The following is a 72089-nucleotide window of genomic DNA, read 5'->3' as shown; positions in this document are numbered from 1 at the left end:
GCTTCTTGCTCAACCATGATATACATGACATGCCAAGCACGAAACAAAAAGCACTAGTGGACACTCACGTGTCAAAACAACCAGCCTAATCTGAGTCCGAAAAAGCATGTAAATATGGCGGCAATGATCCCCCTTGGGATAAAAAAAGCCAAGATGTAAAGTGCCACTAAGGTGGCGAAAAATCCTCTTGACAGCCTACCAATGCTTAGAACCTAGGCTATGCATAAATCTGCTGACCTATGAGACTACAAACTGAATATCTGACCTCGTGTTGCATACATAAATGAGGCAGCCAACAACAGTTTGGTAAAGAGTGACATCAGCAAGATCGTCAGCATCATGTAGACTCAACTTCAAACCTGTTTCCATGCGAGTGGCAATAGGTTTGCAATAGGTTTGCAATCCTCAAGTCCAAACTTACATAGCAATGTCTCGATGTAACTTTTCTGACACAAAGCAATACCACCATCACACTGCTTAAACTGTATACCCAAGTAATGATGCAACATCCCCAAATCTTTCATCTTGAAAGTAGCATTCAAATAAGCCTTAAATTTAGCAATATGTCTCTCATTTGGTCCAGTGATCAGCAAATTGTCGACATAAAGAACCACAATGACAAGTACATCACCCTCATGCTTTACATACAATGTGCTTTTTGTTGGACTGTTATTACGAAAGCCTTGTTTGACCAAATGAGTGTCAGCTTTCTCATACCAAGCACGAGGAGATTGCTTCAACCCATACAAAGCCTTCTTACATCTGCACACTTTGTCCTCTTGTTCTTTTATGACAAAACCGCGAGGCTGCGTTACATAAACTTCCTCAAATATGTCACCATTCAAGAAAGCAGTAACAATGTTTGATTGATGTACATCCCAACCAAAATGAGCTACCAATGCACATAGAAAACGCACATTAGTCATACGACAAGTGGGAGCAAAATTCTCTTCATAATCTATGCCTTTTTGTTGTGCATAACCCTTTGCAACAAGTCGAGCGTTATGGCGATCGATCTCACCATTTGGCTTGCGTTTCAACTTGTAAACCCACTTCGTACCAATGGCCTTTTTGCCAGGAGGCAAATTACATAAAGTCCATGTGTCATTTTCTATAAGTGCATCATATTCTGATTGCATGGCAGCCATCCAATTTTTTGAATTCTATGCTTCATCAAAAGACAAAGGCTCCTCAACATCATGTAAGCTAGACATAGCCAAAGCATAACAATGTGATGCATAAGATGCATGGCGAGAGCCTGAACAAGTACGACTAGAAAAAGGTGCATCCAATTTACTGTCACGCAAAGTATGCACCAGCCATTTTGGCATACCTCTAGCCTGCTCATTTTTAGCCCTTTCCTCATCAAGTACATCATGTACATCTGCATCAGTAATAGGCTGATCTGTAACATTTTCAAAAACCCCCATGGGCTATACATTTGCCTCATTGGAACTTACATTCATATTTCCACCACTGAAAAGAGGCAACAAAGTGTCATAAATGTCCTGTGAGCTTACATTACTGTCTCTAGTACATAACAACAAGGGCTGAACAGAATCTTTCACAAACACTACATCCCGTGAAACCAGAATCCGTTTTGTTTGCGGATGATACAACCTGTAACCTTTGCTTTCAGCACTATAATCAACAAAAATACATTTGACAGCCTTATCATCCAATTTTCTACGCTGTGTTTGTGGCACCAAAGCATATGCCAAATAGCCAAAAACACGGATATGCTCAATAGAAGGCTTTCTATCATGCCATGCTTCATATGGGCTAATAGACTGCAAACCAAAACTGAGATCATGAACTGTACATCTATCATCCACAAATTTGACTACAAGTCCAAGTCTAGCAAGTGCGGATACAGACAAGAGATTCTTCTTGATCCCAGGTACATAAAGTGCATCAACAAGTGTGAAGGTATTTCCATTTGCAGCAGTAAGCACAATCTTTCCAACTCCCTGAACCGGATAAGAGGCATTGTTGGCACAAGTGACTGAATTCCCATGAGAGACAGACTCGAGAGAGGTGAAAAATTCACGATGTGAGGTAATGTGCTTTGTAGCACCACTGTCTAAATACCACACATGTGAATTTACAGCAACTGACAAGCATGCATCATGGACAGCGGGATTGTAAGTGCACTCTCTGCACTAAAATCCCATTCTGCATCAACATCAGCAACACAGTCTCCTTTCACAGAAGACTCAACAATGGCTGCATTTGTAGTGGAACCAACATTTGCAGTGGAACCACCCTCTTTCTTTTTAGCCTCTTTGACCTTCAACTTAGGACACTGCTTGATCAAGTGATCATTATATCTTTACAATAATGGCAACGCATCTTCTTTTTGCCCTTATCACCAGAATTTCCAGATGAATTGCTGCCAACAAAAGCATTATGAACAGAAGTGTTGCTACTCGTAGTAGAACCATAAGAAGTGGCTGCATTGCTGTTACCACCCTTTCTTTGAGAAGCAATAAAAGCATGTTCAACTACACGCTGCCTAGTCCTGTTTTTCCTAGAAAGTGACTCTTGCAACAACAATGTGCATAATGTTCAAAATGACTTCACCTGTAGAAATAAGTTGCTCATTGATATCCTTGACACTAGCAAGGAAAGTGTCCATATCATCTTCCTCATGCATAATCTTCAACTCCAGCTCTTTACGTAGCAAAGCAATTTTATCCTCATTGTGGCTTGCATAAAGACCTGCTAGAATATCCCAAGGTTGTTTTGCAGATTTTGCTGAACGGATGTGAGGAAGAATGGTGCGCTTCACAAAAAATGCAATCAATGCATGAGCCTGTGCATCCTTTACATCCCAACAAGATTGTTCTGCCGTAGGCAAAACAACTCTAATAGCAGCAATCCTTGCAGCAAGACCTGCAACATCCTCAACATCGCCTACATCCTCAGAACCAGGACGTACATCAATGCCCTGCACAATATTCTAGACGCCCTTTGACACAAGAACGTGTTGCATCATATAAGCCCACATAGGGTAATTTTTCCCATCCAACCTGTCCTCAACAGCAAACATCTTGAAGACATATGTGTTGTCGTCAGCCATGGTAAATGTTGCACCTGATGTGAAAACTGTCCAAAAATAGGAGAAAGGGAGTGGGAACAACACGTGCTATATAGCACAAACCATAGAAGATTGTAAGACACCTGTTATGCAGAAAACGACATCGACAAAAATTCTGCACAAAATGACGAAATTGCCTGTGCAGACCTGCCTATAGTGGAAACGGAGGCGAAAATGACCCCGAATCAAAAATCTGAGCTGACTGTGCTCTACGAGCCTTTCTGAAACATTTGTCGACTTGTGAACGCTTGCCAAACCTCACTATAATCGGAGAAAGTGAGCAGGCGTGTGCTGGAGCAGCTGGCGACTAAGCCCGGAGGACGTAACCTGCTCTGATACCAATTGTTGTAATTAGGGTTGCAAAGAAACGCACACAGCTTGGAGAAGACAAAGGAAGCTCAAGGCACACAACAGAGAGTGTGTTACTTTTTAGTATGCAATGGAAAAGATAGATAGCCCTAGAGTGATGGGCGTATATACAATGCTCGGGGGGGAAAACCTCCTCAAGAGGGAAAAAATGCCCCGGTGGTCCTATTGTGTTCACACACATCACTACCACATGTATATGGTAACACCAGGATTGATGAGATAGAGGATATGATTCCTCTTGCTTGGACATAACTGTGGTCGGGATTGTTCTACTATCTGTTGTTTGTTTGCTTGATTCACTAAATCCACAGCACATATTTCTATTTGCCAAATCTCATCTTTTTTCCAAGTCAATCTCTTATCCATCAACACTCTCTCAAGAATCCTCAGTACATGCCTTGCCTTCCTACTTCCTCCTTGAGAACCAATGCAACTACCACGTGGTTTGAGGAGAAGGAGCGTGCCAAGATGACTAAGGTGCCCCCTCGCTCACCAAGGAAGTCACCCAAATAAAAATGAGCTACGTACAATATATTGGCACCCCCAAGGCAGGCCAATCTGATTGGGAGAACTCCAAGCTTCTCTGCTATCTCATGAAAGTCTCATGATGCAATACATCAGTCAATCATATTGCCATACATAGTCTATCCTGTGCTTCAACTCATTGCCATGTACATTTATAGCGTGGCCACCTCCCACACTATCAAATGGGTCTCTAGCATGTTGAAGTGCCCCTTAGCAGCAATTTTAGAAAATTAGGTTTATTTCTCAGGTTTTTACACTATTTTTCTCTATTTTAGGGCAAAATTTCTTCATTTTCCCTTGCCCTCAACCCGAATTTTTGAAATTGAAAATGACACAATGTTAATACTCATTTTTCCCGAATAGTGCTCAGAACCTTTGAGGGGCTCTCTCTCCCTCCCTCACCCTCAGCTCAGGTGGACGCTAGAGCCCACTTGAGCTGACTTGAGATGAGGGTGAGGGAGGGAGAGAGGAAGAGAGAGACAATAGACGACACTGCGTTGGTCCCATCAAAATACTATCAACCCTCTTTGACAAAAGTTAAGCCTCTTCACAAAAATTGTGTCCATAATTATAATTATGCAATCCTTGTTCTATGTAAACACTTACTTAAGCTAGGAGGTAGGCAAGCTGATCACCAAGCTTCGCGTCTATATACAACGGCGCCTGGCATATCAAGGCCGTGAGGCTCTGGCTGAGTGGTGATGGTGAGTCCCAGTTTAGGGAATTCGGGAACCCTAATGACATCGACTTTGATTAGGAATTTTTGTTCCAGGACATGGACCAAGTCACAGGATGGTGTTGTGGGGCAATGGAGAGAGTATGGCATAAATACTACACGATCCCACAATCCCTACCCACCAAAAGAATAGGTTGTTTCAGATCATGGTAGTTATTTTCTTTAGTCAGCTTGGCTCTCTTTGAAGGCCAGCTGTTGTAGCTACATGCAAGTTGGTGGGCGACATACTCGCCATCAGTTGTCATAGGCTTTGACATGTCCGGCCTCATCAGAGGTGGAGTGTCAATGCGGGCTTGATTCATTTTGTTCTCACAAGTGGTAGCCTTCAGTTGGAATATGTGGCATGATATTTCTCCTAACTTAAATGCTTCATGTACACAGTGACAGGAAACACTAGTGTAAAGAAAAGGAGCTTCAATTATCACAAGATTTCTATGCATTTCAACTACGCTAGAGGCTCTACACTAGAGACGCTACGGCCCAAGTTCTCCAAATCACCGATAAGACCTCCTCTCTTAAAACTCTCTATGGTTTATAGCAAGTCTTCAATGTCATGACAGCCATTACCCCAAGTCATATGTGGACGTGCTTCAGCTCACCTTCTTTATTACCCTCCTGAAACTTGATGGAATGGTTAACCACAAAGATATCCCAAAGCCTCCTTGATCTTATCTATGTACTGTTCAAGCAAACTTGAAAAAAGCATGGAATCCCAATTATTCGTGACCTTGCTCTTCAGGATTTGAGGAAAAATTGAATACGAGGTCTCTTTAAGGTGCGTAAGGGCTTTGGTGCAAGTGCAATGCCATCCTCGGCAGCGGGAAGCAAACTACTTTGAATTGAGCGGCAAGAGTGCTTGCCTGTTCTTGTCTCAAGAGCTTTTGAGGTGGACACATATAACCGGTGAGGACAAGAAAGTGACTAGTTATAACTATTGAAAACTCACGTAAGCCCAAGCTCACCATATATATATATATATATATATATATATATATATATATATATATATATATATATATATATAGAGAGAGAGAGAGAGAGAGAGAGAGAGAGAGAGAGATACACACACACTATATACATCACACACACACACATACACATATGTGTGTGTGTGTAGAGAGAGAGGGGGGGACGCACATAGAGAGAGAGAGAGAGAGAGAGAGAGATTAAAAAAAAGCTTGCTCCAAAAATTGATTTTGAAGCTCAACAAAAGACATGACTATATGCAAGCTTAGCAATGCCTCTTGATTCCTCTCATTTCTCCACTGTGGAGGTAACGCACATCAAGTTTGTGCATGAATGTTTTATAATGACCTCCATGTGGAAGCCAACCTTTGGCTCGCAAGATCTAGTGTGTATGCATGGGTCCATCCAAGGGCACCCATCCAAGGGCACAGGGTCCGAATTTTTGTGGATGATGGTGCTTTGCACAATTTCATTAACTATAAGTTAGTGAAATGGCTCAAGCTGCCCCAGACTCCGAGTTCCCATCATTACAAGGTAGCAATGATGAACGGCCATGAAGCCGAGGTGCGAGACACTCAAGTGAGAGATGTACTACTGGAAATTCAAGGGTATCGCACGTCCTTGAATTTCCAAGTTATGAATATGGAAAGGGTGGATGTGGTACTTGGTCGGAAGTGGTTACATAAGCTAGGATCATTACTTAAATGTAGCTATGAGCACAACAATTTAGAGCATTTACAACATTTGAAGTAGGTGTTTGAATTGTTACGAGAACATGTTATATGCCAAAGAATCAAAGTGTGATTTTCTCAAGGAGGAGATTTACTATTTAGGACATGGTATTACAGTTGATGGGTTACACATGGATCAATCCAAAGTGAATGCCTTTAGAAGGTGGTCCTCTCCCAGAAAAAATCTCAAAGAGCTTCAAATTTTCTTGGGATTTGTAGGTTTTTATCAAAGGTTTGTTAAAAACTATGCTCATATTGTAGTTTTGATGACGGACCAACTTAAAGCCAAGGGGAAAACCTTTTAGTGGGGTAAAAATCAACATCAAAGTTTTGATGCTCTCAAGGGACGCATTAGCTACAACTCCTATTTTGGCTATTGTGGATCCTTTGAAACCATTCATTCTTGAAATGGATGCCAACAATCGTGCTATTGGAGCAATCCTTCTGTAGGAGGGAAGGCCAATTGCATTTGAAAGCAAGAAGCTTGATTTTGCCCAGTAGAACTATTATGCTTACAAAAGGGAACTCTATGCAATAGTGTCTGCTTTGAAGACATGACAACATTATTTGTATGGAGCTTAGTTTGAGATTTTGTTTGAGCATGAAAGCATAACATGGTTTACACAACAAACAGATTTGAAGGGTTGAAAGGCTAGGTGGGTTGAGATCCTTCAGGAGTATGATGCTAAGCTTCGATATCATAAAGGACGATACAATGTAGTGGTGGATCCTCTTAGTGGAATGCCTGAGATCATCTCTCTTATCTTTACCGAGCTTTGAAGCAATTTTTGGAATCTCTCAAGGGAAAATATGAGCATGATGAGGCATACTCCAAAGTGTGGAGCCATGTGCAAATGATGGATCCTTCTCACTCCAATTTTGATAGTGCATCTTTAACTTTCACACTCAATTCTCCTCTTTCGAGTGACGAGCTGCAGAGATGGAAGAATGTTTTCGAGATGTTGGGTACCTACTCCACAAGGGGAGAGTGTGTGTACTGACAGACATGGACATTTGGTGCCAAATTCTTTATGAATGTCACAAGAGTCTATGTGTAGGGCACCCGAGCATTAAGAAGACTTATACTCTCATACAAAGATAGTTCTATTGGCTAGGTTTACATGGCTATATTGAAGTCTATGTTTTGTAGTGCCAAAAATGCCAGGTAAATAAAGCAGCAGAGCCCCTAAAGGCAAGAGGTCTCTTGCATCCATTGGAGATTCCTAATGGTAAATGGGAAAGTATATCTATGGATTTCATTCTGGGATTACCAACCATTGTACACGGTCGTGACTTGGTATGGGTGGTTATAGACCGCTTGACTAAATTTTACAAGTTTATTACAGTCAAGTACTAATCAAGAATCTAGAGTTAGCCAAGTTATTTGTGGACAATCTATACCTCTTGTATGGATTGCCAAGTAACATTGTAAGTGATCGTGATCCCAAGTTTAACAATCTGTACCGCTTGTATGGATTGCCAAGTAACATTGTGATCGTGATCCCAAGTTTAACAATCACTTTTGGAGGGTTGTATTTAAACGATTAGATACACAACTCAACATAAGTACTACTAATCATCCTAAAACTGATGGTCAAACTGAAAGAGTCAACCAAGTGCTAGAGGATATGCTATGAGCATACATTAGCAAGAAGCAATCAGATTGGGAAGATTATCTCCCTATTCTCGAGTTTGCTTACAATAGTGCTAAGCATGTTAAGATTGGTTTTAGTTCTTTCATGCTCATGTATGGTTTTCCAACCTAGGTCACCAGTTACGGTGGGTTGTCTACTAAAAAGCTTCAAAAAGTCAAGGATTTTCTCCAAGACCACATAGACATGCTGAAACTGGTTTGTCAAAATGTTCAACACATGATCGGTGTAAAAAGCACGCTGATGAGAAATGTCGGCAAGTTACCTTCACGGAAGGGAATGAGGTATTAGTCTGAAGATGGCCAACACCTAAGTTATCTCTGAGATATTGTGGGCCTTTCAAGATACTCAAGCGAGTTGGTAACCGAGCCTACAAACTCTTGTTACTTGCACACTCTTGTATTTATTTGGTATTCCATGTAAGTCGTTTATGTTAAGGCTTGCATGGTGACGACCATGTCATTGACCAACAAATTTTGATTGATTTCATTGAACCTCTCGTCCAACCACATGTGCCTGAACAAATTTTAGACTATCATGATTTATGTACTCGTCATCATGTGCGTGATCAAGCTTTAGTGGAAAGATCGATTTGAAGAAGGTGCCACTTGGGAAAACATTAATGTTCTTAAGAATAAATTTTATACTTTTGTTTTTGAGGACAAAAACACTTCTCCAAGGGGGAAGTAATGTAAGGACAAGGGCCAACCTAGGGGGTCATGGACCTAAGCCAAGGACCTAGACTACTTAAATGTGGACTAGGGATCCTTAACTGGGCTAGGGGATAAGAGCCAAAGAGCCTATATATGGGCTGGTAGGGAGGTGGCTCTCTCATGTCAGTCCCCTCGGCCTCATACTTACTTGTCTCAAACTATTTTGATTTGAGTTTGTGTGAGCATTATATTTATGGCAAAGAGATTAGGGCTACCACTTTGCCATTAAATTGAGAGTTAGGGAATCCTCTAGGCTTGGTACTTAGTGACCTATGTAGGCATATGCCACATACATCTCTAGGGGGGCATTATATTTCCTAACATTCATAGATGACTCTACTTGAAAGGTGTGGGTCTACCTCTTGAAGAGGAAAGACAAAGTTTTTGCTACATTTAAAAAATTCCTTGCAATGGTATCATGCAACAAGTTGAAGGCTTTGTGCATTGACAATGGAGGAGAGTATGTCTCCACCGAGTTCAATAATTGTAAATGTGCCATACACACCCATTTAGAATGGTGTTGTTGAACATATGAACATAACAATTCAAGAGAGAGTTACAGCCATGTTCAGAGTTTTGGGAAAATGCTGCCATGATAATATTGTATATCATATATCATTCTCCTAGTATGTCATTGAGCTATAAGATTCCACAGGAGATGTGGACTGGTAAGAAGACAAACTATGACAGATTATGTGTGTTTAGATGTGAGGAATTCTTGCATGTCCCTAAAGAGCTACGCAAGAAGCTAGATCTATGTGGCATAGCCTTGACATCAATGAGCACTCCTAGCCATGTACTAACATCTCCGATGAGTGATGTTTTGACACACATAGGAGTATGTATTGATGTATGCTCTATATGGTTTAGAGATTGATTTTCTTTGATCGTCAGCATAGCCGGCTCTAAAATGGTATTTCAATCACATTGCAATCATTGACGTCATTCGGTAACAACAAGAAGAACAGAGATTCCCATGTTTCAGGTCTTGGAACTCTCCAAGTTGAGTGGCATTTGGCATGAGACTTGAAAACACTTAAGTGTATGTTAGGGTGCAAGCAAGGTGCAATGACTCTCTTTCCATGCATTTATTGTTGCCAACAATAAAGTCTCAATGGGAACTGAGGGCAAGGGTTCAAAGGCCAACAAGTCGAAAGGTGGTAAGGGTAAGGGTGGCAAAGTTATAGTCAACTTTGTGAAAGGTGTGTCCACTACACAAGCAGTGGGTAAAGCACTACAACAAAGGTTTCAAGGTATCCTCAATTGTGACCAACAAGTGCCTCCTAATCGAAACATGGATGATCCAAATTGGGATCCTATTCTTTCAATACCATTCATAAATATGCATGTGTGCACCCTTCAAGCCCGTCTACAAATTCTTGACAAGTTGCTTATGCTCCATATTAATTACGCTTGGAATATGGCGCCTGCAGAAAGAAGAGAAGAGCCTATACGAGAACTTGAATCTATTCTATCAAGTGTTGGTCTACATGGGGGTGCAGTTGAGCTAAGAGTTTTACCAGGGGGAGAGAGAGAAAGAAGACTAGAGAGCAAAGAAGTTTGAAATGTAGAATAGGGAAGGTGAGTCTAGTGCCCCCCATTTTTCCTTTGTCAGCTTCCATCTTCTATAGGGAAATCTATTGACAAGCTTTGCTTCGCAATATGGTACCTGCACACCACATTCTTAGTAACTACAGAGCACTTGATTGTATCTCCCTGGTGGTTGACCACCTTAGTCTCCCATCCAACTGCAAGGAAGCCATTGATCGCACTTTCCCCTTTGCAAGTCCACATTGTTGCTGTCTTATGAACACTCTGCAGTCGAAAGATAAACACAAACACATGAAGGGACATAAACCAAGTTAGGGAAGCTTTGTGGGAACCATAGGTGCACTTCATTTCTCAATGCACATCCGCCTCGATTCTCCCTTTGGTTGTTGTGATCAAGGCACTATCTGGCTTAGGCCATTCCATACTTTGCAAGGTTGGTGGATGAACCAGTTTGCCTAGGCGTTACATAGGTATGGTTATAGAAAAAAATGTCCCGTAAGACAAGCTTCACGGATGGACAACTAGTATAGAGCAGCTTGCCAAGGTCAACGTGGATGGCATCAAAAGTTCCTGTGAAGGACTCTATTGGCTCCCACCTACAAAATTGGATGGGAAAACATCTGCAAACATGAACAAGCAATGAAAACCTTATGGACATCAAAGCAATTATACTGCAAAAATACAAAATATACAATCTAAAAACTTGACAGAGGAGTGAAATTATAGTTTGTAGGAAACCTCGATGGAGCCACTGTTGTCTCTAGCTTCAGTTGTGAAGCAACATACACATGCTGCACCTTTGCAAGTCGCTTGCCGTCATGGGTTTGCTTGAACTCCACGATCCTTCCCTTCTAATGGTGTGTTCGAGAAGCCACGTGTCTCGTTGAGACCTTGTGGGCACCTCTTGAGCTGGGGTGCATTGTCACCCACATCAATCATTTGAACTTCATCGTCACCCAACATCCACTATCATCTTGTACATTGCTGCATGAAATGGAGTCAATGACACTCCTAGGTCATTGAGTACCTGCAAAGCTTGAGAGGGAAGTAGATACCCTCTAGAAAGCTTAATGGAGAAGGAGCAAGAAACCTGTTGATGAAAGAAAGAGGGATGATCTAGCAGAAGGATATGCTATAGATCTTCAGCTTTAGGTAGAGGTGTTCAGTGAGGTTCATGGAGAAATGGAGAACTTCAGCTTGAGGAGAATGCAGTAAGCTCGAGAAGGGAAAGGAGGTTCAAACTTTTGCTGCAGAGCTTTTGGGAGGGAAAACTAAAATAAAGGAAAGATAAGCAACTCTTGCAAGGTGAAGTGAAGAGAAGTGAAAGATGGTACAGTAGAGAGAGAGAGAGAGAGAGAGAGAGAGAGGGAGGGAATGATCATCACATTTTTGGAAGGACCCCCTTTTAGGAGAGGGGGGAGAAACTGACAACCACTAGAGAGAGAGAGAGAGAGAGAGAGAAAGGATTGGTTTTCACTCAACTATTTAGAGAAAAGTTCGATTTTTTGAATTTATAAGAGATTTTCTCTTTATATTTTATAAAAGAGTACAAGTTTGACCACTTACTTTTAGGCCCTGCCATACCCACCATTTCAGTCCACATGGCATCCACCCATTTGCCCCTTCCATAATCTCCTTTTTAATCCCATGGCAAATAAAGAGGCCCCCTTAGGCCCCATTCCCTCCCTAATGTATTCACAAAATCCTTTATATCATGGCATTTTTGTACACAAACAAAAATCAAGAAACATTGCGTAACCTACATTACTAAATCATGATTGAAACACAATTACACAAAGAATTTGAAACTGATAGCGCACAAAACTTTCATCCTTTTCCATACACGAGATTTCCCATAGGTTGATCCTCTTCCCATGAAGATATGAGTAGTTACAACTTTCAGGTTCCTAAAAACTGCCCAATATCCAAAAACAGGCATTAATGTATATACTTGAGTGTCTACATTAAAGTAATGTCCATAGCCGAAGAAGGTATGCCCAAAACACCGTGTAACACCTGGCACAGTCCGGTGGTAAAAAAAATTCCCAGCAAAAACTTTTGACTCGATACCCACAAATCCCTTGTTCAAAAAAGCTCAGTGCTAATAACTATATAGAGTGCAAAGTGAAGTGCCTGGAACTTAATCCAAGATACACTACATAATCACTAAACACCCCCCATTGTCCCCCCAAAGGATTACATTGTTATCCCAATTCATGCACCCTCCCCATCAAGAGTGATTTACAAATGCACCATTTATTGGCAACATGCCAAGGTTGGGAACCATCAAGTAAATCATCATCCATGAGAGCTCATACAAAGCAAACTTGTAGAATCAATGTTCTATGATCAAGCTTTTACTCCACCAAAAATTAGTAAAAATTAGACAAATTTAGGTTCAGGATCCTCTGGATCCTCGAAATCTGAAATCTACATGACTAAAAATTGTATTCCTGCAAACTGTATCTCTTTGCAAATCTAAAATTCATCAAACATATCTCCAAAACATCTTCTCAAGAAACAAATTGATTCCAAGAACCATATAAAAACCGATCGGAATGCTCCATAAACATCTCCACTTCAATATCTATCATTCGCGGCAATCAAACTCAAAATAGTCCTCTCTTGGCAATTCAACCATTCCCCTCATCAAAGATTGCAACTTTTGTAAGTAAAAATCCAAAACATCAAATCCCTTTATACTCCACAAGAATTTTGCAAAATCAAGTTCAAAACCTTCATCTCCTTATCATCATTTTGCAAAATCTGATCTAAACAATATGAGACTGACAACATTGAATCATCAAAATCAACATCTCCCATCTGCAAAATCTGGTTTTCAAGCTCAAAATTCAAGAAAATTGAAAATTTCATTTCAAGTTGAGCTTCATCCGCTTCAAACAGTTCTACATTTGAGCTCAGTAACCATCATCACACACTGCAATAGCATCTCCATAATCAATGTTAACCACTAATTTGCAGCAAAATAATCTTTCAGATATATCAGGATTCAATTCAAAATGAGTTATGAATGGTTCAATATGAAAAAACACATTGCAAACCATCAAACATTGCTTCTTCAACATCTGCCTCAAATCCCTTTTACAAAGCAGTAAACTCTCCTCTTCTTCAAGTAATTTCAGGTCTTCAGGTCTATTTTCAAATCAGGTTTACATTCAAGAACAATTTCAGTTTTCTTTTCACGTTCAGGTTCAAGTTCAGATTCTTCAAAAAGACTGAAGAAATATTCAAGATAGGATGCAAACTTTACAACCATTAGACACTTCCTCTTGAGCATCTCCAACATCTTTGCATGTAGAAAAAATACTTCAAAACCTGAATTAGACTCAGTAAGCCAAAAAAATTGATTATCTTGAAAATTTTGATTCAAGAAACACCAAAACTAAACTGCTTCTTTATCAAACTTGTCTAATTCAAGGCTTGAAAATAACAAGTTGAAATCTTCTTCACACATAGAAAACACCACCAAGATGGCCTGCTCACATTTCTCTTCAAAAATAGAAAGAAATCCACTTTCAAGCCACAGAACAGTCCAATCATTGATATCTTCTTGAAACTGAAACTTTGCACTTGTGCTCCCGGAATTTCCTTCCACTTCTTTGCTTCTTGGATAAGGCATGTATGAAGGATATTCCCACATAGAAAACAAATAAAACCAGCAAAAACCACCATTGATGTCATTTAGCATGAAAAAATAGAACCATTGAGAGATAATAAGATCATCCATATCTCCTTCATCTGCAAAATCACATAGAAAGATAGAAGCATCTTCATCAAAATCCACTCAAGGACTTGCAAAGTACTTGCATCATCATCGATCAAAACCATCTCCTCGACATTAGCAAAACCATTGACATGAGAAACTTGGTATAAATCCTCAAGAACATCATCAATAAAGTGAACTTCCTTGGAAAAAGATGAACTTATAATCTCCTTGATTGAATTTGTAAAAGCACCAACATCGTAAAGATCATTCAAGACAACATCATCATTTAGGACACCTTCCATAACATCAAGGTTTAAAGAAAACTTCACATTCACAATTTGAGTAAGTCAAAGATTCAAATCCTCAATTTGATTAAATTTTTTCATAACAACTTGCTTAAGGAGCATCATTAACTTCACAACAATAACAAATATGCAAAGCGGCTTCAACTTGAACCTGAGAAAACTTCACCATCAATGATGCCTTCTCTTCTTGAAGTTGATTGACTTTGGAAACCGCTTCATTTACCACAACCATACTTGAAAACCTCTCATTCTCCAACTCTAATGAGAGATTGGTGATCATCTCTGCTTGAGAAACAACAAGAATTTGAAATTTAGTAAATTCAGGTACATTATTTCTTTGAAAATCAGTAATCTGTGGATCAAGGACCTGCATTATGGAACTATGTAAATCAGGAACCTTCAACATCAAAACTTGCAATTTAGGGATCTAAAATTCAAGATCCTTGTCTTCACAACTCTAATAACTCATATCCACTTTTGGAGATTGGCTTTCAATCTTCAAGACTCTGAAAAACACTTCTCTATCAACACAAACACCTTCTGGAGGCACTTGTGAGATACTCCTCGTTAAGATTCATCAAAATTGATTCATCCATCATCCTCACCATCAACACACATTATGTATTCATCTTTCTTCATATCTTCCACTTCATTACACTGTAATCTGATCGTTCCATGATATTCAACCTCTTCAAGATTGATGTCCAATGTTGGTATATGGGTTTGTATGGGATATTGATGGCTTCTCTGGCTCACCCCCACTTGCATTTCCTTCTTCTCAATCACCAATTCTTCTTTTGGGCAAATTTCATTCTCTTTCTTCAAAGAGGTGAGTCTTTTCAATGTGAGGTTTTTGGATAGTTGGCAATCCTCTTGGCTCTTGAGTTGCTCCTAGCATCCTCCTTCTTCCTCCATCATCTTTTGAACTTTATCTCCCTTGCTTTGAGCAATATATCCTTCTTCAACCAACTTCTTCTCTTTAGTAATTTGTATATCTACAACTTTAATTCCATATTCATCAAGAACATCAAAATCAGGTTGAAAAACTTTAGGTGCTGAAAAATCAGATTTAGGATTTGAAAATTCAAGTTTTGAAACTACACGTGCCTGAAAAACTATTGGTAACTGAAAACTGACAACTTGAGGATAATTTATGTTGGCAAAAATAATAGGTTATTGAAAAAACCATTGAGAATCATCATCACTGAGATAATCATTAAACTCATCTTCATACTACTGTGAAATACATTCACACGCTTCTTGCAACCTTGATATTTGCTTAACAGTTGAGCATGACTTTGTCTTCTTACCGACACGACTACTATGCCACTTGTGTGCATCATCAAAAGAATAAAAAAACCAATCTAGATTCTTTTGAGTATCACACATGTCCTGATGACATGATGCATCTTAAAAATTTTGCATAATCTGATACAACTCTTTAGACAACTTTGGCATACAATACGTGACACAAATCTCCTCTTTTTGACAAGGCATACACATGTAAGGACATAGCTTTTCATAGTGCCCATGTTTTTGACAAAGAGAACACTTCTTCTTCTTCTTTATTCTTCTTTGACGCCATAAATAAATATTAAAGCAATAGTGAACAACAATGATTGCATACTAAAATAACCTTCCAAAAACTGCATAAAGTTGTGTACTTTATAACTTGCATACTTTCAGGAAACAAAAATTGTTTGCAGCAGCAAGCTGCAAATGCCTGAATTGAATTGCAATTGATTGCACAAAAACTACATGCACTGAAACTGCACAAAAATTGTATGAAACTCTTGTTTCAACCAACCTTTGTGCTCCTTCCACTTTATCATCAGGGCCCTATTAATATAACTTGCTTGTGCCCCTTCTAGACTGGCTCCTAATCATGCTCAAGGCACCACATCATAGGATCGCCAAGTGTTATTGCCTCTCATCCCAACACCCAAGAAAGACAATAAGAAACCTGTTACACAAGATTTATTCACAAAAGCCTTTATATCATGGCATTTTTGTACACAAACAGAAATCAGGAAACAATGAGTAACCTACATTACTAAATCGTGACTAAAATGCAATAACACAAAGAATCTGAAGTTGATAGCGCACAAAACCTTCACCCTCTTCCATACACAAGATTCCCATAGGTTGCTCCTCTTCCCATGAAGATACAAGTAGTTACAACTTTTAGGTTCTTGAAAACTGCCCAATATCCAAAAATGGGAATTAAGGTATATACTTGAGTGTCTACATTAAAGTAACGTCCATAGCCTAAGAAGGTATGTCCAAAACACCGTTTAACATAGATAGTTTAGCATATGACATAGATGGTGTAGGAGATGTCTTCTTATCATTACCCAATGGTGCATCATATATACTATGACATGTGCGTTATGCTCTTGAGATTATGCAAAGCTTGACCTTAGTGAGATGCTTGAGAGACAGTGGTTGTCAGGTACTGCTTCGAGAGCATTCTTTCCAGTTGCAATCAGGTCGCTTAGTCCTTGCACAAGGAGCTAGATCCTACATTGTCTACCCACTGCAGGCTTCTCAAGTGTGAGATGGAATAGTCTCAGTGACGACACTGACATGTGAGAAGCGAGAGATGAGGCATGTCTAATTTGCATGTGAGCTTTAGTATGCTCAGGAGACAGAGCATGTAGCTATGTAGGACATGTCAGTGGACTTTGCAGAGGCAAAGTTGGAGCGGAATAACTTCAGTGAGAGACACAGTAGGTGTTGTCAGAATCTATGCAGACACAGGTAGAGTGGGTCTACTCCCTAACGGCACAGATAGAGATGACACACATGGAGTTCTTTGACATGCAAGACATGTTAGTGGACTTTGCAGAGGCAGAGGTGGAGCTGGATTTCTCCAGTGAGACATAGCAGGTGTTGTCAGTGTCTGTGCAGACAAAGGTAGAGCGGGTCTACTCTTTAGAGACATAGGTGGAGATGACACACATGGAGTTCTTTTATATGCTCATGCTAGAGGCTGATGAGCTAATGCCAGGACACATTGTTCCACCTATGGATGAGAGGGATGTAGCCATCCCAGTGTCAACGATAACACATCCATACATGATGAGTAGTCGTGATGATGTAGTCCATGCACATAGCGTTCAAGAGGCTAGCACAACATGTTTGCATAAATTTTGTCTGAATTCGCTGTCTCATGTTTGAATTGTTAGTGTCGAGGCATGACTTAGTAGTTGTAATGGGAGTATTTGCAGCAAGGATTGTCGGTTCTACAATGATTGATGCTAGCATGATGCTTTGTGGATCCATACAGACCATATTGAGATGTCTATGGGACTTGCATGCACGCTCTAGCATGGATTCAAACACTCACTTATCACTAGAGCAGATGCAACAACATGAAAATTGAGTTAGCGAGCCAATGGGCATAGGTTGAGAGAGTCTCTCACCTATTTTCTTGTACATACTAGTAGTTTAACTAACAAGATCCACTTATTAGCACATTGGTCTTTATGTGGGAGTTTGTTGGGATTAAAGGTGGATACACCTTTGTCCCAAGCCAGACGTTTGGTGTCGATCACCCACAGACTGCACTAACCCTTATTCTTTATATACATAGAAGAATAAGCAGTGAGGGCACTTGTTGCCACTCTGCTCCACCCACACATTGTGCTTATGGTTCTTCCTCTTCCTTGCATGCATGCACGTATTTGTGCACCCACAAACCCAAAATCATGTATGACTTTAGTGGGCTAGAAGTGATTTTGTCTTGGGTAGGTTATCCTATCTGTATATTTTTAAAAAGATACTTTTGTTAAGATCTTTGCTCATGATATAAAAATGTTTTAGATGTTCTTGTTAGCATTGCTAACTAGTTTGATATTCACAAGTTAATCATGACTTTGTTTACTAATTTGTTTATCCCATATAGTAGTTCCATCTTATAGATAATCAACATGTTTGAACTAGTAGATATGTTTGGACAAATAATCTTTTTTGTTTTATACAATTTTATTCCAGTCACTGATACTATGCTCGACAGTATTTCTTGATATCACGTAAGAAAAACACAAAAAGAAATAATTGCTATTATCACTACTACTAGTAGTAATACATGAATGTGTGATAGGGAGAGTGTATAGAAAATAGAAAGGGATGAATTTACATAGCTCTAGGTAGAATGACCATGACCATTGTCCTTATGTCAATGAGGGATATGCTTGTTTAAAGTAGGTTCTCACCAAGGATGAAGACCTATGCTAAACAACACAATATTCAAAGAATTATTTGGCTACAATGAACTTTGACTTTGATGCTATTATAAAGAATGATAGGTGGTCCTTATGCAACCCCCCCCCCCCCCCCCCCCCCCCCCCACCCCCCAAAAAAAAATTAAAATGCACGGGTAACAAAATATCCATTGGTACTAAGTGGGGTTTTAATTTGAACTTGATGGTGGTGTTGATTACTATAAAGCTAGACTTTTGACCAAAAGCTATGCTTAAACAACGGGCATTGATTTTGACGAGGCTTTTGCTCCCACTTTTGGTATTCCTATAATTCACAATATTTTTGCATTCACAACACATTGGATTGTACATCACTTGGACATTTGAGATTGTGTTTCTGAACGGTGATTTGCATGAGGAAATATATGTAGTGAAGCCTTGCAATTTTGTTTGAAAAGGATTAGAAAATAAGCTGTGCAAGTATAAAAGGAATTGATGGTTTTTGTGAGTTTTGCCCAAAAAAAAAGGCATTGTATGGTTTAAACAAGGTCCAAGTGCTTGGTTTTATAAGATAAATGTTTATTTGATTATACATGGTTTTCAAAATAGTTCAACTAAGGATAGTTTGTATGTCAAGCATGTGGCTGGTGTACTTTTGATCATTGTTCTCTATGTTGATGATAAGTTGCTTCCTAGACCGAATGAGGGAAATATTGTTGATTTTAAAGTTGATTTAGATGCCTCTTTTCAAATGTCAAATTTGGGGCTTTTACATCATTCTTTGGGAATACACTTAAAACAATGTGATAGAGGTATCAGTGCATGTCAAGCAAAGCACATTGAGACATTGTTGCATAGACTCAGCCTTCGGGACTAAAATTCTATTGCTAGTTCTATGGAGATAGGTTTGGTTCTTAGTCTACATTATGTTGGAGATTAGATTGATGTCACTCTCTACCAACAAGTTGTTGATTGTTGGGCATTTACGAGTCCATCTTTCAAAAATACCTATAGCACATGCATTCAAGAGGTATTTATAAAACTCCTCCATGTATGCTTCACCATGAATTAAAACACCCCTTTTCATTCATAAACCTCTCTCTTTTTTTTTTAAAGTTTAATTTTTTAACCCCTCTTGTATAGGTAATTCTATAACTCTTTAAAATAAAGAAAACCTCTTTGGGTGAATTGATGTACTACACTTACATATTTTGAGATGGACACTCCATCTATGAGGCTAGATGTCAAATGTGCTATCTCACATATGACCAAACTTATGCATATACCAAGGTCTAATAATTGGAAGGTAAGCAAATCTTTCACTACTTGACTAAATCTTTACATCTATTGTTGTCTTGTCCCAAGGAAGGATCATTGTTGAGAGATTTACATGCTTTTTTTACTTGAATTAGCTTGGTTATGATAAGGCAGGTGTCCATTATTGGTATTTGTTTCATTCTCAATAGCTCATGCACAGCTTGGTTGACAAAATATGCTTATAGTGGCCACTTCTAGTTGTAAGCATGAGTACATGGAATATTTCACAACTATGATTGAGTGCATTTGGCTCATATGACTTATATGTTGGAAATCAGTTTTCCACTTCTATGTTTGTTGGAAATCAGAGTACGTTGGTAGTTGGTGGGCAACCAATGTTTCATGCTTACACAAAGCAAAGCACACTGAGGTGCATTATCGTTATTTTAGGGAGAGACTCTGTGAGACACGTAAGCTTGCCTTATGATCCTACACAAGATAACCGTATGGATCTTTCATGGAGGCTTTATGAGAAGTTTAGCTTTTCCCAAAGCTTTAGGATTACTTCGCTTTTAGACTACTCTGATAGGGTCTGGCTATCACTTACCCCACCCTTGCAGTGTTTCATTAGAATCAGAGCCTCTCTTGTGCCCCCCCTACTATGATGTGCATAAGGCAATCCATGCCATATGGCCCAAATTAGTGCCACATGGCATAATGGACCAAAAACATGGACTCCAATGGTTGTAGAACTTTGCAGGGGTGGGGGTTACAATCACTTTCCCTACCCTTGTAAAGTTTTTCTATGATTTAGCATGTCTTGTTGGTTCATTGGAGCCCAAGGATGATGCTGAAAAGAAGAAGCATTTCTACCTACTTGGAGAAGTAGTACTCCTACTGGACCTTCTATTGTATAACAAAGGTTTAAATACGCAAAATCAATGACAAAGACGATTCATGAGTGCTAGGTTATGTTCATGGCATCACTTCTAAGAAGGAACTATTACCATATTATGGTAGTGATGTGGATGAACACATTTAGGAGTGCCAATTTCTCATTGAATTAGAACACTCAATAATACTACATTGTCTATTGGGTGCTCTTTAGCTTTGTATTCATCTTCTCCATTTTTGCATGCTCTTGTAAAAGCATATTTTCACCAATAACAACCATACACTAGTGGAACTATCATCCTCAAAGTGCACGACAAGATTAGAAGGTGCACCTCATGAAAGAAGTTAATGCTACCTCAAGTCCCATCTCTCACTGAAAAGGTATCTTAAATTTAAAGAAACCTTTCTTTTCAACATCAGTTTCCATTGAAAGGATAATTTATAAGAATCATCACATTTGCCAAGATCAGAGAGAGAGAGAGAGAGAGAGGGAGAGAGAGAGAGAGAGAGAGAGAGAGAGAGCATAAAAACAACTAGTATGTAACCCGCATGATGTTGCAGCCATAGAAAGCATGGCCTTCATTCTTTAACATAATCCTCACCTCCAAAAGTGAAAAACTTTAAATGCTTTTTTGTCATTCCCAATGTGTAACACCAATTATACGATCAATGCTTGTCCTTCTTATCATCTCACTCTCTCCCTCCCTCTCTCTCTTAGATATACACATTTTTTTGGTGACACTCTCTCTCTCTCTCTCTCTCTCTCTCTCACACACACACACACACACACACACAAACACACACACACACGTGCGAGTGGTGTTAATTTATGGAGCTCTCTCAAGCAAGCCTCAAGGAACATCGGCAGCTCCCCTTTGTTGTTGCATATCCATAGTGCCAATGTGAGGATAGGCCGACACATGACAAGGCTATTTGCTCCTAAAAATTTAAAGATGAATAAAGAATAAGATAGATTTACTTTTGAAAGATGGTATGATGTTATTACGATAATTTTATTTCTTTGCCAATACCATATTTTCTTGAAATAACATGAATATTTTAAAGTGCTAGTTGAGTGAGAAAGGCTAAGCAAAGCTATAGCTTTGAGCCTTGACCCTTGTTAACAGAAAAGACTCTACGATGCAAAAGAAAAAAAAAGTTCAAATTATTAAAAATTTTGTCCGCTGAATTGTCACATATGCTTAGATTCTAAGAAGATTCTATATATTTAAGAGGGTTATAAACAAGAACAACAATGAACCATGAGGTCACTGATGGAGGGTTAGGAATGAATCTTTGGTCACAAGAATACTTCGTCTAAACTTGTTTGAAGCCCATGGGTGAGAAGCTACAAGAGTATGTAAGAGTAAAAGATGCTTATAAGTTCCTATATTAGGCACATGAATAGTTAAAAGTTAAGAACCTATGCATTCAAGAACTATATTATAAACATAGTGTTAGTTATGTTACTTGTACTCTACTTTTGTCTTCATTATCACCACTCTAACTTTTTCTTTACAAAAATGACTCCATAGGCTAGGCACATCAACATCGTTTACAAGATATGAAAGACACAGCTGGCTTGTAAATTGTATTAAATCACAAGCCTTTTATATTGCTTGGCATCATATTACGTCTATCAACAAGCATATTGTATGGAACATAGAATAGTGCACAACGTACAAGGCTTTCATGGATATTACTATGGACCCATGATTATGGACCCATTGGCATGGGTGGGGTGATCAAACCCAATTGCAAGTCGGAAGAATGAAGAGTGTGAGGATTTTGGTGGTCAGTTGAGGAACTTTGATTTAAGGGTAAAACCCTTAAATCAAAGGGTGAAACCCTTTATTTAAGGATATCAAAACTCAAAACTAAAGTCCTTCAATCTTAGTTCACAATTCACTCTTTTGAACACTGTCTGAGACTTCAATAATGAGCTCCTTTTGGTCACTCTAGGGTTTAATTCTTGGATTAATGGGTTTCGTCGTGGATCAATTGGGGCTCAAAGTCGGAGAGGAATGCGGGTGAGAAAAGTAAAAGGAATGCTTTTCTTTTGCACAACTTGTTTGCATCACACACTTATCTATTTTGCAAATGAGTTCTCATTCTACATGAGATCCTTGGAAAATTTCCTTCTTCCATAGGATTAAATTTTCTTTGTTTATTTTTTTTCAAACTCACAATTTTGAGTGGAAAAATATATTAAAAGCAAAAAAATTTACAATGAAAGCCATGCTCCGAGCAAGCCATGACATCTATCAACAACCACATTCCAAAAAGCCAGATACACCATTTGATAAATGGTGCCACCCTGAAGTTGTGTGTTCAATTGTTATGGAAGCCACCCAAAGCAAATAAACTACGAATTCCTTCTTCCATGGGATTAGTTTTCTTTTGTTTTAAACTCTCTACATCTTTCAAAAAAAAAATCCTTTTTTTTGTGCAAAACTCACAATTGTGAGTGGATTATATTAACAACCCAAAAGAATTACAATGCTCGTGTCGAGCCATGACATCTTCCAACAACCATCTATACATCGGTTACTAGGGGGCCCACCCCAAGACAAAGGTAAAACACTTGGCTAGATAAGGAGCATACACTTACCCATGTGGTTCCGATATTACTGCATTCACAACCTTGTTCCACTCTTCAGAGTTCTTGTTAGGCCAAGGGCCACCCCGGAGGTCAAGGACCGGCCCAAGGGCCAACTTCCAATGGAGATAGGGTCCTAGGGGCAAGGCCTATAAAGAGAGGTTGGGCGTAGGATCAAGGCAAGGCAATACCAGGGCCTTTCACTGGTATCAGAGCTATTTTGGTAAGAGGGTCATGGACCTTTCATGCAAGTTTGCATGCTCATGCAAAAGAAGGCGTGGAGCAAGGGCATGTAGATGATCTCCTGCTAGGCAAGGAGGGCAAAGCTAAAACGTCGTGTGCAAAGCAACTTGCGGCGAGGGGGAAACGAAGGCGACCATCGTCAAACACCGCAAGGGCGGGCTCAAACGGAGCGCGAGACTGGGGGGAAGGAGCTCTTGACACATCATCGCAGTGAATAGAGAAACATGGCATCATCTCTCTCTCTCTCTCTCTCTCTCTCTCTCTCCGGCTTTGATGTGCCATCGCCAAGCTTTTAAACATCTTTTTTTCACACAAGGCGCCCAAAGGCCAAGGACCTTTTGAATTTAGGGTAGGTGCCCACGGACATAATTTCCCCCTTATCTCATCAGGTAGTGCAAAAAATCAAGCTGCATCTTGACAAGGGTTCGGCAAGCCATCGATTTGCTGTAGTTGCACAAATTTGGCGTTACAACATTCAAAAGCTTCCACTTTTGAAGTCTTAAAGCGGGCTTGCAAATTGGGCAACAACAACTGACTTAGAGCTTTCATACAATCACGGATCCAAGAACGGCTTGGAATTCGGGTTCAATTATTCACACATTCAAGCACGCTTGATTTTTGGGCAATCTTACATCTCTAAACTGAGGTTGCGGGCATAGTTAGCCGGCTAATTACATGCATCTGGCTACAAGATTTTTGAAATCCAGGTATTCTTCTTTTTCTTCCTATCACTGCACAATTGCCATGGATTCAAATATCAAAATGACTTTTGATTTTGAGCACCATATGCCCAATCTTCCCAATGATGGCTTGCGATCGGATACTCTCATGGAGGGTACATGAGAAGCTATGAGAGGAGATGACGCTTAGTATTCAAGAATTTCAAGCACTTAAAGCACTGATGGAAAAGAAATTTGCATCACTAAATAAAAATGTTAGTAAAATATCCACTTCAGTGGTACAATTTATGCAACAGCAAGCCAAGGGCCCTGTTGACACACACAAGCATGAGCACGTAGCCGATCAGGGGCAGGGTCCTCCTAGTCAGGAACAAGGTCCCCCTCCAGATTCTTTGCACTCTCTCACTCCGAAGGAGGTGGACGAGTTGTTGAAAAATACAAAGCCACCAACTTTTAAGGGAGAGAAACGAGAGTGCAATAAGGATGCAGTGAACATCTTTCTCAGCAAGTGGGAAGGGATTCACGACTTACGGCGTACTCCGGATGCAGTCAGGGCACTGCAAACAATCTAACTCTGGAAAGCAAGGCCTATAAATGGTGGATGTCTCTCAAGGAGAAGAACATCATACCACAGACTTGGGCAACCTTTGAGGTTGTATTTAGAAAAGAGTCTCTACCCACGAATGAGGCAGATAGAAATTGGATGGCTTGGGACATTTGTTCCATGCGCCAACATAAATCATTTCTTGAATATATCTCGCACTATTAGGATGTTATCCTCAAGTTGGAAGGGTTAGACACTTTTCAACAAGTATGTGGGTTCATCTACAATCGGACGCCAGAGCTTAAGAAGCACATCAAGATTCAGGACCCCAAAACACTTGAGGAGGCTATAGTGCAAGCTCACATTCAAGATGATCTAGATGATAAGAAACCATACAGTACTCACGTGCCTAGTAATACACATGGTAATACACGCACACAACATGGGCACAATAAAAGGAAGTTTGTAGTAGCCAACTTAGAGGCGGCTACTAGGCCCAAGGGGTCTTGAGGGCCTCTCTCTACATAAGAGTTTGAGAGGCTAAAAAAGAGAAATTATGTTTTCAATGCTTAGGAAGCAGCCGTGGCAAAAAGGATTTTCCCAACAGGAAATCTGCTGCTCAGGACAAGGAGAAAGCAGTGCACATGGTACAGTTGTTGCCTCTTGAGTCATCCTCATGTTTCACCATGGTGGAGGTAACACACAAGGAGGTGGTGCATGAATGTTGTATAGCAGCTTCCATGTGGCAATAAACCTTCAGTCCACATGAGCTAGTGTATATGCACGAATCTATTCAAGGGCACAAGGTGCGCATCTCGGTAGATGATGGTGCTACTCACAATTTCATTAACTATGGGTTAGTGAAAAGGCTCAAATTGCCCCAAACTTCGAGTTTCCACCGTTATACAAGGTAGAGATACTCAAGTGAGAGTTGAAACGTTGAAAATTCAAGGGTATTCCACATCCTTGGATTTCCAGGTTATGAACATGGAGAGGGCAGATGTGGTACTTGGTCGAGAATGGCCGCATGCTTCTCTCTCTTCTCTTCTAGCAATGGCTACTACTCTCTCCTCGACAAGAAAAAGTTGCTAGTTAGTTAAAAGATTTTTTGATTGAATTTCAAGATGTTTTTCCTAATGATTTACCACCAAACTTATCGTCGACATGATATGTGCAAAATAGCATAGACGTGGTTGCAGACAGTAAAACAGTTAGTCTACCACCCTACAGAATGAGTCATTGTGAGGTTGTTGAGGTGGAACGTTAGCTTGCTCACTATCTTAGCAGAGGGTTTAATCAACCAAGTTCTTCACCATGGGCTTCTCATATCCTATTGGTGAAGAAAAAGGATGGTAGCATGCGCATGTGCATCAACTACCGTGATTTAAATACGATAACTATTAAGAACAAGTACCCATTACACGAATGGATGAGTTGTTTGACAAGCTCATTCATGCTCATATCTTCACAAAGATAGACTTGCGGTCAGGATATCACCAAGTACGCATTTGACTTGCTGATATACCTAAAACTGCATTCCGAACAAGGTTTGGAAATTATGAATTTTTGGTCATGCCCTTTGGGTTAACCAATGCACTTGCAATTTTCATGACACTAATGGATAGTGTTTTACGACCATATTTAGGCAAGTTTATTATTGTTTTCCTCCATGACATTCTTGTGTACAGTGCCTCTGAAGAAGAGCACTTACAACATCTGAGTAAGGTGTTTGAATTGCTACGAGCAAACAAGTTATATGCCAAAGAGTTGAAATGTGATTTTCTAAAGGAAAAAATTCACTATCTAGGACATGTTATCTCAGCTATTGAATTGCACATGGATAAATCCAAAGTGGATGCCATTTGGAGGTGGCCTTCTCTCAAAAATCTGGAAGAGTTACAAATTTTCTTGGGATTTGCAGGTTTTTATCGAAGGTTCGTAAAAAACTATGCTCATATTATTGTACCAATGAAAGCCAAGGGGAAAATCTTTCAATGGGGTGCCGCTCAACAACAAAGTTTTGATATGGTGAAGGACGCATTACCTACAACTCCTATTCTAGCTATTGTGGATCCTTTGAAGCCATTCGTTTTGGAAGCGGATGCCAGTAACCGTGCTATTAAAGCAGTCCTTCTACAAAAGGGAAGGCCAATTGCATTTGAAAGCAAGAAGCTTGATTCAACACAGCATAATTATTTCACTTATGAACACAAACTCTATGCAATAATGTCTACCTTGAAGAAATGGAGGCATTATTTGCATGGAGCTCAGTTTGAGATTGTGTTTGACCATGAAAGCATAAAATGGTTTACACAACAAACTGACTTGAAGGGTCAAAAGGCTAGGTGGGTTGAGATTCTTTAGGAGTATGATGCAAAGCTTCGGTATCGTAAAGGACGATACAATGTGGTAGCCGATGCTTTTAGTCGTATGCTTGAGATCAGCTCTCTTCTATTCACGGAACTTTGAAGTGAGTTTTTGGATTCTTTGAAGGGCAAATATGAGCATGATGAAGCATACTCCAAAGTGTGGAGGCATGTGAAAATGAGAGATCCTTCTCACCCCAATGTTGGTAGTGTTTTGTTAACCTTCATACCCAATTTTCCTCCGTCGAGTGATAAACTGCAAAGATGGAAAAAAATTTCCATCAATAATGGGTACTTACTCCACAAGGGGAGAGTTTGTGTACTGACGTACGCGGACATTCGGCGCCAAATTCTTTATGAATGTCTAAAGAGTTAACCAATTGCTAAGGATATGCTATGAGCATACATTAGCAAGAAACAAACAGACTGGGAAGAGTATTTACCTCTTCTTGAGTTTACTTACAAGAGTGCTAAGCATGTCACGATTGGTTTTAGTCCTTTCATGCTAATGTACGGTTTTCAGGATTGGCAATTGAAAAACTCCAGCATGTTAAGGTTTTTATCCAAGACCATATGGATATGTTGAAAATCGCTCGTCAGAATGTCCAACAAGCATAGGATCAATATAAGAAGTATGTTGACGAGAAACGTCGGCAAGCTACCTTCAAGGAAGGGCAAGTTACCTTCAAGAAAGGGGAAGAGGTATTTTTGTGTGTGCTAGAGCATTCATAAAGTCTGAAGACTAGGCCAACACCTAAACTATCTCCAAGATATTGTGGGCCTTTCAAGATACTCAAGTGAGTGGGTGATCGAGCTTACAAACTATCATTACCAACACAATCTCATATTCATCCAATATTTTATGTAAGTCATTTACAAAAACTCTTGCATGGGGACGACAATGTTATTGACCAACATATTTTGCTCGATTTTGTTGAACCTCCTACCCAACCGCATGAACCTAAATGTATTTTGGACTATCATGATTTAAGTATGCGACATCATGTACCTCGTCAAGCTTTAGTCAAGTGGAAAGATCGACCTGAAAAATGTACCACTTGGGGAAACATTAGTGTTCTTAAGAAGAAGTTTCCCACTTTTGTTTTTTAGGACAAAAACACTTCTCCAAGGGGGGAGTAATATCAGGCCAAGGGCCACCATGGAGGTCAAGGACTGGGCCAAGGGTCCGCTACCAATGGAGACATGATCCTAGGGGCAAGGCCTATAGAGGGAGGTTGGGCGGAGGATCAAGGCAAGGCAGTCCCAGGGCCTTTCAGTTCCTCCGTTTCCCAATGGCTATAATTGCTTCCTTTCTTCCTTGGATGATCTCCGTGAACCTGGCTATTTCAATGATGTTTTCAAATAGTTGAAAATTCTTGGCCTTCCAGACGTGTTTAAAGTAACAGAACCTGACGATTTTTGTATTGATTAGAATTGGTTGGCTCATGAACACCTTCCCACTCAAAAAAAGATCGTTCTTGGAGAACCCCATCTTCCATGTCTTTTGAACCCACTTGCATATCTTTCCTGCGAGGCCACATATCCCCATGTAATCCTTGAAAAGGTGGGGGAGGTCCTAAGGGTGTTTTGATTTTACCCACTACTATAGAGTTAAAACTAATGAGCAACACTTTGAATTTACTATAATTTTGTCTTCTCATGAATAGAGCAAACAATACTAGAATTTAGGGTTGCTCTATATAATAATTTCTATATTCCTTTCATAAGGGTGTTATCTGAGCTCTAGCCACATACAATTTTGATCTACACGTAGATGCATACCATAGGATCTCTCTCTCTCTCTCTCTCTCTCTCTCTCTCTCTCTCTCTCTCTCTCACAGACACACACACACACACACACACACACACACACACACACCCCATGGATGTATCCCTATCACACAACACTATCCACATGGGTTCCTAATGTTTTAAGATATCTTATATTGATCTTCTTGGCTAACCACATGACCCATTTTCATTCCACCATGACCGCGTTGTTGTGTATCATGCAAGAGCACTATGTAAGTTTTTGTAAGCTACAATACTTGAGAACAAATTTTCCCCTAGCAAAGCCAAAGAAATAAAAGAATATTCAACACAAAAAATACCGCATCTATAGGACTTAAGTTCCTCATATTTGAGTAACACCCTATAATGACGTTCTTTGGATACCATACTATTGATCATCTGGTCATTTAAGGGATTGTTTGAAGCCAATGTGAAGGGGAGGAAACCTCAAAACGGGTGAGACACGTAGCCAATCGTGCACACATTGGAGTAGGTGGAAGGGTAATTTAAGTCCTTAAAGGGACTTCCCTTTCTTCGAAACGTACAACACTCTTTGGTCTAGAGCGATTGAATCAAGTAAAACACTCTACCAAAAGGATGTGGGTTCAATTCGTAGGAAACCTCAGAACGGATGAGACACATAGCCAATCATGCTGCACACATCAGAGTAGGCGGAAGGGTAATTTAAGTCCTTAAAGGGACCACCCTTTCGTCAAAACGCACAACACTCTTTGGTCTAGAGCGATTGAACTAAGTTAAACACTCTACCAAAAGAATGTGGATTCAATTTGCAGGAAACCTCAGAACAGGTGAGACACGTAGCCAATCATGCACACATTGGAGTAGGTAAAAGGGTAATTTAAGTCCTTAAAGGGACTGCCCTTTCGCCAAAATGCACAATACTCTTTGGTCTAGAGCGATTGAACTAAGTTAAACACTCTACCAAAAAAAAGTAGCTAAATTTTTTTGGCCTACTAAAGGCCTTTGTATCCATATGGGTGAAGGTAGTTCATTTCTAGTTGTTTGACATGTGTCCCTCTAGAAAGCTTTAGAAGTCTTGAAGAGAAAGACATCATGTCATTTCAAATACTATTTCCCAAAGTTTCACTAAAAGTAAGTGTATAATTAAGAGTATTTGGTTTTTTGAACCCCAAATTTGAGACGAATTTAATCAACCAATGTTTTCTACTTTTTTGAATTAAGACAATATAAAAAAATCTACTTCCTTTTTTAGTTTTAGGTTTTATAAGACCATAATTCTAGGGTTTTTTTGAGCATTGTTAGACTATTGCGAGATCCATGGTGCTACCAGCGACCATCTTTGAGAGAGAGAGAGAGAGAGAGAGAGAGAGAGAGAGAGAGAGAGAGAGAGAGATATGAAAGGGCCATTCTAATTTGTACCAAGAAAAACTCATAAACTAATGTCTTCATGAGACCTTGAGTGTGAGCACACTTGGTTGTACATTTGCTAGCCTTGTGCCACCTCATGTGTGTGCATGGACTGTAGGCCCTATTGCAGGTTGTGTAGTGCATGCATGGATGATAGTAGCAGCCTGAAGTGCGTCAATTGCCTGCGGTAGCAACCTAAAGTGTTGGATGGTACCCATGTCACCAAAATTTTGCATTTTTAGGTTGTGGTATTTGGAGAGAGAGAGAGAGAGAGAGAGAGAGAGAGAGAGAGAGAGAGAGAGAGAGATTGGATTATCATCCATAGAGGTCAAATATGACCCATGGGATTGCAAAACATTACAACGACTGCTTCAAAGTGAAGACATGTGATACATATCAGTTAAGGACTAAGGGTCCATCAAGAGGATTAAAAAGAAAGAACAAAACATAAGGAGGGGCAGGTGATGGGTGAGCCTCTTTGGGAGTTCGAAACTTCTGGATGATGGCTTTACCTCCTTGATAGACTGCCCATTTGCCTTGTTCTGAGCTTGATATATATTCTTAACCTCGCCCTTTTTATGCTTGAGTGGATTCAATGTCAGCTCCTTGGTCATCCAAAACTTTGCTCCCTTGAGGAGGCAGGATTGGCAGAGCAGCTAGCTCCGTTGTCACACAAGTCTTCACTTTAGCAAAGGCTTGGCTGCCGATTGAGCTTGGGTAACCTTTGCATCAACTTCCTTTACCTTGTCTGAGGCGAGATCAATCATTTAGTCAAAGCGTGCCTCTAACTTGTTGATGCTAGTTTTGAGTTCACGATTTTCTTCCATAACTTGATCGAGATTTGTTTGAAGCTGGGCAATGCGATCAAGCTTGCTAGGAGCTGCTAGCATCGCTGCGAAGCTAGGCCATGCTCTTGTGGGGGTCTTTAGGGTAGTTATCCTTAGCTTGGAGAGATCTACAGACTTGATCCACTCTTCTGCTGGAAATAAACTACGAAGCCCTGATCTTCTGTGAAACCCTGAACCTTAGCAACTATGAACCTCTGGACCTTAGCATATAGAAAAGTGATGATTGCACCAAACTGCTGTGAGAGTAGCGAGCATCAACATTAAATAGCGAGCCAGATCAACGAGTAGCAACACTAAAGTAGCTAGAGCGATGAGCTTACTGTGTAAAGCCCATGACAACGAAATATTGTTGTCACAAAAGACGCAGATCTTATTGTTGTGTCACCAAACACTTGGTCCTCATCAAGAGTCGGACACGTGTGTATGAGCTGGGGTGGGGTGGGGGTGTACCTGGGCCTTAATGCCCCCACATGTTTGTCCCTTGCCTTGTAGGAGACTACGTTAAATGGTGGAAGAGAGCCTAGGGTTCGTACACACACACACACACATAGAGAGAGAGAGAGAGAGAGAGAGAGAGAGAGAGAGAGAGAGAGAGAGAGAGAGAGAGAGAGAGAGAGAGAGAGAGAGAGAGGTCACATATAGCACGGAGCAAGAAGTGCTCAACGCGATTGCAATCCTGCAGACAATGTTAAACTCTTTTGGTACACTTTGACTACATGTATCATGGCATTGATGCTATTTCAAATCATGAGCTAAAAATACCAGGTGGAAATCAAATCATAGCACTGTCCTATGAGCTTACAATGGATTCATTAGAGAGAGAGAGAGAGAGAGAGAGAGAGAGAGAGAGAGAGAGAGAGAGAGAGAGAGAAGAATTTTTTGAAAATGTCAATGGGCTATTTTTAGCACAAGCTTCACCAAAGCTTCCACCAAATTTGTATGTATTAATAGCATGTGTTGGTGGGAAGCAGAGAGTGGTAGTGGCCCCTGAAGTAGGTTGCAAGAGCAAAGGCTCCAATAACATTCTTGCAAGTGCAACATTTTAGATGGATATGAAAATTCTTTGCCTATCTTTTGGAAGAATATGAGCCCTTGAAATCCTTCTTTTTGGGGTTTTGGCCATACAATTGTGAGTAGAAGTGTTGTATTAACACAAAAAAGAATGTACACAAAGCACAGTCAATGCCTTGAGGAGTCAAAATCCTAACATTGAGCACATTGTGCATAGAGATTATATATGGTGTGTTAAGCACATCACGAGCGTGTGTGGAGCACCCAACATCAATCTGACATGCCTCGTGAAATTTTCACATGTTACTTTTTCATAGAACATTGTCCCCAATTTCAATTTCCGCTTTTAATTAGATGAAAATCTACCATTTCCTTCACAACAAGCTTTTGATTTTGCTTGGGCTTCACAAATTAATTAGGTGAGCAAGTATTAAGAAAAAATCACTTCGTTACTTGTGATCATATTGATTATATGATCAATAGGGAAAACAACTATTGATCCTTTATTGAAAAACATGGATATGATGCCTTCACTAGTATGAACAACAACTCATTCAAAGGTGTTTTGAGATTATTGGAGCATTGTAATATTCATTAGTTCAATGTGCTTGTGGGAAAGAAGCTCTCGAAGAGAACCTTTCAATATTCTCCTCATCTATTAGATTGTGGAGGGTTCTCCATCATTTTAAAGAGAGGTTCGAAACAAAGGCACATGCATGCTTTCCTTACCAGTTGTAGGAATATATATGAATCAAACCACTCTCTCTCTCTCTCTCTCTCTCTCTCTCTCTCCCCCAAAAGCACTCATGTGGAGGTGGTGAAAGACCACAAAAGCTAGCATCTCTAGGTTTTTTGAGGATAGTATGCAAGCTACTTATGTTAGTTCTATTTTTGGAGGTCCTCCTTTAGGGTTGCCTGTATCTTCTATATTCGATTACAATGGGTCTATGGAGAAGCTAGGTCACATATGCAACGTGCTCTAGTCCATTGCCCAGTTGCCTTCACTAGAGGTCCTCCTTAGGGTCGCGTGCATCTTCTATATTCGGTTACAATGGGTCTATGGGGAAGCTAAGTCACATATGCACTGTGCTCTAGTCCATTGCCTAGTTGCCTTCACTAGTGGTTGGGAATCTATTGTGAGTGAATGCAAGAGATTAACGTGAAAACGTTTAAAAAGCTTGTTATTTTCTACTTTGGTAGCGCCAACTGCAATCGTTGAGCTTACAATGGATTCATTAGAGAGAGAGAGAGAGAGAGAGAGAGAGAGAGAGAGAGAGAGAGAGAGAGAGAGGAATTTTTTGAAAATGTCAATGGGCTATTTTTAGCACAAGCTTCACCAAAGCTTCCACCAAATTTGTATGTATTAATAGCATGTGTTGGTGGGAAGCAGAGAGTGGTAGTGGCCCCTGAAGTAGGTTGCAAGAGCAAAGGCTCCAATAACATTCTTGCAAGTGCAACATTTTAGATGGATATGAAAATTCTTTGCCTATCTTTTGGAAGAATAGGAGCCCTTGAAATCCTTTTTTTTGGGGTTTTGGCCATACAATTGTGAGTAGAAGTGTTGTATTAACACAAAAAAGAATGTACACAAAGCACAGTCAATGCCTTGAGGAGTCAAAATCCTAACATTGAGCACATTGTGCATAGAGATTATATATGGTGTGTTAAGCACATCACGAGCGTGTGTGGAGCACCCAACATCAATCTGACATGCCTCGTGAAATTTTCACATGTTTCTTTTTCATAGAACATTGTCCCCAATTTCAATTTCCGCTTTTAATTAGATGAAAATCTACCATTTCCTTCACAACAAGCTTTTGATTTTGCTTGGGCTTCACAAATTAATTAGGTGAGCAAGTATTAAGAAAAAATCACTTCGTTACTTGTGATCATATTGATTATATGATCAATAGGGAAAACAACTATTGATCCTTTATTGAAAAACATGGATATGATGCCTTCACTAGTATGAACAACAACTCATTCAAAGGTGTTTTGAGATTATTGGAGCATTGTAATATTCATTAGTTCAATGTGCTTGCGGGAAAGAAGCTCTCTAAGAGAACCTTTCAATATTCTCCTCATCTATTAGATTGTGGAGGGTTCTCCATCATTTTAAAGAGAGGTTCGAAACAAAGGCACATGCATGCTTTCCTTACCAGTTGTAGGAATATATATGAATCAAACCACTCTCTCTCTCTCTCTCTCTCTCTCCCCCCAAAAGCACTCATGTGGAGGTGGTGAAAGACCACAAAAGCTAGCATCTCTAGGTTTTTTGAGGATAGTATGCAAGCTACTTATGTTAGTTCTATTTTTGGAGGTCCTCCTTTAGGGTTGCCTGTATCTTCTATATTCGATTACAATGGGTCTATGGAGAAGCTAGGTCACATATGCAACGTGCTCTAGTCCATTGCCCAGTTGCCTTCACTAGAGGTCCTCCTTAGGGTCGCGTGCATCTTCTATATTCGGTTACAATGGGTCTATGGGGAAGCTAAGTCACATATGCACTGTGCTCTAGTCCATTGCCTAGTTGCCTTCACTAGTGGTTGGGAATCTATTGTGAGTGAATGCAAGAGATTAACGTGAAAACGTTTAAAAAGCTTGTTATTTTCTACTTTGGTAGCGCCAACTGCAATCGTTGAGCCTTTTGGGATGTCATCTGTTGGTCAATGCTTGTGGGAGCTATTGACCAATACTTTGACCACACTCTTGAGATCATGTGGGACTAGCGGCTTCGGTTAGATGCAAGAAGCACAATGCTAATGGGACCTGGCCCTTGGGGGCAAGGGAATAAAGTAAACTTTAGGGGTTGAAAACTTAAGGTTGAAGGTAGTTAGTTGTTGCTACATGGGAGGAAGCAAGGTAGGTCCGAGGTTGACTTATATAATGAGTAACATCTATGCTGATGCTAGGAGAGTCCAGGCTGGTGGGGGGAAGTTCACAATCTTTGCACACTCGATGGAAGGTGGTGGTGGCCTGTGGGGGCAAGCATATAGTAAATGTAGAAGCCTAGAAGGCAAGAGGATCTCAAAGAGTAGACGAAAAGGAAAACAGGAAATTCAAGGCTCTCTCTCTACCGGATAGAAATTAAGGACTAGAAGGCTAAGATAGTGCAGGTCATGATGATGGACCACGGGCCCAAATGTCCCTACCCGGGCCTACCTTCTAAGCTGTCAATCAAATTTCACACTGTGTGCGTGCTTACCGTGCCAGGAAACTACATCACTCTCTTCTCAAGAGAGAGGACGAAGACCTTGGGCCTCCAAAGAAGATACTTCTCCTTCCATGCTCGCCATAGCCTGCCCTACCTGCTCCCTTTGCATGCATTTCTGCTCAAGCCCGCCATCGCTCGCCTTCCCGCATCTTTGACCCTCAGCTGTCCACCCAGCTTTAACTTCGATCTTGCCATCGCTGTGGCCTGGGCTTCACCTAGCGGAAAGTCATTTCTTGTTTCCTAGCTCGACTCATCGCTCGAATTTATTTTCAGGAGCTCATCACTTCCCAGCAAGTGCTCTCAAACATCGTAGCTCCGCAGCTTCAGGTTCCTTGACTGGGAGGTGGACGTATACCCCTGCGAGCTTGCACTGCGAAAACTAGCTAGTTTTATGCAGCAGCTGTTGAGTATCGAAATTTCTACCTTCATCAGCTGAATTTAGCTCTCCGTCTTCACTTTCAGAAAGTCTTGAGCAGGTACGAACCTTGGTAATTTTTGTAGAGACATCTGTTTGCTCAACGGTCTCGTGTATTGAGGAAATTGAGCGATTGGGATCCTTTTAAAGTACTGAAAATCTTGAGTCAGTTGTTGCAGAGATTTAAGCAAAGCCAAGATTTTTTTTGCAGTTGCTGAAAGTAGATTGTTGGGATTCAATTCTGAGGAACTCATGAAAACAGAAACCTGCTATGAAACATGAATCAGATAGCTTGATGATCGTCTTGTTCTGCTGTTGCTTTTCCCCAATGTCTGCAGAAAGTTCACAAGTTTCAGTGCCATTACTGCAGCCAGTTTGGGGCATTTTTTTTGGCACAATGCTTGTCTAGATATTTACACTGGGGCACCTGTCTCGTCATTACATTGTTGCAGGATTCTAAACTCTCTATGCAAATGTGATTGGATTCAAACTTTTGATGCTGATGAATCTGAATCCTGGATACCTTGTTGTCCATAATTTTAAAGAGCTGGCACCACAACGAGCATGATATGTTCTACTGAGAACTTAAAAAGCAGCTGATCATAGGAGGGGACCTGCAGTTCCATATTGTATGCTTATGGCCTTAAGATTAGATGCATTTGCAATTGTCAAGGTGACTATAGCTGGCCTGGAAGATCATCTCTTATTACTCTTCAAGTTTTTCCCCTGGCTCGGCAAATGAAGAAAGAGTAGTTATTTAAGCAGGGGAGCTTGAGTTCAAAAGGTGAGCTCCTGAGAGGAAGCTTGATGTAAGTATGCTATGTAACAGATAATAATGCTGTTTGATTCTTCGTTCAATGTTCTAGCATCTTCTTACCAACATGAAGATACCTTTCGCACTGGTATGCCCTATTATGGGCTGGTCTAGGGCCGATTTTATCCCTATGGCTTGTCAAAGCATTGCTAAAACAATTCGGGAATTGAAAACCTTGGACTATGGCTGCACTATACCTTCCCTTGAAGCTTTGGTGCTTTTGATGCAGGGCTACTCAAAATGTAGATGCAAACCTGCAATAGCCCAGTTGTGGCTGGGGTCTACGAATTTGGGATGGGGCAGATCAAACATTATTTTCAAGGCACCAAAATATAAATTAATAGAAGACTCCTAGTAGGAGAGGTGAGACTCTTATCTGGCCAATGCTTGTGTTACATGCTTTCCTTCAACTGGCTTCTTTTGGGCTCAGCTCTGAATTTTGGCTCCTGCAACCATTGGTCCCCCAAATGACAGTCTATATCTCCTTTTAATTCTCACTTATGGGCGTAGAGGGCCATATCTGTAATTGGAAGCCATCACGTACCAGCAAGAAGACTAAGTGGAGAGACTTTAACACAATTGGAGCAATTCTACAAACAATTCCATATACTTGAACTGAAAGATAACATGGAACACATTCAACTTATAGGCCCTTGGCCATCGAAAGCAATTGTTTTTAATAACCCACTCCCAAAAGCTCAAAGCTTTTAATAATTGGCACTCAAAAGCCTATAAGTACAATGCTTTAAATTGCCTCCAAAATCTCAAACACCAAACTGCCACGGTAGCAACTTACGTATGCGCCTCATTTTTAGCCGCAAAATGCAAAATTTTGTAGTTTTTCATGCTAGTCTTGTTAGAGTTTCATCTTCTGTCCGGTGATGGCTATGGTATCTCCTAGGACCAATTTAGGGAGTGGGGGACTGTTTTGTGGATGTCCCTGGCCGTATTTGAGGTAGATGTTCATTCTCTGGTAGTACAAGCCATGTATTTACCCACCTGGTACGTTGGCATGAGGCAAGACCCCTGCACCTAGGATTTGCTTGGCAAGTTTTCTACAATTTTCTATGAACTTATCCGGCCGCAAATCATATTTGGTCTTCTGGACCAGTTAATTAGCATTTTGAGCTGATGTAGCATTTTTATCAAGGCGCCCTCCCTTTTCTGGGTTGTGGGGTTTTAGGTGTGGGTTGGGCAATTGGGGAGGGTCCCTATTTAGGGTACCGTGTGTCCTATTGTATATCTATTCCTGAGTTTTCCTTGCGTGTAGGTGCTGCTCCCCTTGGGCCGTTTGTGGTTGGAGGGAGATTCGAAGGAGTTTTGTCAGGGTAGACCCAGAGCAGGTGGCTGCCGGTGTTCGTGAAGAGATTTGCTCTGTCAAAGTCGACGAGGCGGAAGCGTAGAGCAATGGAGAGAATGTAACAAACTTGGACACCCAAGTGTAGATTCTGTCGCAACACAAAAGAGATTCACTTCAAAGCACTTCACAATACAAGAGTCGACATGGCCTGGCGTAGTTCTGTGTCAAGAGAGATTGGGCCCAAAGACTGGCGTCCCTTTCGGTATTTCTTTTTATATTAATCTTTGAGCAAAGTACAACTCCCGCAGGTGCTCGCTCTCAAACTCTGCATCCAGATGCTCTTAGAAGTGAGACCCTTGGGTCATTTATAAACATTACAAGGGATGCTAAAAACAGAGCCCCAAAAGCGTTAAAACTCAAAGCAATTGAGTCCCAAAAGCTTCAATCTCAAAATTTGCCAGCAAAAAGCAGCAACGCAATTTCCGTATAGCTGCCACGTCAGCATGTCAACGCAAAAAGCGAGCGTCCGTACAGTGCAACGGCAGCAGCTCCGTACACTGCCCACGTCAGTAGTCCGTACAGTCTCTGTCCGTACGTTGTCCACGTCAGCAGTCAGCTTGGTCATGCCACGTTATCAGTTTGTGACATACCCCCCTCTTGAAAGAATGGTATTTGCCCTCGATTACGCCTGCAAACAGATAGAGGCCATAAACCGTTTCAACAGACACTAACTCTTAGTACCGACGCTCTAGACACGACACATCTAGCACTTTTACGAAGACGACAGTCACATCGTTGCACATGACATCACATGACAAATCAATCACAGAAAAAGTCATTCCAAATCTCAGAATATGACTACAAGCAACGTATTTTGTAACTGCATATAGATCCATCCCGGACCTCACTGATGCTGGATTAACTAATCCTTATTGGGATAGGAGATACTCGTTCTTGAACATATTTTGGCACACAAGGAAAGAAAGATGAAAGGTAAAGTGATTCGGCGGTTCTTGGTTAAATTCAAGAAATTTTCGACATTAGATGCGAAGTGGATGGAGGAGGAGGACCTAGCACCTTGAAGCATTCGGTTTAGCTACGTCTACTCCGATAGATCCCGCAGATCAACAAGGTTGAATTTGATATAGAGGGATTGCACAAGAGGGGAATCACTCCGCTCCTTTGTCACGGATTACCTGGATTGAATAGAGTAGTCATTGATGTCCCCTTTGGGTTTCAAGGATATTGTTGGACTGACATTATTCTACTGTATGACTTTATGAAATGCAATTCCCGAAATTGAACATGATTGATTTGTACTCTCTCACTTGTTTGAGTGCAAGAATTGAAAGACGAAATGACTGCAGCATTTCAGTCTCATAAATCTCTATTGATCTCTTCCACTACGGATTGCTCATCAGACTCCCCATCAACTGACACCTCACCTTTAAAAGGTTTCAAGAGACTAACACGGAATGTATTGTGAATCTTCCAAGTATCGGGTAGCTTGAGTCGAAAGGAGACATCATTTATCTTTTCTTTAATCTGGAAAGGGTCATAATACCTCATGCTAAGCTTTGGAAAAAGCCGCTCCTTTCCCTTTCGTTTCCTTAGGCATGCCTTCTCAAAATGTAAGAGCACCCAATCGTCTTCCTTTAGTTTCAAGTCTCTTCGATGTCGATCAGCTGCCTTCTTATGTCGTTCTTGAGACTTCTCTATAGCCTCACTGACTTTGGCAAAAGCAGCGTCCAAGCCCCTCACGCACTGGTCAGCTTCAAAAATCTTGTCTTTAGTGCTGAGAAAGGGTGGAACCTTCTAAGCACCTTCAATTATCTCAAATGGCACATTCCCCGTCGAAGAGTGAATCGTGTTATTGTAGGAAAATTCCACCAAAGGCAATTTTTTTTCCCATTGAGTCTTGTGATCGGCGATGTAAGACTTCAATAAATCCAAAACAACTGAATTTGCGATCTCAGATTGCCCATTTGTCTGCGGGTGGAATGATGACGAGAACTGTAACCGCGTGCCAATGTTCTCCCAAATAGCCCTCCAAAACAAACTTGTGAATCGGGAATCTCTGTTGGACACTATTGTCTCAAGCATGCCATGTAATCGAAATATCTCTGAAATGAACAGTCTCGCTAAATGGTCCGGCTTGACTGTTTTCTTCACTGGAATAAGTGAGCTTGCTTGCTAAATCTGTCATTGATAGTCCAAATGCCATCGTGCCCTCTTTGTGTCTTCGGGAGATCAAAGGTGAAATCTGTTGCAATACTTACCCAGAGGTGGGTGGGAATGGGTAAAGGTTGTAATAATCCTTGTGCCTTATGCCTCTCAAACTTGACCTTCTGACATACTAACTAACTGCGAACAAAGTTGTCCACATCTTTCTTGAGTCTTGGAAGAAATAACGCTCCACCCCCTTCAAGGTGGTGTCGATGCCGCGGTGACCTGTAAATGGTGGACAGTGGCACTATTAAAACCTTTTCCTTCAAGGGCTGTGTAACACACAACATTGTTTTCTTCATCAAGTAGCCAATCCCGTATGGAATATCCTAGCACTCTCCCTATTTTATATCCGAGTAAAAACATCGGTAAAATTTGGATCGGTGGCGTACTGGTCAACCATATCCTCGAAGCTTCTATGATGGATCGCGGAAATAGCAAATACGAGGGGCTTCTGAGACAATGCATTTGCCACTAAGTTTTTGTATCCCTGAACATGGACAATCTGGAAGTGAAACTGTGACAAGATGTTAGCCCACCGCATTTGCTTTTTCGAAAGATTCTTTTGTGACAAGAAGTAGCGTAGACTCTGATGATCAGTAAAGACCGTGAAATCGGCTCCGAGTAGATAATGTCGCCACTGTGTAAGAGCATGGATCACTGCCAATAGTTCTTTCTCATAAATCTGTGCTACCAATTTTGGGCTTGAAAACATTTTGCTTTCATAAGCAATCGCATGGCCTTCTTGCATCAAGACCGCTCTTAGACTACGACCACAAGCATCACAATATACTTCGAATGGCTTTTGCAAGTTTGGCAAAGCCAACATTGGTCCGGTAGTCAATTTTTCTTTAAGTGTCTGAAAGACACTCACCTCTGTCGGTCCCCACGAGAAAGGGACTCCTTTTTGGGTCAATAAGTGCAAAGGCGAAGCTACCTCTGCAAACTTCCGAATGAACCGCTGGTAGTAAGAACGCAAGCCCAAAAAGCTTCTAACTTCATGAACATTCTTTAAGTGTGGCCAATCGTGGATAGTCTCAATTTTGGCTTGGTTCATTTGTAATCCTGCTACTGAGGCGATGTGTCCCAAGAAATGTATCTCCGACGGAAAAAACTCGCTCTTTTTGGCATTAATAACCCATCTTTGATCACGCAATGCTTGAAAGACCTGTAGCAGATGGTGTCGATGCTCTGCCTTATCCTTGGAGAAAACTACAATATCATCAAAGAAAGTGTCCACAAAAGATCGATTTTCTCAGAAAATCCTATCCATCATTTGGTTGAAAGTTGCTTGAGCATTGGTAAGTCCAAAAGGCATCACCAAAAATTCATATAAACCAAAGCTTGTTCGAAAGGCTATCTTGTAGATATCTCCCGGAGCGATCCTGATATGATGATATCCGCTTTTCAAATCAATCCTGCTGAAACAAGAGGATCCTTGAAGTCTGTCAAGAATATCATCGACCTTGGGAATCGGGAATCTGTTCTTGATGGTGATTTTTTTGAGAGCTGTATAATCAATGCACATTCTTCAAGATCCGTCTTTCTTTAGTACCAACAAAACTGGAGAACGGTAGGGTGAAGTACTAGGCTGGATGAGATCCTCTTCAAGAAGGTCTTTCACTTGGTTCATGATTTCTTCATTCTGGGCTCGGCTTACACGGTAAGGTGGCCGGTTTGGTTGTGTGGTTCCAGGAATCCGATCATTAGTATCGTCCTCAGGACGAGATGGGGATAACTCGCCTCGCAGGCCTTCTAAGAAACAATCAGCATGTGTGTGCAGAAATTCTTGTCGTTCTTTGTCCAATTCAGACATGTTCGTTCGTTGTTTATCATTCAGTTCTTTTAAATAGATCGAGTAAACAAAGAGATTGGATTTTATTAATTTTGAAATGGCCGAAGCCAATACAATAGGGACGGACTCACCCTTCAATTTTACATCTACAATTTTCTTGCCCTTTTCATTTGTCAAGGTCTCTTTCTTAGCCCGATAGTCGACCACGACGTTGTTCTTATGGTACCAAGGGATTCCTAGGAGGACGCCACACCCTTCCAAAGGCATGATGTAAAAGTCCTCGTGTGCCAAGACGAAGTTTTCCAATGACAGGCTTAATGGCTACATCTCGTCCGGGTGCCGCTAGAATTGCCTCCGCCGGTGGCCCCATCCTGTCGGGCGTATTCTCGAGGCGCGCCGCCAATCTAGGTGAAATGAAGTTTGCCTTGGCTCCTCCATAAAAAAAGATAAGGGCTTCTTGATCTTTCACTTTGCCCCATGTGCGGCAAAGTTCCATACTTCATCCGTTTGGCTTGGGTCGTTTCCCATGCAATCCGGTACTGGTCCTGCTCTCATTTTGCCTTTTCTGCCACGTTCTTCCTGTTACCATATACATGTGGTAGTGATGTGTGTGAACACAGTTAGGACCGCCGGGGGATTTTTTCCCTCACTAGGAGGTTTTTCCTCCCCTGCATTGTATATACACCCATCATTCTAGGGCTATCTATCTTTCCATTGCACACTAAGTGATACACTCTCTGTTGTGTGCCTTGAGCTTCCTTCGTCTTCTCCAAGCTGTGTGTGTTTTCCTGCAACCCTAATTCCAACAATTGATATCAGAGCAGGTTGCGTCCTCTCAGGTTAGTCGTCAGCAGCTCCAACACACGCTTGCTCACTTTCTCCGATTTTTGTGAGCTTTGGCGAGCGTTCGTAGGTCGACAAAATTTTTGGGAGTGCTCCAAGAGCTTAGTCTGCTCAGATTTTTGACTTGGGCTCATCTCGGCCTCCGTTTCCACTACAGGCAGTACCGCACGGGCTATTTCGTCATTTTGTGCAGAAATTCTGTCAGTGCCGTTTTTTGCATAATAGGTCTCCTATGGTCTTCTATGGTTTGTGCTATATAGCACGTGTTGTTCCCGCTCTCCTTCTCCTCTTTTCGGGTAGTTTTCACATTAGGTGCAACGTTTACCATGACTGACAACAACACAGATGTGTTCAAGATGTTTGCTGCTGAGAATAGATTGGATGGGGACAATTACCCTATGTGGGCTTAAATGATGCAACATGTTCTTGTGTCGAAGGGCGTTTGGAACATTGTGCAGGGCATTGATGTACGTCCTGGTTTAGAGGATACAAGGGATGTTGAGGATGTTGCAGGTCTTGCTGCTGTTAGAGTCGTTTTGCCTACGACAAAACAAGCTCGTTGGGATGTAAAAGATTCGCAGGCTCATGCATTGATTGCATTGTTTGCGAAGCGCACTATTACTCCTCACATTCATTCAGTGAAATTTGCAAAACAGGCTTGGGATATTTTGGTTGGTCTTTATGGAAGTCACAATGAGGCTAAAATTGCATTGCTGCTTAAAGATCTGTATTCGAAGATTATGCATGAGGAAGATGATATGCACACTTTCTTTGCTGGTGTTAAGGATATCAATGAGCAACTTATTTCTGCGTTATTTCAGACGGTTTCCTTGTGCAGACTATTCTTGATGCCTTGCCAGATTCTTACTAGACTTTTGCTAGTACTTGGAGACTTATGACCCAAGGAAATCCTAAAGTTGTTAAGTTTGATGCATTATGCACATTGCTGTTGCAAGAGCCGCTTTCCAAAAAAAACAGGACTAGATAGCGTGCAACTGAACATGCCTTTATTGCTGCTCAAAGAAAAGGTGGTATCAGCAATGTAACCACTTATGGTTCTTTTGCGAGTGGAAAATCACTTGTTCCTAATGCTTCTGTTGGCAACAATTCGTCCGGAAATTTTGGTGATAAGGGTCAAAAGAAGATGCGTTGCCATTATTGTAAAGCTAATGATCACATGATCAAGCAGTGTCCTAAGTTGAAGGCCAAAGAGGCTAAGAAGAAAGAGGGTGGTTTCACTGCAAATGCTTGTTCCACTACAAATGCAGCTATTGTTGAGTCTTGTGTGAAAGAAGACTGTGATGCCGATGTTGATGTAGAATGGGCTTTTAGTGTAGAGTGTACCTATAATCCTGCTGTCCATGATGCATGCATGTCAGTTGCTACAGATTCACATGTGGTATTTTGACAGCGGTGCTACAAAGCACATTACCTCACTTCGTGATTTGTTCACCTCTCTTGAGTCTGTCCCTTACGGGAATTTAGTTACTTGTGCCAACAATGCCTCTTATCCGGTTCACGGAGTTGGAAAGATTGTGCTTACTGTTGCAAATGGCAGCTCCTTCACACTTGTTGATGCATTTTATGTACGTGGGATCAAGAAGAATCTTTCGTCTGTATCTGCACTTGCTAGACTTGGACTTGTAGTCAAATTTGTGGATGATAGATGTACAGTACATGATCTCAGTTTCGGTGATGAAATTGTTGCATCTGGCATTTTATGTCTTGAGCTGTATAAGCTCACTTTGTATGACAAGTGTGGGCAGAATTTTGCAAATGCAGTTGTGGACTCAAAGGCTATTTCAAAGGCAAAACGTTGGCATGCACGTTTTGGACATTTGAATTTTGTCAGTTTACTGCGTTTGCAGAAATCTGATATGGTTGCTTCTTTGCCACCTCTTGAAACACCTATCAAACATGTTTGTGAAGGCTATATTTTGGGTAAGATGCAGCGTTCGAAGTTTCCAAAGGATGGTTCAATTAGGGCCACATGTAGGTTGCAGCTTGTGCATAGTGATGTTTGTGGGCCCATGCAAACTCCGTCCTTGGGCAATTACCTTTACTTCGTGACTTTAATTGATGATTACTCCAGGTATGCATGGGTATTTCCACTTAAAGCGAAGTTGGAAGTATTTACGTGCTTTAAACAATTTTTGGCTATGGCTGAAAATGTCTCGAAATGTACTATTGGCACCCTCCGTTCCAATCAAGGGGGGGAGTATGTGTCTCATGAATTTAATGCATTTCTGGCTAGTCATGGGATAAAACACCAATGTACAGTGCCTTATACGCCTCAGCAAAATGGTGTTGTGAGAGGAAAAACTGGTAACTTATGGAAATGGCATGATGTATGGTCAAAAGTGAAGCTTTGCCGCATTCGTTTTGGCTTGAGGCCATCATGTGTGCCACTTATGTACTTAACAGCTGTCCTACGAAAGCTTTGTAGTCTATTACTCCATATGAAGCATGGCATGATAGAAAGCCTTCTATTGAGCACATGCATGTTTTTGGCTGTTTGGCATATGCTTTGGTGCCACAAAGACAACGCAGAAAATTGGATGATAAGGAAGTCAAATGTATTTTGTCGGTTATAGTGCTGAAAGCAAAGGTTACAGGTTGTATCATCTGCAAACAAGGCGTATCTTGGTCTCATAAGATGTTGTGTTTGTGGAAGATTCCGTTCAGCCCTTGCTGTCATGTACTAGAGTCAGTAATGTGAGCCCACAAGACATTTGACACTTTGTTGCCTCTTTTCAGTGGTGGAAGTTCAAATGTAAATTCCAATGAGGCAAATGTACAACTTATGGGGGTTTCGGAAAATGTTACACATTAGCCTATACTGTTGCAGATGTACATGATGTACTTGATGAGAAAAGGGCTGAGAATGAGTAGGCTAGAGGTATGCCTAAATGGTTGGTGCATACTTTGCGTGACAGTAAATTGGATGCACCTTTGTCTAGTCGTACTCCTTCAGGTTCTCGCCATGCATCTTATGCATCATATTGTTATGCTTTGGCTGTGTCTAACTTACATGATGTTGAGGAACCTCTATCTTTTGATGAAGCACATAATTCTGAAAATTGGATGGCTGCCATGCAATCTAAATATGATGCACTTATAGAAAATGACACATGGACTTTATGTGATTTGCCTCTTGGAAAAAAGGCCATTGGTACGAAGTGGGTTTACAAGTTGAAACGCAAGCCGGATGGTGAGATTGATCGCTATAAGGCTCGACTTGTTGCAAAGGGTTATGCACAGCAGAAAGGCATAGATTATGAAAGACTTTTACTCCCACTTGTTGTATGACCACTGTACGTTTTCTATGTGCATTGGCAGCTCATTTTGGTTGGGATGTACATCAGTCTGACATCGTTACTGCTTTCTTAAGTGGTGACATATTTGAGGAAGTTTAGGTAACGCAGCCTGGCGGTTTTGTCAAGAAAGGACAAGAGGATAAAGTGTGCAGATGTAAGAAAGCTTTGTATGGGTTGAAGCAATCTCCTCGTGCTTGGTATGAGAAGGCTGACACTCATTTGGTCAAACAAGGCTTTCGTAACAGTCCAACAGAAAGCACATTGTATGTAAAGCGTGAGGGCGATGTACTTCTCACTGTGGTTCTTTATGTGGATGATTTGTTGATCATTGGACCAAATGAGAAACATATTACTGAATTTAAGGCTGATTTGAATGCTACTTTCAAGATGAAAGATTTGGGATTGTTGCCAGAGTAACAAAGAACGAGCAGAACTCGCCCCTCGCGTTCCTGGAACGCGTGCCAAAGGGGTCGGGTAGCCGGAATGGAAACGCAGGCAGAACGGAACGGTCATCAAAAAGCGCGGAACGGCTGGAACGGGAGCGGAACGGGTGGTTCAAAAAAACTGTCCATTGGGATAGATTTCAAAAACTTTCCGGTTGGGATTTTTTGAACACCTTGCATGGTTTTGGGGGGAGATGGAAGAGAGGGGGTCTTCTCCTCTCCTATATAAGCCAAGGCCCTCAAGGCAATGAAGCATAAGCCATATCTATTATCCCCCTCAACTTTCCTCTTTCAAGATTCAAGGGCCAAGGCAAGGCAAGGCACTCTCTCTCTCCCAAGGCACTTTGTCTCCCTCCCTTGGGCCTCAAGGCTTTAAGCCTCAAGGCTCGAGCAGGGGTCGGGTAGCCGGAACGGAAACGCAGGCAGAACGGAAAGGTCATCAAAACGCGCGGAACGGTTGGAACGGGAGCGGAACGGGTGGTTCAAAAAAACTGTCCGTTGGGATAGATTTCAAAAACTTTCCGGTTGGGATTTTTTGAACACCTTGCATGGTTTTGGGAGGAGATGGAAGAGAGGGGGTCTTCTCCTGTCCTATATAAGCCAAGGCCCTCAAGGCAATGAAGCATAAGCCATATCTATTATCCCCCTCAACTTTCCTCTTTCAAGATTCAAGGGCCAAGGCAAGGCAAGGCACTCTCTCTCTCCCAAGGCACTTTGTTCCCTGCCTTGGGCCTCAAGGCTTTAAGCCTCAAGGCTCGAGCAGGGGTTGGGTAGCCGGAACGGAAACGCAGGCAGAACGGAACGGTCATCAAAACGCGCGGAACGGCTGGAACGGGAGCGGAACGGGTGGTTCAAAAAAACTGTCCATTGGGATAGATTTCAAAAACTTTCCGGTTGGGATTTTTTGAACACCTTGCATGGTTTTGGGGGGAGATGGAAGAGAGGGGGTCTTCTCCTCTCCTATATAAGCCAAGGCCCTCAAGGCAATGAAGCATAAGCCATATCTATTATCCCCCTTAACTTTCCTCTTTCAAGATTCAAGGGCCAAGGCAAGGCAAGGCACTCTCTCTCTCCCAAGGCACTCTGTCTCCCTCCCTTGGGCCTCAAGGCTTTAAGCCTCAAGGCTCGAGCTTGACGCTTGCAAGTTGCCGCTCCACTTCTCTCTCAAGCTCCACCTCTCCATCTCTCTCGACTCTCGAGTCTCGAGTCTCGAGTCATGATTCACTCATTCATCACCTCTCTCCCTCTCCCTTGGGCCTCAAGGCTCAAGCTTGAGAGTCAAGACTCCACCTCTCCATCACTCTCCACCGCGCCATCATCCCCCCCCCCCCCCCCCCCCCCCCCCCCCCCCCTCTCTCTCTCTCTCTCTCTTAAGATTCCTTCCTCTCTCGAGTCTCATCACTTATGGCGCAAGCTTCCGCATCAAGTGAACTTGATCCCTTGGGTGCCAAGAAGAAGAAGGACGAAGCATCATGGTGGGATGAAGTGCATTCCCGAGTGTTGGGAAAGTCCAGTGGTGCACGTGTATGGAAGTGCAAACTATGCGGCTTCGAACGGCAATCCGGCACAACCAAAGTCCGTGCTCACCTCCTTAAGCTAGAGGGACAACAAGTAGCAATATGCAAGGCCGTCAACGAGCAATGGTTGAAGGAATTTGAAGCCAAGGATGCCGCTATCAAAGCCAACAAAGAAGAGAAAGAAGCGGCAAGGCCAAAGCGTCCCGCAATGGACCCCAACAACTTGGTTTTTCCCTCTTCTACACCTTTATCGGCTGGTGGTGATAGCAATGCGGCAACGACGGAGACGGCGGTGACATCATTTCGATCGGTATTTTCAATGCCTAATACTACTCCGGTCTCCACTCCCAAATCTCACCAACACACCCTACATACCACTTGGGATCCAAAAAGGAAGGAGAATGTGGATACAAGAGTTGCCCGCTTTTTTTATCACGATCACCTCCCCTCCATAAAGGCTCGGTAAGACTTAGTATCATTTTCAATTTTTCATACAATCAATCATCTCGATTCTCATTTTCATCTAAATAGTAAATACTAATACCTCTTGTGTGCAATATCTAGGTCGGAGTACTTCAAGACCATGTGCACGAGGATTGGAGAGTATGGGGCACCTCTTCCGAGGCCCTCCGTACTACTCTACTCGATAGAGAGAAGGCCGTTGTGGAGATGGCAACCCTCAACATGAAGAGGCAATGGACGAAGTATGGCGTGACCCTCATTGCGGATGGATGGAGCGACACTAGGAGGAGATCCATCCATGGCATTGTTGCCTATTCTAAAGGGGGGATGTATTTTGCCCACTCCTATGACGCCACGGAGACAGGAAAATCAATAGATGTCCTTGCGGGTGAGTGGGCCTCCGCCGTAGAGACCATTGGGTTGGACCTTGTGATAGGTCTGGTCACCGATGGAGAGACATCAAACAGGGCAGCCGGAGCTATTTTGGAAGGCACTTATCCTCACATCATGGTGTCTTTTTGCATGGCACATTGCCTTAACAACCTCTTGAAGGATTTCGGCAAACTACCTTGGATAGAGCCTCTCATTGCATCCACGTCCAAGGTGGTTGCTTTCATCAACAACCACAACATACTTCGAGCCGAGTTCTTGAAGTGGTCGGGGGGCAAAGTGCTTCTAAAGTATTGTGAGACCCGCTTCGCCTACAACTATCTAATGGTGAGCCGCTTTGTAGAGTGTCAAAGTACAGTGCGACAGCTCTTCATCAATACAGAGTTTGCTCAGACTACCAATGCAAGTACAATTGTAAGGATCATTTGTACAGGAAAGATAGAGGATCTTGAGTCCTAGGAGTCCTTAAAGAGTATTGACAAAATGGTGAAACCAGTGATCCACTTGCTTAGAGTGATGGATGGTATGCAACCTTGCATTGGCAAGGTCTATGAAGCAATGGATCGCATGGTCAAGGCCCTTGCAGAGCATGAGCAGGACCCAGATAGGCTCGAAGAAATCAAAGAGCTTTGCAGTAGCAGCTGGAATGCCTATAGTTCACCTCTTCATGGTGCAGCTTTTGTGTTGGATCCAGAGTTCCAGGGTGCAGGGCAAGAGCATGATTCGGAGGTAAACACACATTGGAACACCATCTTGAAGAAGCTTCACCCTGATCGTGACATGCAACGCAAGATAAAGGATCAACTTGCATTTTACAGGGATATGCGAGGATCATTTGGGACAGCCGATGCCCAAATTGATCGCACCAAGATTTCCTCCGTCTTGTGGTGGCAAGAAAATGGTTCAGATGGTCCCGATCTTCAGCGACTTGCCGTCCGCAATCTCAGCCAAGCGCATAGTAACAGGGAATGGCCGTTTTCAGGTCTCTGTTCCTCGTTCCCATTCCAAGTTCTCGTTCCCAATCCCCGTTCCGTGTTTCAAACGTGAGTACCCGTAACAGGGAATGGCATTTTGTTCCGCGTTCTCATTCCCCGTTCCCGTTCCTGGTAACTCCCAAGCGGTTAGCTCCTTTTGCTTGGAGCAATTGTGGAGTGTATATAGACACATTGCATCTAGAAAGAGGAATTGACTTGGAGCGGAGAAAGCAAATGACCTTGTTTTTGTCAGTGCAAACTTAAGAATGCTTTGCAAGTCAGCATCCAAAGTGACAGATCCCTTTCTGCAGTGGGAGATGGAGGCAGAGGTAGAGCTTCTTGGAGAGGCAGGAGGATTTACGCATGAGGATGAGCCTATGCAGGAGGATTGGGATGATATTCACGACGTCCAAGACTCCACTACAGATTGGGAGGTGGGATGCTCTTCTGTCCCTACCTAGAGGTGAACATCAGGCATGAGTCATGACTCATTGCTCATTGGCTTTTGATATTTGTTTCCTTTGTGGTCGCCGACTTTGTCCCCTTTTTGTATTGCACTACCATATGAGTGATTGAGTCTTCACATGTCACCTATTGACTCTTACAATTGTTATTTAGCACTCTTAGCCTCTACATGTCTATTTGTAGCGCCTTGGCTGGCCTTGTAATTCATCTTTATAATCTATGATCTATCATCTTTTTGCTCCAAGCTTTTGTGTGGAGTCTGGACTCTATTCTTCAACTTTGAGTTAATGTTCTTTCTATGAAGAATCAAGATGCTTTTGTGAAGGATGATCCCAATTCATATATTGTGTATTGCGCAATCGCGTGTTAAGCCTTAAGATTGAAGAATTATTGCAGAGCATTCCTAAATAGGATTCTACTTGGACTAATGGGTGTGTATGGCTTTCTACTAACATATAGGTTAAATCTAACCTAATCTAAGCATATTTTAAACTTACCGTTCCGGCCTCCGTTCCGGTTCCGCCTTTTGGGGGGGGGGGGGCAGGCCGTTCCGGAAACGTTCCGGAGGCCCCCGTTCCCGTTCCCCGTTCTCCGTTCCCATTCCGGGTAACTTTGACTGTTGCATCATTGCTTGGGCATATAGTTTAAGCAGTGTGATAGTGGTATTGCCGTGTGTCAGAAAAGTCAAATATAGACATTGCTATGTACTTGAGGATTGCAAACCTATTGCCACTCCCATGGAAACAGGTTTGAAATTGAGTCTTCATGATGCTGGTGATCTTGTAGATGTCACTCTTTACCAAACTGCTGTTGGATGCCTCATTTATGTATGCAACACGAGGCCGGATATTCAGTTTGCAGTTTCACAGGTCGGCAGATTTATGCGTAGCCGAGGATCTAAGCATTGGCAGGCTGTCAAGAGGATTTTTGCTACTTGAGTAACACTTTACATCTTGGCTTGTTTTATCCCAAGGGGGGATCATTGCCGTCAGACTTACATGCTTTTTCGGACTCAGATTGGGTTGGTTGTTTTGACACGCGAGTGTCCACAAGTGGTTTTTGTTTCATGCTTGGCAGTTCATGTATATCATGGTTGAGCAAGAAGCAACCTACTGTGGCCACTTCTAGTTGTGAGGCTGAGTACAGGGTAGTCTTCACAGCTACTGTTGAGTGTGTATGGCTCAGACGCCTTATGGATGATTTGGGTGTTGGACAGGAAATTGCTAACACTATCTACACACTGACATTCAGAGCGCATTGATAGTTGCGAGGAACCTAGTTTTTCATGCTCGCACAAAGCACATTGAGGTGCATTACCACTATGTCAAGGAGAGGCTCTCAGTAGGAGAGATCATCTTATGTGCCAACACAGGACAACCTTGCAGATCTTTTCACAAAGGCATTGTCTTGTGAGAAGTTCGAAGCTTTCTGCAAAGCTTTGGGCTTACTCCCCTTTGTGGACTAATCATGTCCTTAAGGCATGGCACTTCCCTTACTCTATGTGCCAGCTCTCGTTCACCGCATCACTCCAAGGGGGATTTGTTACCATATACATGTGGTAGTGATGTGTGTGAACACACTTAGGACCGCCGGGGCATTTTTTCCCTCACTAGGAGGTTTTCTCTGTTGTGCATTGTAAATACACCCATCATTCTAGGGCTATCTATCTTTCCATTGCACACTAAGTAATACACTCTGTTGTGTGCCTTGAGCTTCCTTCGTCTTCTCCAACCTGTGTGTTTTCCTGCAACCCTAAATCCAACACTTCCGCTGCTCTAGAACTCTTTGGCCTGTCTTTAGGCTGTTCTCGTTGTGCCTTTTTGGGGTACTTTGTGGAGATGTGCCCTTGTTCCCCGCAACCAAAACACTTCCTTCCTTTGAGATAGTCAGCTCTCTCTTCTGCAGTCAATCGGGATCGTGCATCTTTCTTTTTTTGGGGACTCTTTTTCTTTCTATTTTCATTGGTCGAGGTCTGTCTGGTCTTCTGAGTCAAAACTTCATCAGTGGGGTAGGTCAAATTCCCTGAATGTATCGAAAATCCCCGTTTCGCATGTCCCATTAGTTGTTGTATAGACTCGGACTTCTGTTCAAGGTAGAAATCTCGGATCTCTGTAGGGAGTCCGCGGCAAAACCGCTCAATCTATTCTTTAAAAGTGACCTCCTTAAACGAAGAGGTTGGTAGAAAAGAATCCCAAAACCTCTCGCAACATGCGTCCAACCCTTGGTCATCCGAAGATGGCTCCAAGCTCATACTCCTGGGTCAACCAAGAAGAAATAAAGAGCCGTTTGAACTTCAACCACTTGATCGGAGCTTCTTTCCTCAGAAGAAGAGTGGACCACCATGTTCGAGCATTTCCCTTTACAAACGATGCTGCCCTCCTGATCTTGGAGTGCTCTAAGTAATGCCCTCTGGAGAAGGCTATGTCAAGCTGCTGAATGAAAGCCAAAGCCCTCGGAGCATCTCGAAATCCAGAAAAGGATTCAAATATTATTGACTGTCCACCCTCTTTAAATTTCTTTGTCTTCTTGCTCTTATCTTCGAGAAAGTCATATTGGTTGGCTCTGTAAAAGTGTTTCTTCTTTGCATAAAACATGTGGTCGTCAGAGTTTGAACTGTCATAGGATGACTCCTCCGTAGAACTATCAGAAATTGGTCGGAATCCGATCTTCTTTGCCTTTTCCTTGTTCTTTCCAAAGCTTTGTTACTTGCTTTACTTCTTGCCCTTTCTGTCCTCCTCGCTCGAGTCGGAAGAGGAAGAGCTAGAAGAACTGTCAGAAGAATTGGGTAGTCCTTCAAAACGCACACGCTTCTTTTATTTTCGTGCATATGCAAAAGAAGATTGACGGCCCAAGTAACCAGGTAGTCATTCCTCTTCTTGCGCTTCTTCAATTGCTTCTTTAATGGCTTCTTCGTGTTCAGAAGTTGACTGATTTGGTCTGGACCACATCATGGATTTCTTCTTCAGTGAACATCCTCGGAGTAGGAGGCTTCTTGATTGCCAGTTGGATTGGTGGCTCGGTGGCTTTCTGCCACTGGGTATGCACTTCAACCATCGAATGGCAGGTAAAAAATTTTGCATACTGGGGATCCTTAGCAAACTGAAGCATTTGCTTTGTGCACTCGTCAACTTGATGTCGACGTTGCATCTCCATAAGTTCATACTGTGTGGGTCGGGGTGGCTTGTACTCGGTCTCTGCTAAGTCGCTTGAATTTTCCGTATCGTCTCCTCGTGCATCAGCCGTGGCAGAAGAGGTCGACCGATTCTTTTCGGAATCCATAGGTGCTGCGAGAAGAAGGATTGGATATCCCGGTAGAAGAGAAATCAGCCTTGCTTTGATACCATTGTAACAAACTTGGACACAAGTCTAGATTCTGTCGCGACACAAAAGAGATTCACTTCAAAACACTTCACAATTCAAGAGTCGACACGGACCGACATAGTTCCGTGCCAAGAGAGATTGGCCCCAAAGACTGGCGCCCCTTTCGGTATTTTCTTTTTATATTAATCTTTGAGCAAAGTACAACTCCCACAGGTGCTCGCTCTCAGACTCTACGTCCAGATGCTCTGAGAAGTGAGACCCTTGGGTCATTTATAAACATTACAAGGGATGCTAAAAACAAAGCCCCAAAAGCGTTAAACTCAAAAGCAATTGAGTCCCAAAAGCTTCAATCTCAAAATCTGCCAACAAAAAGCAGAAGCGCAATTTGTGGAATTTCCGTACAGCTGCCACGTTAGCATGTTAGCGCAAAAAGTGGGCGTCCGTACAGTGCCATGTCAGCAGGCCGGTACACTGTCCACGTCAGTAATCCGTAGTCTCTGTTCGTACGTTGTCCACGTCAGCAGTGAGCTGTTTGCATGGTCACGAGAGAGAGAGAGAGAGAGAGAGAGAGAGAGAGAGAGAGAGAGAGAGAGAGAGAGAGAGAGAGAGAGAGAGAGAGAGAGAGAGAGAGAGAGAGAGAGCTGAACCAACCAACCTTTGCAATGAATTGATGATCATGTAATGGGGGCTAGGTGTGTTTATGTAGTCACCTTAGCAAATTGCCCTACCTAGAGTTTGACAAATATGTGAATTAAATACCTAGAGCCAAAACAAATATTGGGACCACATTGGGTAGTTCACTTGAGATGCCATAACTTTAACACCCTCTCTGTAGTTCATAGTGGACATAAATAGTGAGACCAAGTTGATGAAGAAGCTATGGACACTCCAGCAGTGGCCACTACTGGATACACCGGAGTTGCTACCTCCAACTTTTTACCTTAGAAGTATATGCCATCTTGAGCATCGGGTTGTCTCAATGTATTCAGCAACCTCATCCACATACATGCCAAATAATGTAGGAGATAGTTGGTAGACCTGTTTCACCCCAATGGTGGAGTGAACCAAATCAGAAATCCCCTCTTGAGTGCACCCACTATTGACTTGTATAGAGCCATGATCCTCGAAATCAACTCTTTTGGAACCCCCATCTCTTGCAATCTGCACATCAATTTAGCTCTGGGCACTGTATCGAAGGCTTTGCGGAAGTCCACAAAGCAACAATAGAGCCGTCTCTTATAACAAACTTGGACACCCCAAGTCAAGATTCTACCGCGACACAGCTGAGATTCACTTAAAAAACAATTCACAATTCACACTTGAGTTGACACGGCTTGGCGTAGTTCCGTGCCTAGAGATATTGGCCCCAAAGATTGGCGCCCCTTTCGATATTTCTTTTTGTATTAATCTGTGTTCAAAGTACAAGAGAGTGGGTAGGTGCTCACTCTCAGACTCTGCGTCCAGATGCTGTGAGAAGTGTGGCTCTGCCCACTTATTTATTGGTACAAGGGATGCCCAAAAGCAGAGCCCCAAAATCAAAAGCTTCTTACTCTAAAGCATTGGACCCAAAAGCTTTAGAAATTAAAGCATCCAATCCTCAAAAGCTTGTGTAGAATTAGCCAGCGCAAAAGCAAGAAATCCGTACGTCAGCAGCTCCGCGTTTTCCGGAAATCCGTACGGTAGCCCGTACATCCTGCCACGTCAGCCTGTCGGCGCTTGTCCGGGGTCTGCTGCCACTCTGTGAGTGTGTCCAAGAGCATGCCACGTCACCCATTTGTGACGAACTGTTTTGAAGTGAATCTCTGTTGTGTCGTGGTAGAATCTTGACTTGGAGTGTCCAAGTTTGTTACATCTCCCACGTGATCTCTCATCCTGAGAGAGAGAGAGAGAGAGAGAGAGAGAGAGAGAGAGAGAGAGAGAGAGAGAGAGAGAGAGAGAGAGAGAGAAATGAAATGTTATATTAACGTCTTCAAAAGGCCATAATGACCCATGAGACCCGAAAGTTACAAAGTGGTGGATCTGATACAAAGTCAGAGTAACAAAATAACCTAACAACAGTACAAAACAAAGATATATACCATGGGGTCCTAAGTTGATCGATGTGAACCAAGCAAAAGACTAAGCAAAAAATGGGCGGCTTGTTGGGATAGTTGAATCACAAGAGATCTAGCATCGGTCGTTGGCGAATCTCATCAATTTCCTCCATGGTTAGTAGTTTGACCGGGCGTCGTGCATGCCTGGCCAGCGTGCTCCGAATTTTCTGTCGTAGTCTCTGTCGATGTTGTGTAGTTCTTCGCTGTTGCGGGCGTCTGAATTTCCCCATTTCAATCGCTCGGTCAATCAGTGTGCCTCTGGTGTGAGACGAGGGGGAGCTCTGCTGTTGGAGTGGCTCTTGCGGCTGTCCCGTGTCTGCTCTGAAGAAGTCTGTGATCCGTCTTTGAGACTGGCTAGCCTCGCCATTCATCAGGCTATCTCTGTGTCTGCGCAGCTCGAGCAAGAACAAACCCAGACATCTCTGATCTTCGTATCCCATGACTCTTGAGAGAGGTCCAAAACCTTCTCTGAACAAGCAATGGAAGCGGCCTCGTATCTCGTAGTAGACGGGGCAGCGACATGTATAGTGTAGCTCTGTCTCAGGTTCCATGTTACACAAGGGGCATGTCCTGTCCTCTGCTGCTACCCCCCTGTATCTCCCCGTCTCAATCCGCAACTGGTGAGAAGATGTGCGTAACCGGCCAATAGCACATCGTATCCCATGAGACAAGTGGGTATCCATATATCTGGGTCTCGCCACAAAACCATCTTCCGTAAGCTGGAGAAGATGGTCTTTGTAAAAAGCCATCTTCGTGCCCAATTCTTGTGCTGGTTGTATCCATGTCCTTCTGGTGTCTAGCTGGGTCATGTCTTGGCGTATGAGCTTGGTGATCACTGACTGTGTAAGGGTGAGAGATGGTGCATCCAATGAGTAATGGAATGGTGGCAGCCGGTCTATGCTGAACCCTTGTGCCTGAAACCATGATGTCATCTCCCCATACCAGCATGTTGTATCTCCTTGTATGGCTAACTGTCGAGAGGATTCAAGTGCTATGCGAGCATATCTGTCTCTAGGAAGTGCCCATGTGTGGTTTATGAAGGAGACTGATCTGGTGAGCGCCTCCACCACAAGTGGGGGGGCCGCTAGCTCTGCTCGGATAATGGCCCGTGGTACTGATGCCTTGGCTCTAATGAGCCGCGAGATCATAGAGACGAGAGGTTTCTCCATGTTCCCCCATCCGTTTGAGCGACCCCTCCTCTCGTGGTGATCCAGTGAAGGTCCCCATATCTCGGTTCCATAGAGCAATGCTGAAGCCACCAAGGTGTCAAAGAGCCAGAGCTTCGTCCGGGGCTCCTGAAACTGAACCTGCGAACACATCCTCTTCAATCTACCTAATGCTGCGTGGGCTCTAGTAAGTTTGGTTTCTGCTGCTCTTCTGAGTGAGAATGTAGGTCCGCTAAAAACCACTCCAAGGTAAGTGTAAGCGTCTGTGTATTCCACAGTCTCCTGGCCGTATGCGAGTGTAGGTGCTGACCTCTTGATCCACTGTGGGGTGGTATTAAACACCATAACCTTGGTTTTACCCAGGTTGACAGACAAACCACTTTCGTGGGCAAACGTATGCAGAGCATCCAATTGACGTTGCATTACCTCTTTGGATTCGGAGATCAACACTATGTCATCAGCATATAACAAAAGTGGAATCCATGTCCCTGCCAACTGAGCACCTTTATCCCCATCGCTGTCAATGTAGTCAGAAATCTCATCCACATACATACCGAAAAGAGTGGGAGAGAGCGGGCAGCCATGCTTCACCCCAATAGTGGAGTGAACCGGTGTAGAAAGTCCCTCCGGGGTGCGTACATGCCCTACTACTGATCTTTACAATGCCATGATCCCCCAAATGAGTTTTGTGGGTACTCCCATTTCCTGTAATCTGCGCATCAGTCTAGCTTTGGGTACCGTGTCGAAAGCTTTGCGGAAGTCCACAAAGCTACAATAGATCCGTCTCCCATGAGATCTGCCTTCCTCGATGATGGCCCTGAGTGTTAGGATATGGTCAAGAGTAGAGAAGCCTCTCCTGAATCCTGCCTGCCCAGTTGCACGTATTCCTTCCCTCTCTGCCCATCTACTCAGTTGTTGCTCAAGAATGGATGCATACAACCGTGCCAGTGTGTGCCCAATCATAATAGTGCGATAATTCCCAGGCTCCATGAGGTCTCCTGATTTGAAGATAGGTACGATCGTAGATAGGCTCCAAGCGTCCGGTAGGCCCTCACACATGGCACGGTTAAACGTAACTGCTAGAAGCTTTGCTAGTAGGTCTTTGGCATGCATGAAATGCTCAACTACTAGGCCCTCATGATCATATGCTCTCCCAGTCTTCATCTTGTCAATGGCTTTCTTCACCATCTCAGCAGTGAAAAAGACACATGTATGTGGGCATGGGTCTGGGGGGTTGGGTAGGGGCGGCTGTCCAGGTACTGTGTACAAAGATGATGCTTACTGACCCCAGGTCTTTGTCGAGGAAATAGCCGAGGGGGGGGGGGACTGCTCATGAAAGAGCCGCCACGCCTCACGCGAGTCTTGACTCAAGAATAGCTGATATAGATCCTGTTCGAGTCTAGCCAGAAAAGCCCTCTTCTTCTGCCGCACCAGGCGTCGGAAGTCCATCTGTGACTGTCTGTGAGTGACGTCCCCCAACAGCACCTCCCTCTGAAGTCTGGCTCTAGTCTGGCGGCACTCCTCATCGTACCAGCTGTTCTGAGGCATGCTCCCAAATCGGCGGCTCTGCTTAGGCTGGGTGTGTGGGTATGCTTCAGCTGCTGCCTCATGTAATGTCTGTGTCAGTATAGTAGTTAGCTCCTCCAGAGGTCGCCCCGAGTTCTCAGTGCATAGGCGTCTGTAGATTCCGTCCATGTATACAGAGTCCGTCTCCCTTGTGAATGTGTAGCGAGTAGAGACTGCTACTCGTGGCCTGTGTGCTGCACTGAAATGGAAGGAGATGGTCATCGACACCAGAGCATGATCCACCGCCACCCCCACCGGTCTGGGCCCAATTGTGAGATCCTCGATACTAGAGATGAGAATCGGTTGTGCCATGACATAGTCCACCGTGCTGGCTCCATGTCTGTGTGGGAAGCATGTAAAGCCTCCCGCAGCAGGAAATCTCTGTAGGCCGTTCAAGATGGCCAATCCATGTGCAGTGCCCATGTCTATCAGGTGTCGCCCATACTCAGTATATTCCATATCGTGTGATAGTCTGGAAAGGCCCGTCTCTGCCACATCTATCTCTCTTAGCATCTCCTCTGAAGTATCATAAAACACTGCCTGGTGATGGGCAGTCCTAGCATTGAAGTCCCCGAGGATGATAATGTCACCGTCCCTAGAGAACTCCCATATGTCATCATCCAAAATAGAGAAAGGGGATTGTCCTTTGGGTGGTGCATAAACTGATGTACTCGGGGGAAAGTAACAAATAGCTAGATAGAGGTATCTGCCTGTCTCTGCTTTCAGTCTCACCCACATGTACCTAGCCTGCTCGTCCCTGCGGGCTATATGTATCAGTGGCTGCAGATCCTCTCTAAATAACTCTGCCACTCCTCCCGAGCTCCGCCCTCTGTGCTCTGAGCGTGTTTCCTGTCTGTAGGCTGTCTCCCACCAATCCACTGACGTGAGGCATGGATTGCCCAGGGGCCTGGTGTGTCTCAGAGTAGAAGATGATATCTCTTCCAGTAAAGCTATCCTCAAAAGCACCCACATCAAGACGCATAGATCCATTGCAATTCCAGGCAGCTACTTTGAGTGTGGTCCCATAAGTCTCGCACCGTCATGTGGAGCGTCGCTCAAGTATTACCACTTTTCCGTCTCGGTAAAAAGCGATCTTGCCTTTTCCCCTTGCCGCTCTAATCTCCGGCATTACTTCCTGCATATGAGCGATCTGTGAGAGGGTGAGATCGTCCCCAAGAAAGATGCCAGTCTCTTTAAGAGTTGGTCTTTTCTTCAAGAATGACTTCTTTGCTTCCATGGAGGGAAAACGGAGGATGAGCGCTCTTTCTTTTGAGGTTTCTCCATTGCCTCCATTTTTCTTTATGTTGCCCACTCTCCATGCCCTTGTGTGTGTCGGCTCATGAATCCCCATCAAGGCTGTGAGTTCTTTTACTTCTTCGTCCACATTGCCTTTGTCTTTAAGACCGCAAATTCTCACATGTAAAGTGCGCACCCTTCTCCTCTGCTCCTCCTCTAGTGTCTGGTTAATGATGTTGTTGGGTGTGGAGAGGACAAGCTTTGCAAGGGCAAACTTCGCTAACAAAGAGTACAATTCTTTGCAATCTCTACAACATGCCAAAATGGGGGTGCCGTCCTCTCCTCTATAGGGGGCCAACAAACTTGTCCGATCTAGATGTTAAAACCCCATGACTCATAACATGTTGGAATAAAGGGAATAGGGCAAAACTAGGGCGCCCATCAAGAAGGCCTACAAGTGGTAGGCCGGACAACAATTGGAAAATGCTCCCCACTTGCCTAGAATATGGAAAAGCCTCACAAGGCCAAGCACAACCACAAAGAAGCCCTCTCTCACAAGATATAGACGGGGAAGCCCAGAACATGACCTCCAATACTCTTAGCACTATCCTCAGCTTCTTCAACGATCACCATTGTTCCTCATAATGAAATGCTTTGTGGAGGATCACCCTTAAACAATTTTCAACCTAGGAGCGTGGAACACTTAATGCATTGTTCAAGAAGAAGGAAAATGTAATTGACTATTGCATAGAAACATCGTTTATCTTTTAGATTATGATGTAATGTGCAGCGGAAGTGATTTATGGTGAATGCTCAGGATGAGTGCTTAGTGCGTACTCAAGGTTCCTTTCACTTCATGAGAGACTTCCTTTTACTTCACGAGAGATGTGCAAAGGCTAGAGAGAGATGAGTGAATGATACTGTGAGTGAAGGTTCTATGAGTGAAGGAGAGAGAGAATAACATTGGATGGGGTCCCAAACCCCCCTCCAAGGGCCCCCCTCTCTATCGCTAGAGAGGTATTTGCTTTAGATTGCACAAATGCTGATACAATGGCCCTAGATGCTGAGATGTTGATGGGAACTTGGTGTAGGTGCTTGGGTCTGCAAGGCTAAGGGCTGAAAATCCAAAATGCTAGGGATGCTGAATGGGATTGCAAGCTCAACGAGGCTATGGCTGATTCTCTATGGCCGACGTTGAGGATGGGCTGAAAACTAAAAAACGCTGGCTGATCTGTGGGCTGAATCTAGAAACGCTGGGACTATGGCTGAAATGTGCAACTTCTGAAAGTGCTAGGGCTGAAAATTGATGGCGATGCAAATCTCCTACTGCAGACTAAAAATGCTGGTGGGCTGAGTATGCTGATGAAAAAACGCCATGGATGTTGATGGTGGTACGGCTAGCAAAAACGTTATAGCGTGGTGCTGCTGGCGCTTGTACTACATGTACTGGTCTTCTGCTTGAGAAGTGATCCCTATGGTCACTTATATATGGGATTAAAGCTGGGTCGGACAATGAGTTAATAAACTCACTTATAAGAGGCGCTTCACATGCATATAAATATCTAGGCTGGATACTAATGCAACTGTATGGGAACACTCCCTTGTGCCTACACCTAGTAGACAGTGGCTGTGCTCATGTGCGATTAGAGGGTATGCAACTACTCGAAAGTGCCTGGACATGCACGTCCTGTGCGTATGGGCTCACTAGGGTGCTATAATACTCCCTAGGCTGTCCTAAGCCTATGAATAGAAGTTAGCTTGTCCACATGCACACAGGGTTAGATGTGCACGTGACATATGACACCAACACAGATACCGACATCCTTAGAGGTGCCTGGAATTTTCATAACCCGTCTTTTGGTGCTGGAGCAGTCTACACGACATTTTGTAGTGAGTTTGTTTATTATAGATGGTATGGAATGGAATAGATATGTTTGACATCCAACTTCTCCACCCATGGCTTGTTAAGAGCTCTCTAAACATAAATTTGTGGCCTTACCAAAGAAAGGACTATGTGGTGGGTAAAAGTATTGGCTAAGTCTGACGATGAACCTCAACTCAAAACAATAATCAATTTCATCCGAGTTAAATGACTTGTCATGTTTTGCCAAAAAGAAGTGTGAAGGGATTTTCCATTAGATTTTTGTCTTTGGGCTTCTGGAAAGTACAGCCAAATTCCCTCTTTGTCTTTAGATTTTTATCTTTGGGCTTCTGAAGTTTGAACTCTGAAATTGACCTTTATATATGATTTTATATTGTAGACCTTCCAACTTGCTTCAAATGTCGCTTCATGATCCTCAAGTACAGCCAAATTCCCTCTTTAAAACAGACATCCTCGATTCCTGTCTATGCTTGTTAGCGCCTGCTAGTGTTGTGTAAGCCATTGAAGCGTAACAACACTTCCCAAATACCTTGTACATACCTTTTATGCAAAGAGTGTTCTGAGTAATAAATATATGATCTAGTGGACAGTGGACTCGTGCAAACATGCTGAAAAAACCCATATCTAATGGACTTGTTCAAGCATGCAGGCTCACAAAATTGCTGGTACCGTTTCTCCTAGGCTCTAACGACACTTATTGGCTAGTAAGTAGGTTTAGCATGTCCATGTCGCGTACAAAACCATGTGCATGTGACACTGTCTGGGAACACTTTCAGCTTGGTACAGGAGGTTTCTTATTGTTGATTGTTTAATAAGAAGGGTCCAAGAGGTCATTTAGAGTTTATTATGTTACAGGAATGTCCTAGTCAAAATAGATATTGAAAAACGAGGTTCCGTATTGATTTTTGCACACTTGTAGGGGCACTCACTAGAATTCTGTGAGTGCCTGTTATCTTTTTTTGGAGCTCAACTGGGAAGAGTAGTTTCTGTGCTTGATGTCTTTTGGAGTTCAATCAAATTTAAGTTAATTTTTGGGGACTCTACTGATTTCAGTTTTGTGTGCTTCTTTGGTGTGAAGGGATTGGGTTTTTGGAAGAACTTCAGGTGGTTCTGCACCTTTCTATGATGCTTTTACACCATTAGAGCCATGGAAGGAAGCCATTTTGCATCTTCAAGTATGTAATGTTTTTTCATCCTCTAAAATAAGACTTACCTTTTTGTGTCCGGGGTAGAAAAAGGTGATCTCGCCTCAAGAAAAAAATGCTCTCTCTTATTACAGTCCAATATGGGAGAAGTAAAGCTGTTATGGGCACATAGCATAGCAGCTTTGAATTAGCAGAACGTGCCACTAATTTGAAGCCAAAGCTGAGTGTTCTTAGTTATAGCAAACTATGTGTTTGTTGTGCAAGGTCCTGCACAACAGGAGGATTCATGGACATGCCAACGATGTGGATGGGTTTATCCAAATGCTCATCCAAGTGCAAAGCACAGAAGGAACCACAAGAAACATTGTGGCAAGGTTAAGGGATTTGAGCTGCATTCAGAGGACCACAAAGGAGGATCATCAGATGAAGCCTCTTCTGATGATGGCAACCATGTGAACAAGGGTACAGATTTAGTCTGCAGTACCCCTTTCTGGAGCCTAGTTTCTTGGTGTTCATAGCTTGCTAATTTCTCAACTCATGTCTTACATTTTGTAGAGAGTTTGTCGCTTCAGTCTCAGCATGATAGCATTGGACCAGTTGAAGCAGGTGATGTGGTTCATGTGGTAGAACCCCCTAGGGAGCTTCAACCACCTGAGACAAATGATTCCAATATAAAGTCAGCAGCACCAGTCCATATCAGTTCAGATTCAATTGAGTTCAAGCCTGAAGTTCCTGCTTATGAATCTACACGTAATGTAAATCTTACAGACATTGTCAAATCTGAGTCTTCTGCCGATGGGCATGTACCCAATATTGGTCCCTGTGACAAGACAACACAGATCCCTGGAGATGGAATGGTAATGCATGCCACCTTGTTGATTGTATTTTTTTTGGTAACTACGTCAATAAGGCTAGGGAATTTGTTGAGCAGAATGCGAAAAGCAAAGATTGTATTTTTTTTGGTAACTACGTCAATAAGGCTAGGGAATTTGTTGAGCAGAATGCGAAAAGCAAAGATACTGCTGGTAATTTGACGGAAATTGCAGCTTCAGACATTCCAGACGTGCAGAGTTACATGGGGCTTGTATCAGGGTTGCAGGGAATAGATGCGGCTGCACCTGGGCGGTTTCCTCACCAGATAAATCATGTAGTTGAGGGGGACTCTATGCATCAGAATGCTGCTCCTGATAGCGCAGGAAGTGTGGCTCTATTGGATGAACCCTCTAGGACCATTGAGGGAGAAGGTGGGGTGCACCTTCCATCACGCGCAGTTGAAGCAGAGAAATCCAACCAATCAAAGAATATAGAAAAGGTGGAACTCACTACAACTCCAGCCCAGCACCCTATCAATCACCAAGGTACGCCTTTTAAGCATGATCTTCGCCTGTCAAATCAAGGTTTAATCTGATATCTGAGAGAGCAATAGTAGAATGTTTCCAGTCTAAGGATGTAGGTGTGCTGCTGCTGCATCTACATTGGTGCTTTTATTGTATACCTTATTCTGATTCTGATAGAAGCAACTGTACAGGCTCTTCACAAGAGGATGACTCGTGGACATGTCGTCGCTGTGGTTGGGTCTATCCAAATCCACATCCGAGTGCTAAACATAGGAGAAATCACAAAAAGCATTGTGGTAAGCTGAAAGGGTTTGAGGTGCAAACTGATTTGCACAAAGGAGGATCATCAGATGAAGTTTCTTCAGATGAAGACAAGAAGGGTAATTTTTGCCAAGAGTTGGCTGTACTGAGTGCTCACACCCTTGGTCTCTTTGTTGAACTTAATCACTTTGGCTCATCATTTCTTCAGGGCACACACAACATGAGTCTTCTCCATTGATACAAAGTGAAAATCTGGCTGGTGGTTTAACATTAATAGGTGCCACAACTTCATCAGAAGACCAATCTAGAGATCTTTGTGCAAGTAAGGAGTCTCCCTCTGCTGGAGGGCTTCAAGACGGACCAGACTTTATAAGTGTCAAGACTGGTACCGAGCCTTCATATATTGATCCAAGGGACGCTGTCTTCCTAGCTGAAGAGCATCTAGAGGGACAACAGGGAAAAGGTGTAGCAGCTGAGGGTCATACACTAAAGGTTCCTCATGATTCAAATGGACCAGAAATATTCCAAAGGAAAGAAGAAATGTCTTCAAGTCAAGGTGCATAATCAATTTGATGTAATGGATGGATCATTTTGTCTGGTTTTGTTGTCTGGCTGAATTTGGTAGTGAAGGATAGATGCAATCAAGTGTTTTTAAACAGTTGAGTTCACAGCTGTATGGGACATGCTCTCAACATTGGGCAGGTAAAGAGAAGCAAGGGCTTCTGAAATGCTGAAAGGTCCCGTTTTCCCGGTCCCCTTCTCCTCCATGAATCAGCAAGAACAGGCAGGAAAATGCTGCATCATGACTGACAGAGGCTTATGGATAGGAAGAGTCGATTCAAAGTCCAAGCCCCTTCACCAGCGAAGCCTTGTGCATAGTCTTTCCAGCTGTCTTTGCATATTTATTTTGAGACATCTTTCATGGTCCTGTTTTTTCTCAGCATGGTACGATGAAACACATACGGCATCACTGTATGGTGAGATGAAATGCGATCTTGCAGAAAAACAAATTACTACTTATCTTTTGAAGGTTTTGAAACCTTCTAGTGCTTTGATTGCCATAGATTGTCATACGCTTGTCGACTCAACTAAGCCCACTACTACTCTTAAGTTTCCTTAGACCTGTTTGAATTTATAAAGCTTGGTTTCTCAAGTGTTTCCTGTAGGTCTCAGACAGTAGTACTACTCTTTTGAACAGTGGCTCATTGGCTCATTGGTCTCTTCTCTTGTTGAGTTGCAGCAATTGCTGCACAGACACAGTCGAGCGCAATCCCTTCATTCGCTGTAAGTGAAGGTCTCAGTAATTTGGTAAAAGATTTTTCCGGTGATTTTGGATCAACCCCCAAGGTTTCCAATGCTCCATGTGAACTCAAGGGAGAGTCCAACCCCAATTTTGAAAACTCCTCAGTGTTGAATATTCTGCCGTCTGATGATGTTCCACCTGCTGATGTTGGTTCTAGTAAAGCTGAATATAATGAGATTGGTGCTGTTGTCATGCCAATCACTCACCCGAGAGATCGTGGCTTGGCGAATGAAAACTTGGAGCCATTTGGAGGAACAGGATCCCATAAAGACGTTCATGCCAATGAAACCACAGGTAAAACTTTAGCTTATTGCGTTTACTTATTGATATGTTCCTGTAGCATTATATCAATCTTCCTACATTCCAGACGAAGCAGGAAAACTAGATTCGCTTAAGCGGAGTAGTTTGGCTGGAGAAATGCCGGACAGAGAATTCTCTAGTAACTCGCAACCTGTAATGGTAGCTGGAAAGGCACCTGATGAAGAGGCTGAAAATCTTGCTGTTGAGGGCAGCTCAGTGCAAAAGCCGTTGGGGGCCTTATCTACTGCTGCCATCACGGGTTCGGGAAATCACTTCAAGGTTGTGGACGTGCAAACTGCTGCTTCTGATGCAGTCGAACACTTAGCCAAAGATGAGGTATCAGGTCACACATTCGGAGGTCGAGAGGAGACATCCTTAGAGAAGATTGAAGCTCCTCAAGAGACAGAGCTGCTTGTGCAGTCATTGGAAGATTGGACTTCTGCAGGGAAAACCGTTTCAGAGATGAGAACCATTCCTGCAGATATATCTGGAGAGATGGCATCTATTAATGACACACCCACAGCAAGAGCCTTCTCCTCAGAGTCCAAAGTTGTTCCTGAAAGCATGCCATTGGTGTCAGTAGAAGATACAGCAGCTACATGTTCCAAAGATGAGGTATTAGGTCAGACAGATGGAGGTCTAGAAGTAACATCTACTTCAGGTAAGAAAACAGTGGTTGAAAGGCCTAAAGTGACAGAGATGCCTACACAATCTTTGGACAATCCAGGGGTGGATGTCTTGGAAGAGAGACCTATAGCTCATACAACTGGAGAGTTGTTATCAAGCGATGACAGGCCCACCTCAACCACCTTTGAAGAAGCGGTGGTTGAAAGGCCTCAAGTGACAGAGATGCCTACACAATCTTTGGACAATCCAGTGGTGGATGTCTTGGAAGAGAAACCTATAGCTCATACAACTGGAGAGTTATCAAGGGATGACAGGCCCACCTCAACCACCTTTGAATCTATGTCTGAGGCCATCCCCGAAAAAGGGCCACCAGCGTTAGCAGGCAAAACACAAGAGGATACACTACCAACAAGCGCTAAAGATGAGATATTAGATCAGACAGATGAAGGTCTAGAGGAAACATCTACTTCTAGTATGGACAAGGTGGTTGAGAGGCCTCAATGGACAGAGATGCCTACACAATTGTTGGACAACCCAGGGGTGGATGTCTCAGAAGAGCGACCTATAGCCCATACAACTGGAGAGTTGTTATCTTGTGATGACAGGCTCACCTCAACAACCATTGAATCAAACGCTGAGGCCATCCCTGAAAGAGGGCCGCCGGCATTGATAGGAGAAACACAAGAAGATACTCTATCTACAAGTACCAAAGAGGAGGTATTAGGTCAGACAGATAGAGGTCTAGAAGAAACATCTACTTCTACCATGGACAAGGTGGGATCTATAGCACACACAACTGGAGAGATGTTATCAATTGATGACAGACCCTCCTCAACAACATTTGAATCGAAGGCTGAGGCCATCCTCGAAAGAGGACCACCAGCATTTGTAGGAGGTACACAGGCTATGAGTGCCAAAGGTGAGCTATCAGGTCAGACGGATGGAGTTCCAGAAGAAACTTCTAATTCTACTATGGACAGGGTGGTTGAAAGGCCTAAACTGACAGAGATTCCTAGACAAGCTTTGAACAACCCAGGTGTGGATGTCTCAGAAGAGGGACCTAAAGCGCACACAACTGAGGAATTGTTATCAAGTGATGACAGGCCCACCTCAACAACCATTGAATCAAAGTCTGAGCCCATCCCCGAAAGCAGACCACCAGCATTGGTAGGAGATACACTAGCCACAACCACCATCGCAAATGTTGCCAATGGTTCTGGTCTGTCAAGTTCACCCAACGAGGGCGACTCAAAGAAGTCATCTTTGGTGAAGGGCAGTGTCGAAGACAAATCTCCAGAAGTTAGGGCTCCCCTGGAAGTGCTAGACAAGCCAGATAGTAAATGTAATATATCCTATGAGGCAGATTTTGGATCGTCTGGTCGAAGCTTGGAAGGGACGAATAGCTTCATCAACGCAGAGTCTGAATTTTCACAGCGCTCAGACTTTGCAGCTTCATCTCATAAACTTTCTGATTCACTTGAAATTTTCGAAGATGCTCCAGATTCCCTGGAAGTGTGTTCTGTGGGTGGTAGTGTTGAGGAAAGTGAAAGCTTGGATGAGCCACGCCAAGTGGGTGATGGAGCTCAAGAAGGTACATGTCCTGAATGTTTCCTGTGATTTAAATTGCAATAGGTTGCGTTCTGTTTGCTTCAGACCAATACTAAACATCTTATTGGCTTCATTACAGATTCGAAACTCTTGAGACGTGCTTTGGATGAGAGAACAGGTGGTGTCCAAAACCCTAATGTTATGAATGGAGCTAGTAATGAACCAGAGCAAAAACCCAGTGCTATGAATGCTGGAGAGGCAAGCTCTGAAGAGAAAGCTATAACAATGCCAGCAGGGACTTCCGCCATTCCGAGGAAAATGGATGAGTTGAAAGCTCCTTCTCCAGAGGCTTGGCAGGAGCCACGGCCTTCAACATCGGCAGGGCCTTCAACATCGGCAAAAGAAGGCAAGAAGATTATCATCTCAGAGGTTATGGAAGATGGGAAGTCGAGTGAGTCACATACAGCTTTGCGGAGCCTTATGTCAATGGAAGGAAAAGACAAATTGGATGAAACCGTCGCAATTCCCCTGGTCGCAACAGATCTGCAAATTTCAGGTGAAAAAGAAGCTTCTGCAAATGTCAAAAAGCCCAAGTCAAAGTCGAAATCCTTTTGGGGTCATTGCATTTGCTGTCCTGCTGTACATTAAGTGTCTGCATGGTCTGTCTCTTGCTTCATACTTGCAATCTAAGCATCTCTATAACTTAACTTAAAATTTTTGGAGAATTCTCTTCGCGCTATTGCATTTCTTGTATTCTTGTTGAGCCTCCAAATTTTACTTTCTTCTCTTTGCTCTCCTCTTCTTGTGCTACCTAAAGGTGCTGCTTGACAAAGCTGAATTTGTCACAAGGACAACAGGCCAGGTGAGATATAACTTTAAGCAACCTAGTCAAATTTTGTGCAAGTTCTTTACTTTCTTGCATATTTTATAGTCATTCTGAATACAGTTGTCCAATCATAATGTGATGTGTGCAAGTGGGAGAGCATAAGACCAAACTGAGCATGTCTCTTGGATGCCAGACCACCTCCTGATATTCCCAACCATAGATTACGTGCCATGCTACTTCTGTACCAGGAACACTCCAGCCTTCCGGCCAAGAAGCTACACACCACTATGTCTTTAGTCAGTGAAAAGTGAAATGATTACTCTTGGGTTTAAGTAAGCCCTTAAGTCTCTTTGTGTTCTCTGATCTGAAGCTGACGGAATGCTGAAACATGTAGAAATTCTATTGCGGTCTGTTTCAGCTAATATCACCCAAGGTTGATTAAAAATGGTAGCAGCTTATACTCACATGGCTCATATGTTCAGAAAATAATGACAACCTGCTGCTAATGTTTGCATTCAGGTTATCACTACCTTATTCTCAAGTTTCAAACTTGCGAGTCTTGGCCAAGAGAACAGTGAGCTTTGAAGCAACCTATATTTTTCATTAATTGTTTTTGTTTTGGCCGAATTGACGAAAAAAACGGCATAGCTAGTGGAATTTAGTTACATACGGATGGTTGAAGAGCAAATATGAAATAGCTTTACGTTCCTGTGATAAGATCGCACAGGTGATGGGAAATAGCTACTTCAAAACTTTCGGTTAGATCAACGAAACGTACAAAGCAGAATATATGAGGGGAGATATGATGCCTCTATGCTTCAGCAAAATATTGCCTGTGTTCTGTCGTAGAACATCAATAAACTCCTCAATGGTAATAGCCCTATTATTTGCAAATTCTAAGGAAATGTCGAGGGCTCAATTGAGAAGTAAAATGTTTCCCATCAAGCAGACAAACACACTTAAAAGCTTAAAAAAGAATGCACATCATACTTCAGACAAGATTAAAAACAATATTAGTTGCCAACAAGCAGGCAAAGGCATTGAAAATCTGGGAAAAGACCAAGTGATAGTTTTGCCAGTAAACAGAGGAAGGCAATTAAAGTTAGAAAAAGAGTACAATGGACTCTCAAATGCCAATAATTGGCTTGAATTAATTAACTTGCTAGTAGAGAGGCCAAGGCATCAAACTGGAACGGAAAAGGCACATCACAATTCAGGTGTGATGTGGTGGAAACTATTTGGCCTCTCCTAAGCCACTCTCCTAAGCTCATTGAAGCCAGCAATGCTTTCAAGTAGAGCAGAACAAAATATCCATGTCATAGTTTTTGGCGTGCAAGTGGCAAAGGACTGATTTCAGCGGACGTAAAGCGAGGGCATCTCTCCATATGCAATTACTTTTGCTTGCATCTTTGTATGCCTCTATCCTTGTTGACTACTATAATAGTTTATTTTCCTAGCTGAAGAAAAGGTCATGTATGTTTGGGATAATCCTTTCGAAACATCACTGTTTATCGTATGCAAAAACTATGATTCATGTGCTTCCTGTGTCACAGTCTCTCTATATCTCTATAAAGTTTCATGTTTATCATGCAGTTCGCAACCCTCTTTATGCTCATAATCTCAATAGAAAGTGATCATGAATCAAGGAAAAGGAGCATGTAAAGTGTTTGTATCTTCAATTGGAGCAAGTTTTGAACACATTTAAACTCTTTTGGGTGGAGTAACACAGGCTACCATCCCAGAGTTTGACCCCATAAAGAAGTGCAAGTGTATGTGTGTGGATGATGGATGGATGGGTATCTAAGTCAACGGGTGTGAATTTTTATGCTTTGTACAATCATGATATGCATGTACCTAGATAGCTCCATGCAGTTGTAATAAACAGGGGGCATATGATGTAATGCATGGGTGAATAGTCTTACCCCATCCTCCTATTTGCCCTATTGATGTAAAGCTTCTTGAACATAGACTAGGTGGAAGGGTGTGAACTCTGTCACTTCCTTGTAGGTAGTCATTTGAATCGCTTTACTTTCCCTCAGTACCATCATGTTGTTTGCAAGATCAGATAGTCTCTGCCTATTGCAGTGTAACAGGTGGGAGAGGGCACAGGAGTGGCTCTCTAGAAGAATTTTCTGGGTGATTGGAAGAGTGACTGTTTACAATATAACGTCTATCTTAAGTAGAAAGCGGCCCAATGTCTCTTATCCCTCAACTTTGTCGGCTCTCTCAGTGTACATGTCGTTTGAACAATTGGTTTATCGTCTCATAACCTACACATCTACAAACATAATGCTCCTTGGTCTGAGCTACCTTTGCTACAGATACAATCATGTCAACTTTAGAAATGCAACCGACTAAACTAGACTCAATCTCTAGTCTGTGTGATGACACTCTCAATTATCAATCAAATAGGCTACTCGGACGCTATGTGGCATGTATATATCCATGTAGCCTGGCGTCTATACGAAACCATCCCCCATAATAAGTAACTTGTGATCCTTGTAGTATAGCATCTTTGTGGAATCTTTGTGGAAAGAGGTTATCTCTACTAGCAGTGCAATCCATGGATTTCTAATAAAAAGTTGCTAGATATCTTGCCTTCAAAGAGATGAATGAGGGTGAGTCGGGGTCATATTGGGAAGATGGCAGTGCTCGAGACACAAGCCATGTGTGTTAAACCTTTATGTCACACACATACCATGATTTTCTCTCCCTCTTGTGTTTGCCAACTATCTTGAAGCTTCAAAAGCTATCATGTGATAACTCTCTCATCCGCTGGGTGAAACATACTATCTAGAATAGGGCCACCAATATAATGGGTGGTGAACTAGCTCTGCTATGACAATGTCAACATGGGTGATAGCATCATAATCTGTAGATTTGCATCCGAGTGTGAATCCAACTACCCAAATAGCTATTATAGACATCCTATTGGGCACGATTAATGTATGAAAAAGCCACCCCTTTGCTTGCCATAGAAAATAAACCTCTAGTATCAATGAAAGTTTTCCCCTAGTACACATCGGACTAGTACCTTGACATGGCCTCCTACTAGTGTAACGACAGCTCTACTTGTAGCCTGTCAAGAAGTGTGGAAGATC

At 42.5% G+C, this 72089-nt stretch overlaps 2 protein-coding genes across 8 annotated transcripts; both read left to right on the top strand.

The window, feature by feature from the left end:
- The first annotated feature begins 35236 nt into the window (after positions 1-35236).
- Positions 35237-68901, top strand: LOC147459793 (Pentatricopeptide repeat (PPR) superfamily protein). Of its 7 annotated transcripts, XM_086511000.1 has the most exons (12): positions 35237-35892; positions 36011-36615; positions 36875-37008; positions 62720-62816; positions 63051-63248; positions 63342-63643; positions 63718-64144; positions 64315-64503; positions 64593-64940; positions 65625-65981; positions 66055-68205; positions 68302-68901. In XM_086511000.1, exons 4-12 carry the CDS (start codon positions 62789-62791, stop codon positions 68808-68810), a joined length of 4509 nt encoding a protein of 1502 aa, XP_086367126.1. In that variant the 5' UTR covers positions 35237-35892; positions 36011-36615; positions 36875-37008; positions 62720-62788; the 3' UTR covers positions 68811-68901. The 7 variants fall into 7 exon arrangements, with proteins under 7 accessions (XP_086367126.1, XP_086367127.1, XP_086367125.1 ...); XM_086511001.1 differs by lacking the exon at positions 36011-36615; XM_086510999.1 differs by lacking the exon at positions 36875-37008 and having other exon boundaries at positions 36284-36615.
- LOC147459794 (uncharacterized) lies at positions 47974-49397 on the top strand. The gene is made up of 2 exons (XM_086511631.1): positions 47974-48396; positions 48651-49397. Exons 1-2 carry the CDS (start codon positions 47974-47976, stop codon positions 49395-49397), a joined length of 1170 nt encoding a protein of 389 aa, XP_086367757.1.
- Positions 68902-72089: the final 3188 nt, after the last annotated feature.

This window comes from Adiantum capillus-veneris, chromosome 4 (genome assembly GCF_014529385.1).
Source record: "Adiantum capillus-veneris isolate H3 chromosome 4, ASM1452938v2, whole genome shotgun sequence".
Classification (NCBI taxonomy): domain Eukaryota; kingdom Viridiplantae; phylum Streptophyta; class Polypodiopsida; order Polypodiales; family Pteridaceae; genus Adiantum; species Adiantum capillus-veneris.
The sequence above is the reverse complement of the archived record's forward strand: the minus strand, read 5'-3'. Positions and strand labels throughout refer to the sequence as shown.

Bases quoted from the DNA above. Each gene is read 5' to 3' on its own strand.
- LOC147459794 (XM_086511631.1), top strand. From the start codon at position 47,974: ATGGCGCAAGCTTCCGCATCAAGTGAACTTGATCCCTTGGGTGCCAAG. The intron at 48,397-48,650 runs GTATTTTCAATG...TGCAATATCTAG, and splicing joins CGGTGACATCATTTCGATCG to GTCGGAGTACTTCAAGACCA.
- LOC147459793 (XM_086510996.1), top strand. From the start codon at position 62,789: ATGGAAGGAAGCCATTTTGCATCTTCAA. The intron at 64,145-64,314 runs GTACGCCTTTTA...GCAACTGTACAG, and splicing joins GCACCCTATCAATCACCAAG to GCTCTTCACAAGAGGATGAC. The intron at 64,504-64,592 runs GTAATTTTTGCC...TCATTTCTTCAG, and splicing joins TTCAGATGAAGACAAGAAGG to GGCACACACAACATGAGTCT.